General features: G+C 37.8%; 2 protein-coding genes across 2 annotated transcripts in view; both read left to right on the top strand.

Annotated features, from left to right (window-relative positions):
- The first annotated feature begins 48,598 nt into the window (after positions 1-48,598).
- Positions 48,599-57,715, top strand: LOC147505661 (olee1-like protein). Its single transcript, XM_086605602.1, has 3 exons — positions 48,599-48,736; positions 50,819-51,073; positions 57,461-57,715. Exons 1-3 carry the CDS (start codon positions 48,599-48,601, stop codon positions 57,713-57,715), a joined length of 648 nt encoding a protein of 215 aa, XP_086461728.1.
- Positions 57,716-71,362: 13,647 nt separating this feature from the next.
- Positions 71,363-72,089, top strand: part of LOC147505660 (uncharacterized) — a 3,782-nt gene continuing 3,055 nt past the window's right edge. Inside the window, exons 1-2 of the mRNA XM_086605601.1 lie at positions 71,363-71,391; positions 71,493-71,727. Of these exons, the coding sequence (XP_086461727.1) occupies positions 71,363-71,391; positions 71,493-71,727 (264 nt within the window). The remainder of the gene's footprint in view (positions 71,392-71,492; positions 71,728-72,089) is intronic.

Genomic DNA, 72,089 nt, shown 5'->3' with positions numbered 1-72,089 from the left:
TGTGGTTTATGAACAGGCTAAAGAAAGGCTCAGAGGGGCAACTAGCAGAAAATAATTTCATATAGGTTTCAATTTCTGGCTATATCAATCCAAAAAGGGGCCTAAATTCTCGCTTAGGATATGGTATAGTAATCAAGCAAGTGGACGTGTGATTTCTCTATTCGGAATTTACTTCTCCCTTGTGTCATTACTCAAATATTTTACTCATATAAGACTTTTAGGTTATATTCTTACAGGAGATGTATAATAAGTATACTAGCCTAGATTTTAGAAACTTACTGCCAATACAAACATAGATGCTCATGCCATATATTTATGGAAAGATGCAATGACTATTACCTACATATTAACCTAAGTTTCTAAAAACTATTCTAATTTAAGAGCTAACGTGAAACTTCTAGACTAATATCATTATGGAGAATGAAACAATACCAATATTCCTAAGTGCATAGTATAAATACTTATTATTTATATATATTTTTATTTTTTTACTAGAAAATAAGTGCATATTATACATATTATACATATATATATCCTAATAGGTGTCTTAAATTACACGGGTTTCTATACCACCCCCAAACAAAAACATGCTTTCTCCTCAAAGTATAGAAATAAGAAGAATAAGAAATACAATAGAACTGCGTGAAAATTTTAGAACACCTGCAAAACAAATTAGAACATACTAATATAGATAAAGAAAAACAGACGCATCTCTATATGAGTTCCACCCGTTATGGGGATAACAAGAATTAAATTGCTTGGGACATAAGCAAACACTAACAGAAAGTAAAACTTACCTCATACCCAGCATTTAAACGGTGTCATCCTCTTCTATAAAGAACTGAGGTTCCTTTGCATCCTGCCACTCCATGACAATTTGTCAGGCCTCACACCATTTGTCATCTACCTTTGCTAACCTTTTAAGCGCCACTTGGTCGGATGGGGTGTAAAGGGCAACCCAATTAGGTTGTAGCCTCCACCCCGGTCAAATCATCACACGAAAAGAGCATTATACGGCAACCCAATTAGTATAATGCAATTGGTGGGTCTCACAATGTCAACCCCAACCCAATTCGTGAAACGGGTACAAAACTTAGGAAAGAAAAATAGCATTATACGGTAAACCAAAACAGGCATAAGAAGGTACTTATGCTTTATACTATGGGCTCGTGCTAAATTGGACACTAAGGTCTGGGGAATGTCATATAGCATATGTCCCTCAGCTAAAGCAAGGAAGACATCACAAGTGGCGTTATTCACAGAAGAAAAATGACATTCCCCTAAGATATTCAGCATGATAAAGAACATAATAGTGCCTATGTTAAGGGACAAGCTACCAAGGGCTACGTTATATTGCCGTTGGTCCTCTATACGAAAAATCCCCGCCCCATAAGTCTCATGCAAATACTCATAGTTATACACATACATATTATCAGCCACATATCCCCATGAGTTTTGGATTTCAGCAGGCATAGACAGTCCAAGAGCAAAGGCTAACAAGAACTTGGTTAAGTTCTTTGTTACATCATCATTGGTGACAGAGAACACTTGTTCCCCATCCGGTCGATAATAGAACTTACAATGATCATAGAAATAAGCAGTAAGTGCAGGAGAATAAGTTTCATCAGCAATCACCATTAGTGGTTGCCATCCTGCTTGCACAATCAAGTCGCAGAACCAGTATCTATAGGTGTCGCTCTAGAGCAATTCTTCAAAGGACTGCTCCGGTATTATTTGAAGAGATTTCATAGCAACCAAATACACTACTAAACTCCTGGAAGTGAGTATGGAAAACCCCAAAAAACATAACTGGAGGTGTGTTGAGGTCCAGGGCGGCAGCGCTTCAACTCACTCGCTTCTGTGTCCAGTCCTGGTGCGCCTGTTATAAGGCAAAGAGAGGGCGGCGGCGGCCCGAAAGGCTTGTATGTGGTATGAAGTGAGAGGTGAAAATGAGAGGTGTGGTGTGAAGTGTATGGTGTGCCATGTATTTATAAAGCACTAGTTTCTTAAACAAAGGTCCCCAAGGTGCCCAAATTGATAAGGAAAGGGATGGAATAAGAAAAGGCTTCTAAAAACCAAAATAGAAACAGGCTCCAAAATCAAACCTATAGCTTTTAGGCTAGAATTAAAAATAGCAATTATCCAAATTCCTAATCCTTGAGGTTGCACAAACCAAGAGTAGCTAATTTTAGCTACACCATATTAGCAACATGCTCACACAAACCATATTCTGAAAACCTTGCAATATTAAATTCCAAATACAGGTGGATAGGGTAAAATACAATGCTAAACAAATAATACCACCCCCAAATAAGTCGGGAATGTGGGATTCATGAAAAATAGATAGCATGCTCGGACAAAATTTAAACTAACTTGAAATTCAAATAACAACCAAATACATAATCCAAAATTAATTACTTAACTAAACAACTTGGAATCAAATTCTACTAAAAATAGGGAAATTTCCTAAAACAACAATAATACAACAAAGAACTAGCCACGAGATGAGGATGGGATAAGAATAGGAAGTTGAGTGATCAAGAATGGAAAGACCAAACGCCCCACTGATAACCGTAAAAATAATAGAATCCTAAATATTAATGTTAACAACACTAATACGTAATCCTACCGTTCTTACGTTTAAATCAATTCTTCTTACTCTCAAAACATAATCATGCAATATAATGAGTAAAGATTCGTCCACTCTTAACTCTCTAGACTTAAATCGAATTCAACTAATCAAACCCAAAAGAAACAATGGTGAGAGTAATGATTTGATGTGAAATTTCTATACTACCATTCCCAACACAAGAACAATAATAACAATAAGACATAATTAAATTAAACTGAAATTAAAACTAATTTAGAACTAAGATTGTGAATAACTAATTATGAATTTAAGACAACTAAATCTAAATAAGAATTTAAGCAATAATCTAAATTGAAATGAAGAACTAATACTTTATTCTAAAAACTAAAATATGATTCTAAACTAACTAATTGAATGAATGTAAAAAAACTAGATCTAGATCTAAAAACTAATCTAGATCTAAAAACTAATCTAGATCTATCTTTTTCTAACCCTAAACTCCATTAACATTAGCTTCCTAACCTAACTGCCTCCCCTAACAAAGAGTCAAGCTCTTGTTTTTATACTTTCAGATCCAAAAATCGTGCATGGGCTTGGAGCCATGTTTTGGGCCAGAGAATCAGGCCCAAAACCCAATTCTTTCAGTCCAAAAAGGCTTCTTCAGCTGTAGTTGGCTTCAACAGACTTTTCGTCCACTTCTGCTCCTCTGATTGGGTCAAGGCTTAGACCATTGGAAAGCTCTTTCCGAGCCGGTAGTTTTGACATAAGGTAGGCCCAATTCGAGGTCCGAGTCCAAAGATACGACGACCGGAAGTTCTCACGACTTTGTGTGCTTTGTTACGGCCGCGTCGACTTTTCAGCTTTGGACGGGCTTTAGAAAGGCTTTGCCTTCTTGAATCTTGGCCTTTAATCACAGAACTCCTTAGCAACCGACCTTTGCTCCTTTATCTCGCTTAAAAGTGGCACATTTACGCACATAATGGACTTTGAAGCCCGAAATGCATAAAACACGAATCGGTATTAACTCTTAATTATTACTCACATAATTGGTCTAAAAGTATGACTGTTATAGGGTTAAAACTACAGTTTTGGGCTCTTATCAAACCACCCCCAAACAGCATTTTGCTTGTCCTCAAGCAAAGATGAGAAATTAGAATAAGTGACCAAAAATGGAGTTCTATCTACTCTCGTTTCGTTGAGTGCGATTGCATTGACCATATGCAACAAGGCCTTAAACCACTAGGAATTCCCAAGTGGGCGAGTTATAGCCTCGTGAGAGTTTTCCAGTGAAGGTACTCATAAACTTCATCTATACTACAACGACTAAGAGATAAAACTATTGTTTCCTTATTCATGCTCTAAATTAACTATACCTCTCACTAGCAATGCATATAGAGTAATCAAGTCGAAACCTAAGCTAATATATGCATAATAATCAATCATCTACAATAAACATATATATAATGAGTAATACTATGAAATGCAGTAACATGTCCGTTTCTGAAACTTTGGAATAACGTCTTTAAGTAGGTTCTCACATAAAAGTCAAGACAAAAATCACTCTGATTTTTCCACTCAAGTTTTGCTACTCCAGTGTGCAGTGGGCATACTTTACCTTACAATCTCAATGACACACAACAAGGAAGCCGAAGTTGATCAAACACATCTGCCACTTACTATCCCACTAACCTATTCCTAATTGAGCTAGAGGTCTTTATTTGGTGTTGCGGGGATTAGGAGATGGTTTAAGAATGAAGGAAACGGATATTCAAAAAGACAAGTCTGAGATAATAGGGTCTTCATATTACATAACTAGAGAAAACCTTGTTCTTTTGCTTCTACACTTTGTTTCCATCCTTAGCCTTTTTCTTTTGGCTTTTCGACTCCTTTTATTCTATTTTTGGAGTTTTTATTTTATTTCTATTTTTCTTTTTCTTTTCTTTTCTTTGGATGGAAACTTCTTTTCTTTTTCTTTTCTGAAGCAATTAACTAATTTCTGTTTACACAGGTTTTTCTCTTCTCTTTTCTTCACTCATCCTATTCTTAGACTTATTCTAAAATGGATAGGTTGATTTTTATTTTTATTTATTTATTTTTTTTATATATTTTTTTTATTATTTTTTTGTTTTTGTAACAGGGTAAAGGAATTGTGGTTTATGGAAGGGCTAATGAAAGGCTCGATTAGGCTTAATTAGCTTGAAAATATACTTAGGTCAGAATTTCTAGCTATATCGATCCAAAAAGGGCCTAAATTCTCTCTTAGGACATGGTATAGTGGTCAAGCAAGTGGACGTGTGATTTCTCTATTCGGAATATACTTCTCCCTTGTGTCATTTCTCAAATGTTTCACTCATATAAGGTTTAGGCTATATTCTCACAGGATTTGTAGAATAAGTACTCTAACCTAGATTTCAAAAACTTACTGCCAAACAATTATAGATAGTCATGTAATATATTTATAGATAGATGCAAAGATTATTACCTACATATTAACCTAAGTTTCTAAAAACTATTCTAATGCAAAAGCTACGTGAGACTTCTAGATTATTAAGAGCATAGAGAAAGAAACAATACCAATATTCCTAAGTGTATAACATAAACTTTTTATTTTTATTTTTATTATTTTTAAGACAAATAATACGTAATATACAACCTAATATGTGCTTAACATTTACATCGTGTTTCTATACCACCCCCAAACAATTTGGGAGAAGGGGGTTCATGAAACAATTCAATAACACAATTAAATTATGTAACTAACTAATTTTTATAATTTTTAACATTTTATAAATAAAAGTGCGTAATTTACATCCTAAAAGTGTCTAATTTTTGCAAATGTTTCTATCCCACCCCCAAACAATCGAACGCTTTGTCCTCAAAGTGTAAAGAGATAAGGAAAGAATTTACCATAGAAATGTGGCAAAAATTGGCAGTACCTGTAACAGAGATATTGTAAAGATGATATGATAGTATACAACACAATTAAACTGGTACGTACTAACTAACACAAACTCTACTGGAGTAAACATGACAGGCTTAGGGTGGCAACATTATTTGAAATGAATACCAAAATACGCCACCCCCAAACAAAATTGGAAAACTCTTTTTAAGTTTGAAAATTTTGTTTGGCCTATACTTTAAAGTTGGTATTGTACTAAAAAAAACTTGGGTCTTTTAAAGTCGATTTCCTAGACTTACTAATATATGTTAATGTTTTTATTTTATTTAGTTTTTATATGTTTGATTTTTAGAAAAACAAAACAAAATTACGATAAAGAAATAAAAATGAAACTCTCTCCATCCAGAGAAGCACTACTCAATTCAACGAGAAAAGTGCAAGAGATAAATGCGTGAGTCACATGAAACGTAGACTAAGAATCCGACACTTACAACCACTCACTCCAAAAAGGAGGGTCCGGTTGCCTTAATGGTGCACTCCCATAACATAAGATTGGAATGGAGTACACCGAAGAATAAAATGAGTCTTTTATAGTCAGATACTCGAGACCTTATCTAATATATATGTATTAAAATGCAGTTTACCATATATCAACAATTGAAAAAGTTATGGGTCTTTCCACAAATAATTAACATGGAATGCACCATCAAACAGAATTAAGCATCAAGATTTCCTATGACGTAGCTTAGTGGAATGAGAGCAAGGCCTTATAGATCTAAAATCTAATCGAGCATACAGTTTCTTCTTTGTCATCCTACGAAGGGGATGCCAAGTAAATGAACGTGAGAAAATTGATGGTTGTGGAAGATACGTAGGATGTGGATAATTTTGAGAAGGAAAAAATGGAAAAAATGAAAAAGTGTCAGGTGGCTTGTCTTTGGGTGTTACTTCTTCACCAGTTGGTTTTAGATAGTTATGAAGCATAGGAGAAATGCCAAGGTCAAGTACAAACTCAATGGTTCTTTGAAAAGGTAGAGGCGAGGAACATTAAGTGATGGAAGGTGAATGAGTGACATGAGGATGTGAGGTGGGTGAATGGTGTTCAACTAGTGTTCTTAGGTCTATATCATCGAGGCCTTGAGATATGCAAAACATTCCTCAATAGGTGGGTAAGAAGAATCACTTTGGGATAGAGGGCTTAAAAATTCTTCTTCCATCATGGCGTCAAGAGATGAATGTATGTCAATAGGAGAGAACTCGCGTGGCGGCAAAGAAGGGTTGCAAAAGAGTTGAAGGAAATTCTCCTTGATGTTATCTACGTCTAGGGAGTAGAAATTGTGATACTTGTCTTCTTCCATAAGAGGGGTATCTACTAGTGTGGGGACTAAAGTGTCAGCCGCACTAATGTGAGGTACAAAACTCTCAATGGACTTCACTTCCCCTTCTACAGGCAAACCTAGTTGTCCCTGTTTTTGTCTAAACATGTTAACTTCTACAGAAAGATTTCCAAAAGAGAGAGTCATTGAGCCATACAGAAAATTGATTTGGGCATTGGCGGTTGCCAAGAAAGGACGCCCTAAGATGATGGGAATGGAATCATGAGCAACTTTTGTGTCAAGAATAACAAAGTCGGCTAGATAGTAAAGATCCTGAACTTTAACGAGAATATTTTCAATTACACCCTTGGGATACTTAATAAAATGATCGGCTAACTGCAAAGTCATTTTGGTTGGTTGAAGTTTTGTTAGACCTAGTTGTTTATATAAATAAAAAGGGAGTAAGTTAACACTCTCCCCCAGGTCTAATAAAGCAGTTGTTATGAAGGTATCGCCTAAGGTGCATCAGACAAGAGAACGATCGGGTCCTTGTACTTAACAATTCCGTTATGTTAGGATAAAGAGGGATATTGTTCGGATTAAGAATGCTTCGTGGGGTATGTTGGTTTTCCTCTTCTTGGTGCACAACTCTTTTAGAAACTTAGCGTGTCCGTAGACTTTTTATAGCTTCTAGAAAAGGTAGGTTTATAGTCAAATTTTTAAACGCTTTCCTAATCTCATCAAAATTCTCGTCCTTTTTAAACACAACTAGTCTTTGGGGATTTGGTGCTTTATCGCTATTTTTAGCAGAAGGGATAAAAGTATTATTAGTCTTTGCTTTATCTCTAGCCGTTTTCCATCTAGGTGTCCATATTGGAACCTCTACAGGTGTAGGGTCTTCACTTTCTATTATTGGGTCTTGTAATGTTTTCCCTTTTGGTTGTGGTTTAAGTGGTACTTCTACAGTTGTAGGGTCTTCAGTTTCTATATTTGGTATGGTATCATTTTTAGTTTGCGGGTAATCTTTAGGCATAGTCACTTGGTTATCAACTACTCACCCTGAACGAAGGGTAGTGATCACCTATGGGTCCCTTGGTTTATATTACCATTACTGAAGAAATAACCGTTTATTTCAAAGGCGGTGTTTGTTGACTTAGGATTAGGTAATCGCTGACTTGGAAACACGCCGGCTTGGTTATTATTTTGGTTAGAAGACATGTCAATAACCTTTTGGCACAAAGATCGCATCATTTGCATCGTTTGTTTCATCATATTAGAGTTTTGATCATGCCGATCTTTCATCAAGTTGGAGTTTTGTTGCATAATTTGATTTTGTTTCTCCAACAAGGTCACTACTACTTTGTCGTAGATGGTTGTATTGGAATTAAAGCTTGTTGAGCGTTCATGTCTTGATGTTGATAGTTCCGGGTTATAGGTACTAAACCTCTATTCTGATCACCTAAGTTCCCTTTGTCCTTGATGTTGAGTTAACTGGTTGAAGTGTGATGGTTGTGGTGGTGTTTGTGCATAGACAAAGAGGACAATAGAAGTCGGAATGCTCAAGACTACAAAACAGACATTACAATGAGTAGAGTTAATGTTCATGACTGGAGTGGGTTGTTGTTGAAGAGATGGCATCTACCTTTTAGTAAGGGCATCGATAAGAGTTTTAAGCTCGGGATCATATTTAACCTCAAGAGAAGAAGGAGAGGAGTGGGAGGAATCGTTACCTCCCCAATTGTTGTTATTCTTAGATTGATCTTCTAAGAATTTATAAGCCTCCGAGGCTCCTTTACTAAGAAAACTACCCCCAGTCATGATATCTAGAACCTCCTTATGATAATGTGAAAGCCTCTTGAAGAAAACACGAACAAGCGTGTCTTTTGCAAGATTATGATACGGGCATTCAATGAGAAGATCAGTGAAACGATTCCAGGCCTCTGAAAAGGATTCATGAGGATTCCGGCTGAAGAAATGAATCTTTTGAAGCATTTCATCTGTCTTTAGTGGTGGGTAAAATTGTTCCATGAACAATTGAACAAGTTGAGCCCATGAGTCCACAGAGTTTGGCGTTTGGGCAGTTAACCAAGACGCCGCCTTATCGGCTAAGGTGAAAGGGAATACCCTCAGTTTAATTTGTTCCGCACCAACCGTGGGATAGTGGAATGTTGTTATGACTTGTTCAATCCTACCCATGTGCTGATAAGGTTTTTCATGGTCTAAACCATGAAAAACGGGTAACAAATTAAAAATATTTGGGGGGATTCGAAATCCCCAATCGGTCCGCTAGAACGATGCAAGATTTGGGGCTATCGCTCAAGGCTTTGTAAAAGTCAGAGAGAGGAGTCTCTCTTTCTTCAGCCATTATATCAGGTGGTGTGTGTGGAATAGTAGCTAGAGGTGTAATGGGTGGTATACTATATAGACGTGTTTGTCGACGTTGCCGTGTAATTACGTTAGTTGTTTTTCTTCGACCAGACCTTAATCTCATGCAAGACAAAGTCGAACTTAACTAAACATGCAACACTCCAAACAATTCTGATATACTAGTAAAAACCTCTAACTGGAGATGCGAGGTGTGGAAGAAAGGAATACCTGATTGGGTCCTTGCTTTGCTTATAAATAGCATCTTGTTCACGCGTGTTCAGTGTATATAACAAGTTAGAACACTGAAAAACTTGAAAAATCGAAGTTCGAAACAAAAATGTGAAAATCTGGCAAAAATCAGCTTAGGGCGCGGGTGCGCTTCACTTGGGCGCAGGTGCGCTCAGTGCAAATTTGAATGTCCAGTGTTTGAGCGCGGGTCGCGCTCGGTTTGGGTGCGGGTCGCGCTTGGTTTGGGCGCGGGTCGCGCTTCAGGGTTTTTGAATATCCAGTGTTTGAGCGCGGGTCACGCTCGGTTTGGGCGCGGGTCGCGCCTCAGGGTTTTCGAGTTTTAGGCCTTTTATCCTACTCCAAAAAATTTGAAATTTTTACAGTAATTTTCTAAGACGTCTATCAAGTAGCCTGTAAAAGTTCAGATCAATCAGAGCTATGAAAGTCCCTCTACTGCCCTGCAAAGTTTACAAAACAGTTTTCGGACACAATACAAACAACCGAATGGTTAACCCATCAAAACAAAGCCAAAAATTTCCAACTTTTTACTGGAGACTCCTGACAGATCCTACTTGTTCCTGTAAAAACTTTAGAGCAATTGGTGTTCTACAACCTCTCCTTATCAGCTGGTGTTCCAGATATTAAGTGTTTGCAACACTGCAGAAACACACTGGAAACACTCTACTATTTAGGAGGTCAAAACAACTCAAAAACTCGTCAAATATTTAATACAAACTTCTGACTTAGGATAGAGACTACTGTAAAAATTATAGAATTTTTAGAACTCTTTAAGTAACCTTACTCGTCTGTATTTCAAGAACATACGGTGTGAAAACTGAAATGCAGCACTGTAAAGATCATATTTTTTTCACAAGGTAAACCAACTTTGAAAATTCTGAAAATATTCCAGTAAATCAACAACACATTAAATATTATGTCTGAAAATTTTAAGAATTTTCGAAAATTTAAAAATACCTTCACTGCTGTGTTTTTCTCTGTGAATCCCTGGCCCTATGCCTAAAAGCGGTGAGCGGTTCGAAAATTCAAGAAATAAGAATGAAAAATTAAAAGGGTGGGTGGGTAGAGAATGGGGGATTGCCCCTTGGATTCAAGCAATTGAATTCCTGTCTTGAACGAGATTAAGATGGCAGCGGCGCCATTTGATAAAAGTGATTTTACGTATTCTAACTATCTATGCGTAAACACAAATAATCAATTTACGTAAATACGTGTTTATATCAATATTCCTACTCTCAATACATAATCATGCAATATAATGAGTAAAGATTCGTCCACTCTTAACTCTCTAGACTTAAATCGAATTCAACTAATCAAACCCAAAAGGAACAATGGTGAGAGTAATGATTTGATGTGAAATTTCTATACTACCATTCCCAACACAAGAACAATAATAACAATAAGACATAATTAAATTAAATTGAAATTAAAACTAATTTAGAACTAAGATTGTGAATAACTAATTATGAATTTAAGACAACTAAATCTAAATAAGAATTTAAGCAATAATCTAAATTGAAATGAAGAACTAATACTTTATTCTAAAAACTAAAATATGATTCTAAACTAACTAATTGAATGAATGTAAAAAAACTAGATCTAGATCTAAAAACTAATCTAGATCTATCTTTTTCTAACTCTAAACTCCATTAACATTAGCTTCCTAACCTAACTGCCTCCCCTAACAAAGAGTCAAGCTCTTGTTTTTGTACTTTCAGATCCAAAAATCGTGCATGGGCTTGGAGCCATGTTTTGGGCCAGAGAATCAGGCCCAAAACCCAATTCTTTCAAATCCAAAAGGCCTCTTGGTGTAGTTGGCTTCAACAGAATTTTCGTCCACTTCTGCTCCTCTGATTGTGTCAAGGCTTAGACCATTGGAAAGCTCTTTCCCGAGCGGTAGTTTTGACATAAGGTAGGCCCAATTAAAGGTCCGAGTCCAAAGATCTGGCCTTCGAAGTTCTCACGACTTTGTGTCTTTTTACGCCCAGCGTCGACTTTTCAGCTTTTGACGGGCTTTAGAAAGGCTTTGCCTTCTTGAATCTTGGCCTTTAATCACAGAACTCCTTAGCAACCGACCTTTGCTCCTTTATCTCGCTAAAGTGGCACATTTATGCACATAATGGACTTTGAAGCCTGAAATGCATAAAAACACGTAATCAGTATTAACTCTTAATTATTACTCACATAATTGGTCTAAAAGTATGACTGTTACAGGGCTAAAACTATAGTTTTGGGTTCTTATCACCCACCCCCAAACAAATTTTTGAAAACAGGGTTTAGAAAATTTGTTTAAAAACGTGGGTCTTTTAAAGTCAGATTCCCGAGACTTGCTAGATTACTGATTATAGGGTTTTAATATTTTTTTAATTTTTTATGAATAAGGTTTAATATAAAATAAAACAATAAAGTAATAAAGACGTAAATCACTTCATAGAGAAAAACACGACTCAAAAACGAGAAAACATGCAAGAGTTGAAAACGTGAATTACGTCAAACGTGGACTTAGGATCCGGTACTTATAGCCACACACTCCAAAGGGAGGGCCTAGTTACCTTAATGGTGCACTTACTAATAAATATATGGAAATGAAAGGAAGTACACCAAACAAAATGAGTATTTTATCATCAGATACTCGAGACTTTATCTTAATATATATATATATATATATATATATATATATATATATATATATATATATATGAACATGCAGTTTACCATATATCAAAAACCGAAATAGTTGTGGATCTTTCCATAAATAATGATCATAGAAAACACACCAAAACAAAATCAAGCACCATGATTTCCCATGACGTGGCATAGTGGAATGGGATTGAACACTGATGGATCTAGGACCTAACCTAGCATGCAATTTCTTCTTTTTCCTCCAACGAAAGGGTGGCCAAGTGAATGATCGTGAATGAATGGATGGTTGTGGAAGATATGTGTGATATGGATAAGTTTTAAAAGTAAGGAATGGAAAAAAATGAGAATGTGGGTTTAGCACAAAACTCATTGGTGGCATGGGTTGGTATTATCACACATCTGAAAATGAAGATGTCATGTGGCTCTTTCTTGGGTATTATGCCCTTACCAGATGGGTTTAGGAAGTCATGAAGCACAGGAGAAGCAAAAAGATTAAGTGTAAACTCAAGGTTCCTTTGAAAAGGTGGAGGGAGGGGAATCGAGGCGGGTGGTGCTCTAGGTAGTTCTTGAGAGGGTGGATCATCACAGGCTCTAAGGAACCCGTCAAATTCCTCATCTAGCTTCGTCGCATCCACATAATTATGGTATTCATCTGCATCTTTGAGAAAGTCATAAATCTCGTCCAAGGAGTTGAAATTGTGATCTTTGTTTTCATCCATAAGAGGGATATCTACTAGGGTGGGGACAAAAATGTCGAAGTCAGAACTTCCAATGGAAAGGAATTTATGCATCTGATTCTTTGGAAATGTGTTGTTGAAATAATCTTGAGCTAAGCTCTCGATCATGCTAACTTTTCCATCAATAGTCGTATTGGGTAATTATTGCATCATTTTGAAAATATTTACCTCAACAGAAAGATAGCTAAAGGACATGGACATCGAACCATCGCGGCAGTTTATGAGCGCATTGGCAGTTGCCAAGAAAGGTCACCCTAAGATGATAGGAACATAGTCGTTAGCGACTTTTGTGTCGGGGATAACAAAATCAGCTGGGTAGTAAAAATCTTGAACTTTAACAAGCACGTTTTCAACAACACCCTTAGGATACTTAATAGAATGATCAGGTAATTACAACGTCATTTTAGTTGGTTGCATCTCGTGTAGACCTATTTGTCTATTTAGACGATAAGGGAGTAAGTTAACACTCACCCCCAGGTCTAATAGCGCAATTGTCATATGGGTATCCCCTAAGGTGCATTGTACAGTAGGACGACCAAGGTTCTTGTACTTAACGATTCCATTATGTTCAGATAGAGTTGGAAATTGTTCAATTAAAAAGGTGTCTTTTGGAATATTTGTTTTCCACCTAGTAGTTCACTTTTGCTCCTATGATTGGGTCAAGGCCTAGACTATTAGAAATCTCTTTCTGGGCCGGTCGTTTTGACATATAGTAGGCCCGATTCCGAGATCTGAGTCCAAAGATATGGCTTGCGGAAGTTCTGTTGACTTTTATGCTCTATTTCTGCCCGCGTTAACTTTAACTTTTTAGCTTTTACTGGGCTTTAAAAAGGATTTTTCTCCTTGAAACTTGGGCTTTAATCATAGAACTTCTTAGTAACCAACCTTTGCTCCTTTTTCTTGCAAAAGTGACATATTTTTTCACATATTTGACTTCAATACCTGAAATACAAAAAAACACGTAAACAATACTAACTTTTATTTATTATACACATAATTGGTCTAAATGTAATATTATTAAGGGCTTAAAACCACAGTTTTGGGCTCTTATCAGTAGCCCTCGTAGAATGAACTGAGCACGTTGCCACTACATCAGACCACGACCTCTAACCCAAGCATCCCAGGGATCCTGACAATGATCCTTATACTAGTTAGCCTCTGCGACCACCACCCATCACTCACACTCAACCCTGCGTTTATACACCTCTTAACCAACCTTTATCCTACATCTACAACTACTTCAAGAACACCACTTGGTTCAAACCCAACGTTCGACCCATCAAAAAAATTCCCGATCGTCCCTACTGTCAATTCCATGACATTCGCTCCCATCCTACTGACCAATGTCGCGGTTTGAAAAATTACATCCTGTACTTAATAGACCACTGTAAGTTAGGAGACTTTGTTGATTATCCTCAAGACCCACTTCAGCGAATGTTGCTGGCCAATCGTAATTGTCAACGTTCTCCGGTCCATTAGAGAAACCCTGTTCCCGATCGTCGCCATACACGGTCACCCAGGAGACGACCCTCACTGTCCCCCCGTCCTAGCTAACCAACATAATCGACTCCTCGCTCATGTGACTCATCAAGACAATGACGATGTTATCCACACCATCATGCAAGTAGAAGAACCCGCTCCAGCCTATTCCCACTGTGACAAACATCGTTAGATCGATGACAAGAACCATTGTTACAACCTCACCCATACGTGAGCTTCCATTGTCCCCCCCATCAAGGGACTCAGTCTAGCTATCCTTTACTTCACAGATGACGATCTCAACAAAATTTACACCACCCACAATGATGCACTAGTCGTTTAGTTGTGCATCAAGGGTGTCAGCATCTACCGCATCCTCATTGACCCTCAAAGCTCCTGTGACATCTTTTACTACAACATTTTCAAGCAACTTAGTTTACCTGATTCTGTTCTCATCCCAACAGTCAACCCAATTTATGGATTTAACGGTTTGCTCACCGACCCTAAAGGTGATGTCTTATTACCCGTCTCCATCATCGATCGAACAGGGTACGAGGTCACCATGCGCACCCGCTTTAGCGTCCTTGACATTCCCTCCACCTATAATGCCATTTTGGGACGCCGTTAGATTCACAACATGTGCGTTGTACCATCCACTTTGCACCAAGTCATCCGATTCCCCAGCCCAAATGGCATCATGGAACTTCGTGGTGATCAACTCCAGGCCCAACAGTGCAACCGCATTAACACCAGCAACCCCCCCCCCCAAAAGAAACTCTCTACTAAACAATGTTTACTCCTCCATCGCCGCTCATCAATATTGACAGATCATCTCTGACCCAAGGATAACCTCAACCACTCGAACAAGGTCAAGCTTCCACACTTTCCGATCCTAAGTTAAACACCAATGTCCATTGAGTCCAGATCAATATCGGCAGAGACGCCAATCCTCAGCATATTTTCATCGGTAGCGACTTAGGACTTGCTCTTCAAGAGCAAGTTGTAAAATTGATAACTGTTAATAAAGATGTTTTCGATTTCTCGTACACTGACATATTTGGCATAGACCCTTCCATTGCATGTCACAAACTCAACGATAACCCCAAATATCGTCCTGTCAAAAAGGGACCCCGCACTTTGTCACTTAGATACAAACACCAAGTCCACGATGAAATTGAATGCCTGAAAAAGGTAGGGTTCGTCAAACCCGCCATCAAGCCCCATTGGGTAGCAAACATTGTTGTTGTCCTAAAAAAAGAACGACAAAGTCCGCGTTTGTGTAAACTTCACAGACATCAACAAAGCATGCCCAAAAGATAGCTTCCCCCTACCCCGCATAAACCGCCTGGTTGACCAAACATGCGGTCACGCCTTACTTTCCTTCATGGATGCTGATAAGAGCCCAAAACTGTAGTTTTAACCCTGTAACAGTCATACTTTTAGACCAATTATGTGAGTAATAATTAAGAGTTAATACTTATTACGTGTTTTTATGCGTTTCAGGCTTCAAAGTCAATTATGTGCAGAAATATGCCACTTTGATGAGATAAATGAGCAACGGTTGGTTGCTAAGGAGTTCTGTGATTAAAGGCCAAGATTCAAGAAGACAAAGCCTTTCTAAAGCCCGGTCAAAGCTGAAAAGTCAAAGTCAACGCGGGCAGAAAGAGCACTCAAAATCAGCAGAACTTCACGAAGGCCGTATCTTTGGACTCAGACCTCAGAATTGGGCCTACCTTATGTCAAAACGACCGGCTTGGAAAGAGCTTTCCAATGGTCTAAGCTTGGACCCAATCAGAGGAGCAGAAGTGGACAAAAAGTCTGTTGAAGCCAACTGCAGCTGAATAGGCCTTTTTGGACTGAAAGAATTGGGTTTTGGGCCTGATTCTCTGGCCCAAAACATGGATCCAAGCCCATGCACAATTTTTGGATCTGAACATATAAAAACCAAAGCTTAGCTCTTTGTTAATGGTAGCTAGTTAGACCTAAACAATAGATAATTCTAGATCTAGTTTTCATTAATTAAATTAAGTTTAGTTTAAATTCAATTCTTGTTTTAGATTAAACTCTTAGAATCATTGTTCTTAATTAGTTTGATAAATAAAATAGTTATTTGTTAAATTTCGATTTTGTCATTTCAAATTATAGATCTAGTTTTAATTCTTGTTGATTATCATTTCTGAGTTGTTAAATTAGATTGAAGTATTGTTAGTTAAATTAGTCAAGTTAGAATTTTGATATGATGTTTAATTATAATAATATGGGAAATGATGGGTTGATGAATCAAGGCTAAACCTCCATTAGAGGGGTTGATGAAGCCTTGATGAAAACTTAGTTGTATAAGTGTAGAATTGTTGTAGAGTTTATTCCATTCTAGAATGTCGTGTTTCACCATGAGAATGGGTAAACGACCTCACATGCTAGTTATAATTGGTAGAAATGCCATGTTAATTAGGGATTAGAACGAGCAATTCTTACAAGAAGAACGTAAGGATTGGATTACAACAGTCTATGCTAGGTGATTAAGTTGGATTCGAGGTGGAATCAATTCCCCTCTAATTCTTTATCTAGATTCACATTCAGTATTCAGTATCATTTCGTTATTCGTAACTTGTTAATTTCATTCACCTTGTAGTATAGAATTCCCCTCCTAAATCTCTCATTAGACTTAAGACCGAGTAGTTAACTATGAAATCATTCCATGCTAGAGAACTAGGAGTAGAACGAATTTGTTACTCCACTCTATTTTGATAGAATTGAGAGTAGAAAACTTGATAAATATAGATAAATAAAATATAAGTTTTAGTTTACTTACGTTTTGAGTTCATCGTTCATTTCGTAGGTAAACTATATTTTTATCAGTTATCAAATGGCGCTGCTGCCATCTTAGTTTCACTTTAGCATTGTTTTCATAGTATAATTAGTCATTTTTAAGTCCCATTAAACCCACCCACCCTTGTTTGATTCATACTGTGGTTGTGCGTTTCAGTGTTGATAAGTTCCGCGACAAATTACACGGGAACATCACAAGATGACGGAGCGCTTTTCGTGCCCAAGCGCTGGACCTTGAGCGAATTCGCCCTAAAACACTGTAACTTGAAGTTACGCGAGCACGCATCAGCGCGAGCACACGCACCCTAAGCTAAATTTTTCGGATTTCTACGGGTTTGTTTGAACCCGATTTTTAAGTTTTTCAGTGTTCTAACTTGTTATTTACACTGAACACGCGTAAACAAGACACTATTCATAAGCGAAGCAAGGACGCTATCAGGTATTCCTTCCTTCCATACCTCACATCTCCAGTTAGAGGTTTATACTAATATATCAAGATTGTTTGGAGTGTTGTAGTGTTTAGACTTAGACTTGCATGAGATTAAGGTCTGGTCGGAGAAAAACACCTAACGTAATTGACCGTCAACGTCAACAAATAAATCTATCGAGTATACCAATCACTACACCTCTAGCTACTATCCCACCAACCACACCTGACATAATGGCTGAAGAAAGAGAGACTCCTCTCTCCAACTTTTACAAAGCCTTGAGCGATAGCCCTAAATCTTGTATCGTTCTAGCAGACCCTGTGGGGGATTTCCGAATCCCCCCAAATATTTTTAATTTGTTACCCGTTTTTCATGGTTTAGACCATGAAAAACCTTATAAGCACATGCGTAGGATTGAACAAGTCCTTACAACATTCCATCATCCTACGGTTGGTGCGGAACAAATTAAACTAAGGGTATTCCCTTTCACCTTAGCCGATAAAAGGCGTCTTGGTTAACTACCCAAGCGCCTAATTCTGTGGACTCGTGGGCTAAACTTGTTCAGCTGTTTATGGAACATTTTTACCCACCCCTAAAGACGGATGAGATGCTTTCCAAGATTCATTTTTTCCGACAAAATCCTCATGAATCATTTTCTGAGGCTTGGAATCATTTCACCGATCTGCTTATAGAGTGTCCACACCATAACCTAGCAAAAGACACGTTAGTTCGTGCCTTTTTCAAAGGACTTCAACATCACCATAAAGAAGTCCTCGACATAATGAATGGGGGTAGTTTTCTAAGTAAAGGAGCCCCGGAGGCTTACAAATTTTAGAAGAGCAAACTAAACGCTTAATAACAATTGGGGGTAGTGATGATATCCCCGCTCGCTAGTTATTCTTCAACAGCTTAAGATTAAGGCCAGGTATGTTTGAGATGAAACCCGATCGAACTTAAAAATTTAATCGAATCTCTAACTAAAAAGGTTGAGGCTATTTTCGTTCAACAAAAGCCTATCCCCGTCATGAAATAAACTCCAACCCATGTAATTTTCTGTTTGAGTCCCGAGCACCCTCGACTCCTATTGTCCTCAAGCTATGAACAACAACAATTAGAGCAAGATAATGTTTGCTCCATTAATAGCTATCCTATTCCTAATGCCCCATGGAGACAACATCCCAACTTTAGTTGGCGAAACAATCAACAAGTTACACCTCCAGGGTTTAATAACCAAAATGTTAGGCAAGCAAACAACTATAACCAAGCTCCACCTAGGCAAGGACAAGGACAAGGTCGGGGAAATTATAATAATTATAACAACCAAGCTTAAAACCACGACAAGGTCTAGCACAAGGTCAAGGTAATTATAATAGTTATAATACCAATAGAGGTATCGTTCAGGTTAACAATAGTAACTATCACAACCCACCCATAAATAATCAACGTGAGATAGTCCCAGTCGCACCACCTATGACTACTACACCTACACAACCGGATCATATCGACGCCTTTATACAGGTTACCCAACAACTCTTCCAAATAATGACTCAATCAAACCAACAGATCTTACAATCCATAAATCAGGGCATACAACAATTAGCCCAAGAGAAAACCCAACCAAAAGCGTGTTTCCCGGACAAGCAATAACAAACCCTAAAACAGGAAACACAGCCTTTGAGGTAAACGGTAATACTAGTACGAAAACTACAATCGTAGGTGACCTTAATGCCATCACCAATCTGGAAGAGTGGTTGATAACAAAGTAACTATGCCTATAGTTACCCCATCAGTACTCCCTACATCGGATATCGAACTAGATACCGAAATAGGAACTGAAGAACTTACCACTGTAAAGGTACCAGTTAAACAACAAACTAAGAAACAGAAAGCCAAGGTCACATATCAAGTCGAGCCATACGCTAAATATAGAATTTAAACCACGTTCCTCTTTAGAAATTAGCCATGCTAACCAGGGATACAAACTTTGAGGAGATTAGGAATGTTTTCAAAAATCTAACGATAAACCTTCCTTTTCTCGAAGCTATTAAAAGCTACCTAATCACGCTTAAGTTTCTTAAGGAGTTGTGCACTACTAGAGTAAGACAAACATACCTAAAGACGCCTTTCTAACTGAACAGTTCCTAACTTTATCCGAAAATAATGGAATTGTTAAGTACAAGGACCCTGGTCGTCCTACAATGAAATGCACCTTAGGAGATTCCCACACGACGACCGCTTTATTAGACCTGGGGGCGAGTGTTAATCTACTCCCGTATTATTTGTATAAACAAATAGGCCTACAGGAAATGCTACCTACAAAAATAACGTTGCAATTAGCGGACATGTCAATTAAGTATCCTAAGGGTGTAGTAGAAAACGTGCTTGTTAAGGTTCAGGATTTCTACTATCCTGCTGATTTTGTTATCCTCGATACAGAAGTCGCTAACGACTCTGTACCGATCATCTTAGGGCGCCCCTTCTTGGCAACTGCCAATGCGCTTATAAATTGCCGCGATGGTAAGATGTCCTTATCTTTTGGCCATCTTACTGTTGAGGTAAATGTTTTTAAAATGATGAAATAGTTACCAGATTCGTCTATAGATGGGGAGGTTAGCATGATCGAGAGCTTAGCTCAAGATTATTTTAACAACATGTTTCCCGAAAACAATATGTACAAATTCCTTTCTTTGGGAACTTCAGATTTTGTAAATGACTCCTACTTAGAGGAAGCCAACACCATTCTTGAGTCCACACCAATTGTAGACCCTTTGGTTGCTCCATATACTGAGTATGAAGACTTGCTACCTAAGCAAGTATTCATTATGCAAAATGAGGACCCTGACGAAACATCTATTGATTTTCCTTCCACCCCAGTGCTTAAACCTCTTCCCCCGGAGTTAAAATATATTCAATTTGATCCGGATGGTAGTCATCCGGTAATTATATCTTCTCTGTTATCTAAGAATGAAGAGACACGTTTAATCCGGGTGATTAGGGAACATCGGTCTGCGATTGGTTGGTCCCTAGCCGACATTAAGGGAATTGACCCTAATGTTTGCACTCATCGTATCCATTTGGAGGATAATGCGAAGACTTCTCGCAAACCTCAGCGTCGCTTGAACCCTGCCATGAAAGAGGTGGTTAGGGAAGAAGTCTTACGATTACTCGATGCGAGTATCATATACCCAATCTCTGATAGCGAATGGGTAAGCCCCATTCATGTAGTTCCTAAGAAATCGGGAGTTACCATGGTACGTAACGGAAAGGGTGACTATGTTGTCACACAAGGTCCTATGAAATGGAGAATCTGTATTGATTACAGACGTTTAAATGCTATGACAAGGAAGGATCACTTTCCGTTACCTTTTATAGATCAAATGCTCGAACGCCTCGCTGGTCATGCTTTTTACTGTTTTCTGGATGGCTACTCAGGTTATTTTCAGATTATTATTGATATTGATGATCAAGAAAAGACTACCTTCACATGTCCCTTTGGAACGTATGCCTATAAACGAATGCCTTTTGAACTTTGTAATGCTCCTGGTACCTTCCAGCGGTGTATGCTTCATATATTTAGTGACATGGTAGAGCGCTTTATGGAAGTTTTCATGGATGATTTTTCTATCTATGGAGATTCCTTCACAGACTGTTTGTCTAACTTGTCTAAGGCTTTGACACGGTGTGAAGAAAAGAGCCTCGTTTTAAACTTGGAAAAGTGTCATTTCATGGTGAAAAAGGGCATAGTACTAGGTCACATTGTATCTAGTGATGGCATCGAAGTAGACAAGGCCAAACTAGATAAGATAGCGACTCTACCTAAACCACGGACTGTCCGTGATATTAGAGCATTTCTAGGCCATGCAGGTTTTTATAGGCGATTTATTAAAGATTTCTCGAAAATAGCTAGGCCTTTAACTAATCTGCTTTTAAAAGATGCAATATTTGATTTTAATTTTAACTGTAAGCAGGCTTTTGAAACTTTAAAAGCCGCCCTAACCTCTGCACCAATTATACAGCCTCCCGATTGGTCTAAACCTTTCGAACTCATGTGTGATGCTAGTGACTATGCAGTTGGTGCAGTCTTGGGACAAAAACTAGATAATAAGTCCACTGTTATTTATTATGCTAGTAAAACCTTAAACGATGCTCAACGGAATTATTCAACTACCGAAAAAGAATTCTTAGCCGTCATTTATGCTTTAGATAAGTTTCGTCCTTATTTGGTTGGTTCTAAAACTTTAGTTTACACGGACCATGCAACCCCTTAAGTACCTTCTTGCAAAGAAGGATGCTAAGCGAGATTAATCCGATGGATCTTCTCCCGCAAGAGTTCACATTAGAAATAAAGGACAAAAGAGGGTCGAAAACGTAGTTGTCGACCACTTATTTAGACTTACAAACGACGATAATAGTGATTCTGAGTCCATACCGGACTCTTTTCCTGATGAGCATCTGTATGCTATTTTTTCAGCACCATGGTATGTTGACATTGTAAATTATTTAGCTGCTGATGTTATGCCTTATAATTGGTCAAGAAATGAACGTAAGAAGTTCTTGGCCAGAGTTAAGTTATACTACTGGGATGAGCCCTACCTTTTTAAGTATTGTGTAGATCAGATTATTCGTCGTTGTATTCCCCAGTGGGAATGTAATGAAGTTCTATCGTTCTTCCATGACAAAGAGTGTGGTGGCCATTTTAGTGGGATGAAAACAGCCGCTAAAGTTCTTTAATGTGGATTTTATTGGCCTACCCTTTTTAAGGATGCCCAAGTGCATTGCAAGACGTGTATTCGTTGCCAACAACTTGGGCTTAATCACGGCGTAATATGATGCCATTAAATCCAATCTTGATAGTAGAAATTTTTGACGTTTGGGGCATTGATTTCATGGGTCCCTTCCCTGTTTCCCACGGTTTCATTTATATTCTAGTTGCCGTGGACTACGTGTCTAAATGGATAGAGGCCCTAGCTTTCCGTAGCAATGACCATAAGACCGTTGTATTTTTTTATTAAAGAGTATATTTTCTGTCGGTTTGGCATTCCTAAAGCCATCATTAGTGATGGTGGAACACATTTTTGCAACAGAGTTGTTGCATCCCTAGTGAAAAAATATGGAGTTACACACAAAGTAGCAACTCCTTATCATCCACAAACTAGCGGACAAGTAGAAGTTTCTAATAGGGAAATCAAAAAGATTTTAGAAACAACTGTAAACCCTGATAGGAAAGATCGGTCAAGCGTCTATCGGATGCCTTATGGGCGATAGAACTGCTTTCAAAACTCCTATAGGTATGTCTCCCTTTAGACTTGTATTTGGGAAACCATGTCATTTGCCCGTTGAATTAGAGCACCGTGCTCTGTGGGCTATAAAAAGCCTTAACTTCAATATTGATGAGGCAGGTGTCAAACGCAAGTTGCAATTGAATGAGCTTGAAGAAATCCATAGCGATTCTTACGATCTCACGAAGGATTATAAAGCTAACATGAAACGTGTTCATGATAAGCAAATCTGCAAAAGAGTTTGTGGTCGGTCAAAAGGTCTTGCTTTACAACTCCCGCCTACATATTTTCCTGTGGAAACTAAAACCCGTTGGTTGCGATCCTTTTTAAGTTATGAAGTCACCCTTACGGGGCAATCACCTTGGTAAATCCCACGGACAATGCGGTACCTTTCAAGTTAATGGTCAACGGTTAAAACATTTTCACGAACTTCGCCCCCCTCGATGTAGAGGAAGTCCTTTTACAGGGACCCCGTCTATGAGGATTGACCTTTGTCATTTGGTGTATCCTTTCACTTCCATATAGTGGTAAGTGCACCATTCAGGTAACCGGGCCCTCCCTATGGAGTGTGTGGCTGTAAGTACCGGATCTTAAGTCCATGGTTAACATAATTCACGTTTTCCACTTTTGCATGTTTTCTCGATTTTTGAGTCATGTTCCTCTATGGGGTGAATTATGTATTTATTGTTTTTCATTTTTCTTATAATAAACTAATAAAAAAAAATTCTAAATCGTAGAAATAGCAATCCAACAAGTCTTGGGAATCTGACTTTAAACGACCCACGTTAGAACAAATTTTGTGTTTAGAAATTTGTTTGGGGGTGGGCAGTCGGTCTTTCCATCCGGATTGCTCGAACTTTCCATTTGTGTTGCTTAGGCCCATTACTTGTAGTTCATTTGGGTTGACGTTATCTAAAACTTAGATTTCCTTTGTTCGCATAACTTACATCACACATGCACTTCGAGGAGTTTTTCCACCTTCTTATACGTCACCCATAGTTGGAATTGAGTGTTTTATGGATAATTGGATTGGAAATTCTCTACTGATCATTTCCATAACTCATTCGCCAAAATCGGGCCAGTAACGAAGCGGCAAATTGAATTTGAAATTGCGCGAAAAATCGGAAAATTTCGGGATTCAAATTTCGGCAAATTGAATTTGAAGCGGCCCAAACAAACCAAGAGCGGTGGCAGCAAGACTGCCTTACGTTTCCCTTAACAAGATCATCGCTAACAACCCACCACCGCCATTAACAAAATTTCAACCTTAAACACCAAAAATAAAATAATAATAATAATAATAATAATAATAAAAAAAAAAAAAAAAAAAAAAAAAGAAAGGAAAACCTAACTACACCCATGCCAACCATTTTAATCAAACACAAATCTTCTCCAAACCATTACCACCACCAACCCCAACAATTTTAAAACTCCAAAAACAGCCACCAATTCAAGCTTCAACCACCACCGTACCCACCATCGCCACCACCATGTCTTTGGTTGTTTTACATCAAACTCGCCTCCCCCACCGTCTACAACCCATTGGTTGTTTCAAAAACTTCAATGGCGCTACGACGAAGAATTTTGCGAGCACGGCGTTTTTCTTCGCCGACGCCTTCGCCATTTTACAACGGAGATGATTAGGAGGGATTGGAACGGACTGTGGTACTCGACTGAGGAGTTCTATCACTATGATTTGGTAGAACAATTTTATAAGAAGCGAGAATTGGAGGGGGATAAGATTTTCATTAAGGTAGCAAGAACGAGGAGGGAAGTAACGAGAGGCGGTTGTTGGTTGAGCTGTTAGGAATTACCGAAAGCAACCTAGAAGCGACCATTCGGGAATCCGATTATCTTTGGAGTTCCCGCTTTGATGAAAGATAATTGTCGTGGAGGGTGAATACAATCCGAAATCTCATTCGTCCGCTAATCAACCACGAGAACCAATCAACCGGCAGAGCTCGGTGGATTGGTAGGAACGCCCGGGAAAGACAAAGTCAGCGATATCGGTCTGCAATGTCTGCACGTTCTCTGGATTTTGCAAACGAATAAGTATAATTTCTGCATCCTCGATTTAATTTTTAATGTGATTAGAGGAGTGGGAAAGAGCTTGGCGCCTCTTCCCGTATTGATCACTAAGATCATGCTCTCCTTTAGAGCTGTCGCAAAATCTGCTCCTATTAAGATCAAATTGCATTCTAATGCAAGTATCTATACGGATTGCATCCAAGAGACTTGGCCGTTGTCCGAAGAAAAGGTGGTTGAGTCGGAGGATGAAAGGGAGGATATGACATGTCTGGATGACGATGCATTAGATAGTTGTAGTTCTAATTTAGAACGCATGCAAGTGTTGCAAACTGGCTTGCGTTGCGTTTATGGTATTTGTGAAGATATCCGAGATAGACAGATTGTAGTTCGAAATAAGCAAACGAACCTTCAGACGAGACTTGAAATGCTCGAAAGGGTTCAGGACGATATCTTGTCTAACATGGAGACTATCCACCAGCATCACCAAGCCGAGTATGCAGTACTCAGGACTGAGATGGAAGCACAGCGCTTGTTCCGAATAGAGATGCTACGACGCATGCCACCCGTGGAGGATTCTATTTCAGCCGAGTCTGAGAGGCATGAGCGTCGTCGCCGAAGGACAGATGGCTCAAGCCATTCTCCATCCCAGGACCAATCTCCATCTCAGGGTCCATCTTCATCACATAACTAGGTGTTCACCATCAGTTTGTGTTCGCTGTTATTTCATGGTTTTTTATTAGTTGAATTTTAATTCAGTTGTTAAATTTAGATATTAATGTGTTTGTTTTATGTTGTTTGGATTTAAATTTTAGTTTTAATATAATTGGTTATTTTCGAGTTCTGCTTGTTTTTATCATTAATCCCACCTTCCCGACTTGTTTGGGGGTGGTAATATTTATACCGAGCATAATTCGTTATATGATCATCTGCTGTAAAGTTGTCTTGGAGGAAAGGTTGAGAATTTGGCTGATATCGGCATATCTATGATTATGTGTGGTGGTAGCATGAAATCTAGGAGAGTTTAGAAATTACTATTCTAAATCCAGTATAAAAGATACCATGATTTTTAGAAAATCAAGAAGATGGTTTGTTTCCGTTTTCGGATTTGGAATTTTTCTATTTCCGGAAATTGCCTTAAAACAATTTGGCAACTTGCCGATTCATTTTGGAAGCTCAGAACCTATTTAAACTCCCTTCATTCTACACTAACAAACCACACTACACCCCACCATCATCCCTCACCTTTCACTCCAAGCTTTTTCCTTCTTTTCCTCTAAAAACTTCAAAGATTTACGAAGCACTTACTACTGCTAATTACGCATACACGAAAGAAAGTTTACTCAGAGCGCGACCCATGCCCTCCTTGAGCGTGACTCGCGCCCAAACACTATAATTCCAAAAACCCACGAGATCAGGCTTCAAAGCGAAGCGCAGCGCTACCGCCATCTCGTGAACACGGAAATTCCAATTTTTCGAGGATCATTCCAGGATTTTTGGAACTGTTCAAAGAGTCATTGAGATGACATCTCCTATAATCATACCTGAACAGTCTTTCGAAGACGTGTTGGGAAGCAAGACCTATGGACATTGGTTCCGACACAGGATCCTGCAGTTAGGATGGCGTCATCTACTGGTAAGTGATGACGATTCATATTCACCACGACTTCATCGCTTATTTCTACGACCACGTTAAATTCTATTTTAATCGGGATGGAGAACAAGAATTCTCCGTCGAGTCGATGACATGACACTAGAATTCAATAAAAATGTGATTGCTTTAGTTTCGTGGATTACTAATATGGATCCTCGCTCACACATGGGCATATATGACCGATAATGCATACCTTTATGATTATACATATTTCCATGAGTATTATGGGGGGGGGTATTTCGAGTAATGGACCAAGGGCTTATATAGCATTGCCCTTGGTAGCCTTTCCCTAAACGTAGGCACCACCATGTTATTCATCCCGATGAATATTTTGGGGAATGGCGTTCATTTCTGCAAACAAGATCGCTGGTGACATTTTCCTCGCTTTTAGATTGGGGGACGTCGCCGATATGACATTCCCCGAAGTTTTAGTCGCTAGTCTTAAGAGAGCCCAAAGCATGAGGCGAAGTATCTTCTTATGCCTGTTTTGGTAAGCCGATCATCATGTAGTTGTTTACGTATGATACGTGCACAATTCCACGATTGAAAAAGGGTTGAAGTCATGAGACCCACCAATTGGGTGGTTCGCTCATTGCGAATAATGACTTGGCCGGGATGCAAAAAACCTCATTTGGTCAGCCTGCACATCCCATCGGACATAATAACACTTAACAGGTTAGCATTAGTAGATGATAAATGGCGGCAAGCTTGGCAAGTTATAATGGACTGGCAGGATGCGAAGGAACCTCATCTCTTTAATGAAGAGGAGGATTCTTAAGTGGGAGATAAGGTAAGTTTTTAGTTTTGTTATTGTTTGCTTATGTCCCAAGCAATTTAATTCTGTTAACCCCATAATGGGTGGAACTCTTATAGAGTTGCGTCAGTATTTTTATTTTCCCTATATTAGTATGTTCTAACCTTGTTTTGTAGATGTTTCACGCGTTTCCATGGTATTTTTTCTACCCTCTTTATTTAAATGCTTTGAGGACAAAGCATGCTTCTTGTTTGGGGGCATTGAAACACGTGTAATTAAGGCATCTGTTAGGATATAGATATGTATAACATGCATTTGTTTTCAAGTTAAAAATTTTTAAAAAAAATATAAATAAATAAGTTTATGCTATACACTTAGAAATATTGGTATTGTTTTCTTTCTCTATGCTCTTAACAATCTAGAAGTCTCACGTAGCTTTTGCATCAGAATAATTGTTAGAAACTTAGGTTAATATGTAGATAATAATCTTTGCATCTATCTATAAATATATTACATGAGTATCTATGATTGTTAGAGTAAGTTTATGAAATCTAGGGTAGAGTACCTACTTCTACAAATCTCGTGAGAATATAGCCTAAAAAGCCTTATATGAAAGCGAAACATTTGAGAAATGACACAAGGGAGAAGTAAAATCCGGATAGAGAAATCACACGCCTACTTGCTTGATCACTATGCCATATCCTAAGCAAGAATTTAGGCCCTCTTTGGATCGATATAGCCAGAAATTCAAACCTATGAATTATTTTTCCGCTAGTAAGCCCCTCCGAGCCTTTATTTAGCCTTTCATAACCCACAAATCCTTTACTCTGTTACAAAAACAAAACAAAATAAAAAAAAAAAAAAAATCAACCTACCCAATCTAGAATAAGTCCGAGAATAGAATGAGGAAGAAAGAAGAAGAGAAAACCGTGTAAACAAAAGTTAGTTAATTGCTTGAAAAATAAAGAAAATAAGTTTCCATCCAAAGAAAAGAAAAAGAAAAATAGAAATAAAATAAAAACTCCGAAAAAATAGAATAAAAGGAGTTAAAAGCCAAAGAAAAAGAAAAAAAAAAATGGCTAAGGATGGAAACAAAGTGTAGAAGCAAAAGTAAATAACAAGGTTTTCTCTAAGTTACATAATATGAAGACTCTACTATCTCAGACTTGTCCTTTTGAATATCCATTTCCTTCTTTCTTAAACCATCTCCTAATCCCCGTAACACCTAATAAAGACCTTTAGCTCAATTAGGAATAGGTTAGTGTGATAGTAAGTGGCAGATGTGTTTGATCGACTCCGGCTTCCTTGTTGTCATTGAGATTGTGCGTAAAGTGTGCCCACCGCAGTAAGCGGAAAAATGAAACTTGAGCGGAAAAATTAGAGTGGTTTTGTCTTGACATTTATGTGAGGACCTACTTAAGGACGCTATTCCGAGTTTTCAGAAACGAACCTGCTAGGCATTTCATAGTATTACTCATAGTATATATATTTGTATCATAGATGATTGATTATTATGCATATATTAGTTTAGGTTTTGACTTGGTTATTCTTATTCAATTGCTAGTGAGATGTATAGATAGTCGAGACATGAATGAGGAAACAATAGTTTTATTTCTTAGTCGTTGTAGTATAGATGAAGTTTGTGAGTACCTTCATCGAAAACTCTCACGAGGCTATAACTCGTCCACTAGGGAATTCCTAGTGGTTTAAGGCCTTGTTGCATATGGTCAATGCAATCGCTCGTGAGAGCTTGAGAGTAGTTAGAACTCCATTTTTGGTCACTTATTCTAATTTCTCATATTTGCTTGAGGACAAGCAAAATGATGTTTGGGGTGGTTTGATAAGAGCCCAAAACTGTAGTTTTAACCCTAATAACATCATACTTTTAGACCAATTATGTGAGTAATAATTAAGAGTTAATACTTATTACGTGTTTTTATGCGTTTCAGGCTTCAAAGTCAATTATGTTCAGAAATATGCCACTTTGATGAGATAAAGGAGCAACGGTTGGTTGCTAAGGAGTTCTGTGATTAAAGACCAAGATTCAAGAAGACAAAGCCTTTCTAAAGCCCGGTCAAAGCTGAAAAGTCAAAGTCAACGTGGGCAGAAAGAGCACTCAAAATCAGCAGAACTTCCGAAGGCCGTATCTTTGGACTCAGACCTCAGAATTGGGCCTACCTTATGTCAAAACGACCGGCTCGGAAAGAGCTTTCCAATGGTATAAGCCTTGACCCAATCGGAGGAGCAGAAGTGGACAAAAAGTCTGTTTAAGCCAACTGAAGTTGAAGAGGCCTTTTTGGACTGAAAGAATTGGGTTTTGGGCCTGATTCTCTGGCCCAAAACATAGATCCAAGCCCATGCACGATTTTTGGATCTGAACATATAAAAACCAAAGCTTAGCTCTTTGTTAATGGTAGCTAGTTAGACCTAAACAATAGATAATTCTAGATCTAGTTTTCATTAATTAAATTAAGTTTAATTTAAATTCAATTCTTGTTTTAGATTAAACTCTTAGAATCATTGTTCTTAATTAGTTTGATAAATAAAATAGTTATTTGTTAAATTTCGATTTTTTCATTTCAAATTATAGATCTAGTTTTAATTCTTGTTGATTATCATTTCTGAGTTGTTAAATTAGATTGAAGTATTGTTAGTTAAATTAGTCAAGTTAGAATTTTGATATGATGTTTAGTTATAATAATATGGGAAATGATGGGTTGATGAATCAAGGCTAAACCTCCATTAGAGGGGTTGATGAAGCCTTGATGAAAACTTAGTTGTATAAGTGTAGAATCATTGTAGAGTCTATTCCATTCTAGAATGTCGTGTTTAAGCCATGAGAATGGGTAAAACAACCTCACATGCTAGTTATAATTGGTAGAAATGCCATGTTAATTAGGGATTAGAACCAGCAATTCTTATAGTAAGAACGTAAGGATTGGATTACAACAGTCTATGCTAGGTGATTAAGTTGGATTCGAGGTGGAATCAATTCCCCTCTAATTCTTTATCTAGATTCACATTCAGTATTCAGTATCATTTCGTTATTCGTAACTTGTTAATTTCATTCACCTCGTAGTATAGAATTCCCCTCGTAAACCTCTCATTAGACTTAAGACCGAGTAGTTAACTATGAAATCATTCCATGCTAGAGAACTAGGAGTGGAACGAATTTCTTACTCCACTCTATTTTGATAGAATTGAGAGTAGAAAACTTGATAAATATAGATAAATAAAATATAAGTTTTAGTTTACTTACGTTTTGAGTTCATCGTTCATTTTGTAGGTAAACTATCTTTTTATCAGTTATCAGATGTCTATAGTGGTTACAATCAGATCCCCCTACACCCATATGACCAAGAGAAAACAATTTTTTTCACTAAAGATGGACTCTACTGTTACACTATTCTTCCATTCGAACTAATTAAAAATGCTGGAGCTACTTTCTAACGATTGGTCATTACCATCTTCAACGACATGATGGGCAAAACTATGGAAGTTTATGTCGATGACATGCTCATTAAAAGCATGGAAGCCGATGTTGATCACATCATGCATTTACAAGCTGCCTTTGACTGACTCCGCCAGTACAACATGAAATTAAATCCTGCCAAATGCCTTTTCGGTGTCACCTCTGGCAAAATTCTTGGGTATCTCGTATCCAAATGCGGAATCAAATCTAATCCTGACTAGATCAGAGCAATCATCAATATGCCCACTCCCACCACCAAGAAACAGATTCAAAGACTTAACGAACGGATCATGGTGCTCAACCGATTCATTTCCAAAGCATCCGACAAATGTCGGGCCATCCTGGAACTTCTCCACAAAGGCTCTCCATATACCTGGAACGATTAATGTCACAAAGCTTTGTCCAACCTCAAGACATATCTTTCCACCCCACCAGCTAGTCATCTCCACACTTGTCGGCGATGAAGATCTCTATCTGTATCTCTCCACCTCCAATTTCTCCATCAGCTCTGTACTACTCCGAAATGACAACGGAATTGAGAAACCATTGTACTTTACTAGCAAGACACTACTACCAACTGAGCAACGCTACACATCACTCGAAAAGGTTGTTTTTGCTCTCCATTATTCTGTAAAAAAGTTTTGCCCATATTTCCAAGGACGCACCATCTGAGTCATCATAGAATATGCTTTGAAGCACATACTGAATGACAAATCCAAATCCGCTAGAATCGCGAAATGGGCAGTCAAGCTTGCTAAACACGACCTCGACTTCTTACCCCACACTAGGGCAAGGAATTGGGTCGGGTTCGGGTCAATTTTTATATCCGTTTATTTATTCAGGTCGGATTCGGGTTCGGGTTCGGATATATTTTTTGGGCTTTTTTTGAATTTTTAGTGTTATCCGATCGGGTTAGTCGGATTCGGTCGGGTTTGGGTCTGGTTTGGATATTAAATTTCTGATATAATCGGGTTCGGGTTTAGGTTCAGATATTATGAAACTATTCTGATTCAGATTCGGATATAGCCATATCCGACCCGATCCCTGCCCTACCCCACACTGCTATCAAAGCTCAAGCCGTTGCCGACTTTCTCACCGACTTCCCAGTCGAAGACCTGCATTGGCAACCCGAATATGAACCTCGACTGCCCTAACCCACATAGCATGATGTTTGGTCTATCTATGTGGACGGCTCCAACAACAACAAAGGCAGTGGTATTGGCGTGACACTTCACTCATCAGAGGGTTCCGTCATTGAAAAATATGTACACTTGGACTTTGTGACTTATAATAATGAACCTGAATACGAAGTTCTCATCGACGGTCTGCGTACTGATAAGTGCTCAAAAAGTGTATTTTAACCCTCAGTTATACGTCTTATTTAGCCATCTTATTGGACTAATAGTACTTGTAAGTTGTGTTTAATGACTTTACAAGTGAAAAAGAGAGTTTCGCCAAATATTAGAGTTAAAGGGGCAAAAAGGAGCAATTTGGAGCATTAAGGATCACATGGGAGCTCATGGATAATTATGAAGAATACCCAAGGTTTTGAAGCAATGAAAAGATAAGAATTGGAGCTGTTTTAGAGCTTACTTGGAAGCCTAAGGCAAAATGACCCGTTACTTGGACCAAAGCCCGCAAAAGAGGAAAGAAAGATGGAGCAAAAGAGGAAAATAGACTTATGCATCTGGGACGCATGGATTTATACTATCCTGTGTGTATATACGCATGAAACCGACTCAGCAGCTCCACCTCTTAACGCTTTTGGAAACGAAGATGGAATCGGAAGGAGGTCGATATGTAATAGGAAATTAGGTCCAAAAGCCCATGCTTTGATGAGATGTTTCTAGAGCACATTGTAACCCCTATATAAGGAGCATTTCAGTGCCAGTTGGAATTGCCAATTCATATTATTCTTGTCTCCATAACTTGAGGCAAAGAGTGGTTAATAATAAGAGATTCGGCTTTCACTAGCCAAATCTTAATAAATTAATCTCCATAGTTTTATGTTCTTCTTCTTCTTCATGTTTTTTCCTTCTTGATGGAAGGCTAATCTTCTCCTTCAAAGGAGGAGATGAAGCCGGTGCTTAGGGTTCAGTGATTCTTCTGGTTCATATATGGTGTTCTCCAATCAGGTTAGTTCTTTATGTTTTTAGTTATTAGTCACATTGCCCACACCAGGGTATGGAAGTATAGAATAGGGTTTATATTTTGCAATATTAATATCATGATAGTGTTCTTTACTATTATTTTTTTTCTAGTAATGTAGTTATTTAGAGTTAGGGAAGTATTTTTTGTGTTGCCCTAGTAGGGATAGCTCAGGGAGTGGCTGCCTAGGGGAAGTATTCTTTGTGTTTGTCTTAAGCGGTGATTCATTGAATGTGGCTGCCTAATTAGGAAGTACTCCTTGATGTTGCTCTCGATAATACATTGAATGGTTGTCCGAGCTTACATAAAATGAAAGAAGATACTAATAGCATAAACATATGAACAACCTTAAGTAGAAATAAGTGTTAACGATGTTTCAATTCGTCCAAGAAGGCATTAACACTCACTTGATTGCCTAATTGTAGTCTACTTGTGAGAACAACCATGAAGCAGAAGGTCACGAATTAAAGGTATCGGTGGATTCAAATCTCTTGAATTCCCTCTCATAGAATCAATCACTAGTTTAGTTTAGTTTAACATATCATTAGTAATTCACAATCTCTACAACCATAGTTTTTAATCCCTCAAACCCCCTTTCCAATCATGTCCTTATTCACAATACAACTTAAAAGTGGAACGATATCCTACTCATCATTTACTCATTGAAAGATAATTAAGTTTTGATCTCGCGTAGTTTTGGTCAACGACATCCATCATCATCCATAGTCTTACATACCATTCTCAACCAACAAAACTAAGTGTGTCACGTACTGCTCAAACTTTGAGCGTCACCAAAATCAAAGCATACAGTGATTCCTAACTGGTCATTTGACAAATGAATGGTGACTATCTCACAAACACGTACTAACACCAACACTGACAACCTCAATCGCTATCTCCACCTGGCAAAAGACCTAATCAAGTCATTTGACAAGTTCTACCTTGAACATATCCCCCATGAAGATAATCGACATGCCGACTCTCTTGCAAAACTGGTTACCCGCACCAACTCCAATTCCCCTCCACTTCTTTCCATCGACATTAAGACAATGCCAGCCTATCTAGCATGTGGCAAAATAGCCCACACGGTATCTGATCTCCTCCCTACAATGGAAGCAGCCATCCAAACCAGCTAGATGAAACCCATCCTTGACTTTCTCCAACACACCATCTTGCCTAATGATTCACATCAAGCTCGCACCCTTCAAAGCAAGGAAAGAATGTACACTCTCATTAATAACCAGTCATACCTAAAATCAGCCGGTGGACCATATCTCCAATGCCTCACGCCATTCCAATCTCAACTAATCTTGGCTGAAATTCATGAAGGCAAATGCGGTAACCACGCGAGCGGTCGGTTTATGGCCCACAAAGCCATTCAACAAGGCTACTTCTAGCCTTACATGAAGAACAACACCGGCGGATATGCTCAGCGATACATCCACCAACCCGCACAACCACTACATACTATATTTAGTCTCTGGCCATTCCACATGTGGGGACTCGATATCATCGGATTACTACACAAGCAACCAAAGACTGGTTATCGCTTCATCCTCGTCACAACCGATTATTTCGCCAAATGGATCGAAGTAGTCCCTCTTGTCAATGTCCGCAAATATGACGTTCAAAAATTCATATGGGACAACATCATCACTCGTTTCGGTCTACCGCATACTATCATATCATACAATGGCACTCAGTTCATTGGCTACACCATCTCTGTGTTCTTCCAGAAATGGAAAATCAACCGCGCCTTTTCTACCCCCCGTTACTCACAAAGCAACAGTTAAGCAGATGCTTCCAATAAGTCCATTCTCGAAGTCCTTCAGAAGAAATTGGACAAAAAAAAAGGAATAATGGCCAAGACAACTCGAGAATGTCTTATGGGCTTTATGAACTACCGCTCATACCAGCACAGGCGCCTCCCCCTTCCTTTTGTGTTTTGGAACTGAAGTTGTTATTCCTTCCGAAATCACCATCATGACCACTGGATCCGAGCTAGTCGAATCTTGTCTGAATGATGTAGTCCTCACACGCAACGTCGATCTTCTTGAAGAACGACGCGATCAAGCGGCACTTCACTTGGCCCATTACCAACAAACCTTGCGCAACTTATACAATTAGAAAGTCCACCCACGACTCTTCCAAATTGGAGACCTCTTCCTCAAGCATACACTCGACGACACCAAATTGCCCCCAAATGGGAAGGCCCATACATCATTCACAAAGTCATCGAGAATGGCTCATACTGGCTCCAGTACTCCACAAGTGAAATCCTTCCATGACCTTGGAATACTACCATACTAAAAAAAAATTATACTTAACTTACTTATATATACCACTTTTACATATTAGCAATACAAATCTGCATTATCTGTATTATCTTGTAGAACTCTAGTTTGCTAACTACTTGAATCGCAGCTAACACAGTTTGACAATTCATTCTCAAAATGTCACATGGGTCGGCAATCCCTTCAAAAAATGCCCATATGGGTTGACAATCCTTTCTAAAAATGTCACATGTTCTATGGGTCGGCAATCCCTTCGAAAAATGCCCACGTGGGTCGACAAACCCTTTTAAAAATGTCACATATTTTATGGGTTGACAATCCCTTCTAAAAATGTCACATGTTCTATTGGTCAGCAATCCCTTCGAAAAATGCCTACATGGGTCGATAGTCCCTTCTAAATATCTCACATGTTCTATGGGTCGGCAATCCCTTTGAAAAATGCTCACATGGGTTGACAATCCCTTCTAAAAATGTTACATATTCTATGGGTCGACAATCCTTTCTAAAAATGTCACATTTTCTATGGGTCGACAATCCCTTCTAAAACTGTCACATGTTTTATGAGATGGCAATCCCTTCAAAAAATGCCCAAACGGTTGAACAATCCGTTCACAAAATGTCACATTTCCAATCCATACTCTTTGACAATCCTTAGCAAAATGTCACATTCCCACACGGTTCGACAATCCATTCAAAAAATGTCACACAATCTATGGATTGATAATCCCTTCCCAACATGTCATAATTCTCATGCAGGTTCCAAAACCAATCAAGTCTTACAACGACTTCTCCAGGGATTCATTAATTCTTTCCCAACAAGTTAGACTCACAGTCTCACTTCCTACAATAAGTCTTACAATGAATTCTCCAGGGGTTCATTCATTCCCAACAAGATTAGACTCACAGTCCCACTCCCTACAATAAGTCTTACAACAACTTCTCAGGGCTTCATTCAGTCTCAACAAATTCGACTCACAGGCTCGCTCCCTACAACAAGTCTTACAATGACTTCTCTAAGGATTCATTCATTCTTAACAAATTAGATTCATAGTCTAACTTCCTACAATAAATCTAACAACGACTTCTCTAGTGTCTATCTTACACCATACCGCTAAGTTGTTTGTCGCAATTCCATCAACCATTTACACTCTTTACAATAACCACACCACATTTACATATGCCGGTCGGACATTTCAACCAAATGCAATTCGCGAACAAGCCTTAACACATTGAGGGCTGCCGCTCTATCTGTTTACATTAGTCCAGTCGAACTAGTCAACCAGCCATCACAAACTCATGATTATCTTAATAGTTGTTTAGCTCTAATAGGCAACAAGTCATATCCAGTATGCAAGCTACATCATGTACACACACACAAACATTCATTCATAGCAGAACAAAAGCAAATGAACTCTTTTATTATATTTACGAAATACTACATTCTCATATTACATGATCACACGTCACTTTCTCATGATTACAACAAACAACCACGCTGTCTGCATACACTGAGGCCTCCTATTGCCCCGTTCATTTATTGAAGACTTTGGTGGTTCGTCGGTACTCATCATCAAGTCTATTGTTGCATCGACATAGATGAAGACTTCCATCCGCCCACAACACCAAGCGATGAATGTACGTCAGAAAAGAGAAAGCTCAAAGCATACGAATGCCTCTTCTCTATCTCCCCTAATGCTCACATGCCGCTACCAACCTCTCGAGGCAATCGAGTGATTCAAAGCTAGCATAAGACAAGCATCACCACCACCTAATAATGACCACCACTGCTAAACAAAATGACTCGATTCGCCCCAGAAGAAACAAACCAAGGAGAGCAGGGATAACCACATAGCCCATGCATGCACAACAAGTCGGCGCTACATGATATCATCCCCACAGTAACCACCATAACACCCAAAAAGCGAGGTTTCACCACATCTAGAAGATCCACTCGCTGTTGTGCACGATCAATCCCATCATGCGGATCACCAATACCACAAGGCAAGCTAGACATCTAAGGCACTCGATCAAGGATGATGTCCTTAAAGCACCAGCTCAATGGTCGAGCAACGTTTGGACATCTCTTCCTCGTGGGATCCATGCCTCCTCAAGAACCATGGCAACCTCACTCGCTCTGGTGAAGACAAAGGAAGACATCTGCTTGGCTCCACCCGAACAAAGCATCCTTGGGCAACGTAACCATAACACTCCCATCTGTGGTGCATCTTTTCCACCACACCATCCATTCCATAACAAAATTTCTAAAAGCCGAACGTACCAACAACTTCCAACAACACATGTTCCGTACCAGCTCAGCAAATCGCCTCCTTATCCTCCAGTTGCATTATCACAACCACCTTACTCCACCACCTCCCTTAACAACAAACAACCATTTTCCTAAACCCTAAACAACCCGCCACCAACTGGTACAACTTCCCACCACCATAGCCACGTAGCCATTTTTTTTCTCTCTTCATCACTCCTGTTTATACACACAAACCTACTACTGCTACAACTTTTAAACACCTACAAACTACACTACTCAAACTACAAATACCCATAATCAATCCAATACACAAAACACTACCAGAAACACTTCAACAAAAGTGCAAACTAGAGAAAAGACAATCTATGGCAACACCATTTTTTGACAAAGTTTACCAAAGTACACAAATGACTTAGACTCCAGAAGCCAGTTTATATAGGCCGGCAAGCTCATCAGCCCTCAACCATCCGATCTACAGCTGGATTAATGGCCACAATTACCACGTAAACCGTGCAAAATCCAAGCCACACATGTCTTGTCCCACTATTTTAACTCATATATCTCTACGTGCCATCTATGGTTATCCACCTTACATGGACAACTCATCTCCACCTGAATGATACCTCTCACATGTGCTTGATAAGTTAAGTCACACGTGGTTTGTGCATTAAAAGCCTGCAAGTTTCAAGAGACAACTACCCTTCCCAAAAACACCATTTCCAAGAAGTCCAGATATATTCAACACAAATATAGCAAGATTCCAAGTCCAAATCTATACTAATATTCCTTATGCACAGAGAACAAATGATATGCATATCACATGAAGACAAGACACAAATCAAATAGGCATTTTCAAACGAATCATCAATCCATAACACAAAGGCATCCTACAACGAGCCCCATTGGGCCTTCCCAAGTGGGAAACGACTAGCTATTTCAACAACAAAATAAAAGGACGAGTTGTGCACGACACACTCTATTGTATCAGGCCACTAAGAGCCACAACATGCAAATAAAATCCTCACCAACACTAGCAACCAGCTTACATAAGCTATACCTGCCCCACTTAAGCACCATCCATATTCTCTCCCGCCTCCTCACCAACTGCCTCCACAGGATCAACCGCACCCTTCGCTTGTTCAGTCACCGCATTTGTCACCACAACACTTGTCCTATCAAGAGGACACATCAGAATTAATGACAATTTTTCCTTCCAAGTCACTGACACAACATCCGCAGCTGTCCCTGAAGACACTTCTGCATCGCCCCCGCGATCATCCTCCTCAAAGTCACCCACACTGGCATCATCACCACTCTGTGAAATCACCTCAACCTCTGCATCCAAAGCCAACACCAACTTCCCTTCTGCAAGATAGCCAGCCAGACGATTCCATTTAGATGTACACCTCTCGCCAACTTCTGATACTTGCTCACATCATCCCTTGCAAGCTCCAAATCCTCCTTCGACCGCCTCAACTCTCGCTCCAGTGATTCATACATCTTTCTCAACTCAACATGCATCATCTTGTCAGTGTTGTGCTGAAAATGAATGTCAACAATTTCTTTCATTGCCTGCATCCTCATTGCCTCAGTTGCATGAAGATCCGCACGAATAGTGTTATTAGCAGCTTCTAGTTCCTCAAGACGAACCATCATATCAGCAATCTCAGTTTGCTTCGACTACATCTCCATATCCGATGCAGCCAACACTGAAGCCAGCACTTCCAACTACTACACATAGAGCATATTCTACAAAGCACAACATATTAAGTTACAATCACCAACATGAGCACATTAACAATAGTATCGACAACGACACGATTCATACTTACCCGATAGGCGGTTACCGCACTTTCCTCCCACAACTCTTTAGCAATCATCCTCTCCACCAGCTTACGGTCCGACTCCAGCATAATTGAGTCCACCAAGCCCTTAGCTATCGGTGTTCGATTATACGCTTCATCAGTATGATGTACCCGACATGCCATCCAACAATCCACGTATGTTGCTTTCCCCACATAATTCTCCTCCCTATCTTTCCCTAGTCTTGACGCCGTCTTACTAGGCACTACCGCCCTATTGCTGGTTGAAGAACGACTGCCTAGTACCTTCTTCAATGGCACAACCGTTGTTACATTCGCACCATCCCCACCACCACTCGATGATCTACCGCGGTTGGCTCAGGCACCTCATTTCCACTTACAATAACTCCCCTAGCCATATCCTCCTGATAGTGATTTAGTCAATTTAAATAAATAGACTAATTAAATCTTATATTTGTAATACTCGCAAGCGCACAAGATCTATTGTAGTAGACAAGCGAGAATGAGATCAAACCCATAAGGATTTCTATCTAGGAACAATTGAAATCTAAATTATATTTAACCTAATCCGAATAATTATGTTTTTGTTTGAAAATTGATTAACTACAAATTAAAACTAAGTAATTTAACTAACTAGGAAAACAATCAAATTCTAAGTTTACTTATCAATGGAGAAACACTAGGACTTCTGAGTCCACCCTAGACCCTTATAGATTTTCATGATTCAATTAATTTATAGTTCTCTCTATAATATGAGTAGCATGAGGGAAAGGTAACCCTTGCTTACTCGATGATGTGATCGTGGATTTCCTAATAGTTCCAACAAATAGTCTTAATTTAAATTCAATATACTAACATACGAATCCCTAACAAGAATTGTCTGTTTAAAGAATAACTCCTCACAAATTCAATTAAACATAAAAATTGTTCTTTGAAGTTAACAGAGACATATTCCAACAATTGAATGGTCAAGCCATGCATTAACCACACGAGATATAATCAATGAAGGTGAATGTATTAACATTAGTAAATTAAAACAATTTTTATCTTTAAACTCAGAGTCAGAGAAAAATAAATCATTCAAACATTAAACCCATGCAAGTTTAGGGCTTTCTCTAAGCCCTAGCTTGTTGTTTAGCTGCTCATATTACTCGAAACAATAACAATGGAAAGGGAAGAAGCCATTAGAAAACTGTGGTCCCGCTGAAGTGTCTTATTCTCCAACTCACCTGTTCTAGTTTGTCTCCTCCAAGCCGCAATAACTTTTAGCTCCAAGAATAAAAGATGGGATCTTGAACTCTTGGTTTTCCCTTCGTTATATAGGGTTTGATTAGGGTGTGTGGGGGTTTAGGATCAAGTTTGGAAACTTCCTTTTATAAATCATGTGGAATTAGGAGTTTCCCATATTCAAAATCCAAACTACGAAGGGTTCTGAAAAAGAACTATTTTTGCACTAAAAATATAGTAGGGGTGTGCGCCCTCTCGAACAGGCCAAATAGAGGGCGTGCACCCTTTAACCTAGACTACAGTGCATCAACTTTTTACATAAGTTTGTGTTTCTTTTTTACATGTTATTTTCAACCTCATATGCACTATCCTCTCTGTAATCAAGTCATGATCAATTTGCAATCCCATTAGGTCTCCGTTCTCAGTCCATTTCATCGTGTTCACGTGGATTTTTGCAAAACCAATTAAACAAACTAATCACAGGATCATATACCACTTATATGGACAACTTAATGTAAATGTAGGCATAAAAGTGTAACATTTATGTGCTTATCAAATACCCCAAACTTACATTTTGCTAGTCCTCAAAGTTTAACACAAAAAAGATCTAGTTCAACAATAAGTTTCCAACAAATATTTGCAAGAAGAGCCTTATTATGAGAATAGGAGTGCTTGAAACCAACACCTCTTCTACTTTTCTTTTTGCAACAAGAGGACCAATTCAACAGGTGCATTTTGTTATGACCCATATCATTAATCCCCCCACCAGAAGTTAGCATTTAACATATCCAGATGATGGTAGAAAGTTTTAGAAAACAGGTTAGTCTGCATAGAGTAGATAGGGATATAGCAAAAACAAAACTTTTTACTAAACTACTTCTACCAGCCATAGATAATAACTTATTAGTCCAAGCGTTAAGCTTATCAAGCACTTTTTTTCTGTATTCTAGCAACTAGTACTAATATAATTAAGGTTTAGAGGGGGTTAAATTCTATACCTAAATTAAATAAGTATTATTAGTGTTAGACAAAGGGATTTTAAGGATTCAAGAAATCAATTTTTTTTTTATGTCTATGATGAAGGTTATGGCTAAAAATGAGAGAAACAAACTTCCCAAAGCTCACAAATTGTCCAGACAAATCACAATATTTATTAATGCAATTAAGCACATGATGAGATTCAACAATATTAGCTCTCATAAAGATAAAACAATCATCATCAAACATGAGATGAGTAATAAGGGTAGATGATTTAGAGATATTAATGTCATGAATATGTTTTGAATAGAAATATGTCTAGAAAAGAATTATGTACATATGAATTGGGGGTTGAGAGAGAGAGAGAGAGAGATAAAGGGTCTGATTGCCTTATCATCCTAGAAGCAACAAATCTACCATGAGGGGAACCATTCAAATTTATAGAGAAAGAAGTAGTACTTAAGCATATATTGATCCAATTTAGCAAGTTAGGACAGAATCCAAACTGTTTTAAGATTTGGAGAAGAAAAGGTCATATCCAAACTATTTTAAGATTTGATCAAAAGCGCCAAAGCACGCTTAACTGTGGAATTCTGATCGGGTCGGTGCATTAGTGCTGGTATGATCCTACCCAAAAATATTGGGGTTTTATTTGTAGTTGACCCAACTCGTGTTCGAACTTACACCCATTTTAAAATCGAAACAAACCTCGCTTAAAACTAAATTAAGAAAAAAAAATGCAAAAGAGGGGTGCAACCAGTGGCGGAGCCAGGAATTTCCTAATATGTTTAGGAGTATATCACAATAACCTTTTGAATATGAAAACAACATGGTTTCACTTTAGCGCATGTTGCACTTGATTAGGAGGAGTATTTCTACCAGTGTAGTAAAGGTGTTAAAGCACACCTAAGGCGCAACACCCTCTTGTGCCTTAGGCGCAAGGCGTGGCACGCGCCTGATTGAAGTGAAGCGCGTAGTAATAAAAAAAATAGATATATCAAATAAAAAATAAAATAAATATTAAATATGACATGAATTATCACTGATTTGCTTAGCCAAACTTTAAAATTAATTTTATGTGATTGTAAACATAAAACCATTGTAGTCATTTAAAAGAAAAATCTTAAGCAATAAGTAAAGAGCAAAATAAAACTCGTATCTCTCAATATAATCTAGCTCAACTTCAATAAACTAAAATAATAAACCGATCGAATTGAGTCAAATGAGTTCTTCATAAAATAAAACACGTGATTTAAATTTTAGAATCCCGTAAAACTTCATTTAAAATTTAATCCATCTTTGTGTCTTCTCTCAATCCATACAACTTAACAAAAACTAGTCAAAATTAAGTTTAAAGTATACTCCACAATGAAACTTACTAAATGTGTACAATTTCTTATATCATACAACAATTGGATCGAGTGTAAATGTGTCACGTATAGCAAAAATTGTAAAAAAAACGAAAAAACTGTAAAAGTTGATAAGGCACGCACCTTGTGCGCCTCGCGCCTCGACAAAAGGCACAAAAAGGCACAAAAAACGCACGCCTTATGTTACCTCTCGCCTCAAGGCGAGGCACTAAAGTGTGCCTTGCGCCTATTTGCGCCTTGACTACACTGATTTCTACTACCACGACCATGGGTGATTAATTAGGAATAGGCTTACTAGGAATTTATCCATATCTAATTATCTACACAAAAATCAATTGCATACACTATAAATAAATAAAAATTAATTATTCCTTAAAGGCTAACCAAACAAGTGAAAAACCCGACAAATTAAACATACAAACACAAAGTCTGAGAACATAGCATAAACACACGGTCCTTTAATCCCTCCCCTGACCCCTCTGTCATGTTTGACAACTTTTCTTAAATATTAAAATGTCCACACCATAAATCCTTGGGTTTTTCTTATAGAACTATTGTTTGTCGTCAATACTAAAAATTGAGCCTTAGACAACATAGCCACATAACTACCTACTATAATCCAATATTTTAATCAACTTCATCCAAACCAATTTCACAACCATTTTTTAGTTGACAATGATATAATTACCCTTTCAAACAATTTGTCAAACAATTACAATGCAATGTTGTACAACCCAATTAACATCATTCTAATAGTATGAGCATGGTTTCTTGCACCCTCATAACCAAAACAACACAATCCACAAATAAACTAACAACCAAAAAAAAAAAAAAAAAAGAATTGAAGTGTGAAAAATCCTAAGTGCAAATGACCTATGCGTTGTTAAAGGACCAAAGAGATTGTTTCTGCTCCTAATTATTTCCTAAGGTAATTTCGTATGTTATTTTATACTTTACAATATGTTAAAGTAACAATCTCTTGGAGGATGATAGTATTGTCTGCATTTCCATAGAAGAAATCAGCTTGTTTAAAAGAGGTTTTAGTCTATAGTTAAAATTTTTAGCTATAATCCTATAAATAATAGTGGAAAAGGGCCAAAGGCTGATAGGTTAATTCATAATCACTCAAGCACATCGGGAAAGTTCTTAAACAAGTAAACAACCAACAAATCGAGCAAGTAATGGGCCAGAAATAAAAAATCATGGGCCTTGGCCCACATGCTTTTCTTATTTGAATCAGAAGTTTATCTTCATATTCCGGACACAGTGACAGTGTTGCAGCAGGTGTGACCTCTGTATACGGCAAAAGCAAATAAACCATGCAACTGCCAAAAAGTGTTACTTGTCATCCGCCAAAATGATGAACCCAACCAACTTTTAAAAATAATATGGCAACAACCCCATTTGCTCAAACACTTTGCAAGTCCATTTCACCCTAAAACAATTGAAACCCTACTTTCCTACTCAAACTACATAACTCCAAATCTTTCCCCATTAATAAAAACCAAACGAAGTTTAACAAATGCATGTATTAAAGTACTCCAAGTTTAAAAAATACCAAAAAATCCAAAGGAACTAACACTTTACATTATATTTGTATTTAGATACAATCAACTTGCAATATAGTAGCCGAATTTTGTCTGACCTTGTAGTGTTGCCGAATTTGCTGAATATCCTTCTTGTGCAGTGTTGAATATCCTTGTAGTCTTTGCTTTCAATCTTAGTCAAGGCGCACGCTTGGACTGGGAGAGAAACAATTATAGCTGCCATTCGAAGAGACATCACAACAATCAAACACTTGAACCACATCCTAATAATATATAGTAGCCGAACCACCGGAAAATAATTCTATGTGACTATAGCATTTTTTTTGTCAGCCCACCGAAACAAAAAAATTATAAAATTCTGTTTACGATCCAAAGAATTGTTATAAAGTAAAAACTATAAATCTTGTCTGATAAAATACAAACCATAAAGCGATATATATTGTGTTTGCGGGTGAACCAAGTGAAATTAGAAAATGGTCTTCATAACAATGTAAAGTCTGTTATCTTTTGTTCTTTGCCTACATGTATTCTAAATGGTCGATTATATTCTTAAAGCTGCAAACCTTGGCCACCATTTGTATCTTTGAGAAATAATCCACGAAAAGATGTTGGAAAATATTCGAGTTTTTTAAGACAAAGACCTTGCAAATAAAACAAGTTTTGAGGGGGCAAAGCGGAATCTTTGCTATAAAGAAGATATCATAAGCGGAATGTCATAATCTAGCAAGTCCCATATAGACATTCATCATATAGTTAGTAAAATGTTTTGTAATTGTAAAAACAAAGTAAAAAGGACATAAATCAAATGTCATAATCCAGTTTCCCGAGAGACATTGGATACTTATGGAAAATAAAATAATAAAGGTTTTCCTAAAACAGATTTTGGTATTAAACAAGTTTTTGTAAGCAAAAAAAAAAGTAGCAAAATGAAAACAACATAAAAAATAATTGCCATAATCCAGCGTTCCCAAAGACATTTATCACTTTAAAAACTCGAAAAAAAATGAAAGGTTTTATTGTTATCTAGAACGTTCGCCCTCAACATAGAACGTTCTTATGTTATCTACTATATAAACTACAAATACACGTTGCCTAAAGCCCTCAACATAGAACGTTCTTATGTTATTTACTATAGAAACTACAAATACACATTGCCTAGGGAATAAGGCATTATATAAAAGAGGAAAATGGTCCATCGGTAGAGAGAAAGGAGAAAAGGGGTCATTGCCGATTATGAAAAGGGAAGTTATAGGAGCATGACTGATAATCCTAACCGCGAAAAACCAGAGAACCATCTATACTTTTATATGGAGCATCTTCAGAGTCAATTGCAAGAGGAGGAATAAAGTAAACATCAGTGTCGGGTAGGTCTTTTCCACTTATATGGAGCATACAGGGCTTATCGCGAATATATGGAGCATCTTCAGAGTCAATTGCAAGAGGAGGAATAGAGTAAACATCAGTGTCGGATAGGTCTTTTCCACCATTTGCAATCAAGAAGTGATGGACTGACCCTGGACTGTGATAAAAACCCAAAAAATTTATAGGAGACAATGGGATTCCGTCAAGATTATCAGGGAGATTTGCACACACAGCTTTCTTAAGTAAAGCCTAAACAAAGCTTTTGTGGCTATAAATATAAAAGAGCTAGCAGCAGTAGGATTTTTATTTACTAATAAAAGAGTATATCCAAACTTTTACCCTCTAAGTTGAGATAATGGACTCATAAGGACGGTCTAGCTTGAGTAAGAGGCATTTTTGCTTCCAAGGAAAATTTCAGAGGGTATTAACTACAAATAAATGTGAGCACATAAAAAAATAAAAGCCCAAATTTTTTGGTGCCAAAATAGAATGCATATCTAAAATGGTACCCTTGCGCTTGCAAAGGTTAGCTATCGTAGTAATGACGCTCAAAGTTAGCACACATACACACCACAGACACACATATAAAATATACACTAAGGGAATTTTGACTTCTATATGCTAGATGGAGAACGCAAGATTTGATAAGCTATAATCCATTTGAGAAGACAATCTATAGATAGATTTAACTGATAAGACACCATTGTCACCGTATCCTTAAACTCATAGATCAACCTCTACGATGAAACCCAGGAACAATGTTCTAACAATTTTGAAATACTTCAAACCTATACGGAAGGCAAACTGCCATGCAACAATCACACAATGGAGCTTGGGGAGAGAAAAACCCTAGCTATAAGCCTATAATCCTTTTGGAACATAACTCTATATGCTTTCTAGCGCCTATAATCCTTTTGGAACATAAGCACGAGCTTGGTTTGTACCAAACCAAAACTAATCAGAAATATGATAACAATCCTAAAGACATAATGCTGCATAAAAAAAGATTCAGTATTAACAATTTCTGAAAGTCTACCTTGATAACAATCCTAAAGACATAACTTCTATTGCATAAAAAGATTCAGATTAACAATTTACAGAAAGTCTACCTTGAGTCCTTAAACGTAATACATAGATCAGTAAGAACATATTAAGCTCGTGAGTCTTTCACCAATGTATGGAACATACTTTGAAAAAAAAATTGGGAACAGCGTTTATACTACAATATACAATATCAATCAAATTCATATATATCAGACAATGCAACAAAATCATCCTTAACAGAAATATAGGATTTGTTGGGCATTAAACTATTATGCTTCTAACAATAACATTTGCATAGGCAAGTGTTATAAACGTGAAACTCATTACCATCAAATCAAGTAAATACTAATCCACATAAAATAAAAAAACATACCTGAAACTGATTCCCTCGCAGACACCGTCTTTCCAAACTCCTTAGTATTATAAGCGTAAGTACTATTCGAACCCATATCATAAAACACGACAATATAGATCAGTAAGAACATATTGAACGCCCAAATTAAGCAAAGTATATTGAAATAAGGGTTATGTTTATGTGGATATACCAAACGTAGTTGTAGTGTAGTCGAAAGGCCGAATTTTTTTCTTACCTTTAGTGCTGAATGTTGTTGTTGCTTTCAATCTCAGTAATTTGATCTCAGTGAAGGCGCACTTTGCTTTCAATCTCAGTAATTTGGAGTGTTCCACAAACACAAAAAACAGAATTGGAGTGATGAGGGGTTTGTTTGGAGAAAAGAAAAGGGGGAGGCGTGGGTTTGTTTGGAGAAAATCGCGATACTATGGGCCGGTCTGCGGCAAGTAAAGAGACATACCACTTAATAGCCTTAGATCCCGCCATGTCATAAGCAGGGTGAAACTGTGAGAAGGTGTTTGCGACCGTAGGATGGATGGAGACCCTTCCCTAATTTGTTATATAGATAGATCAGTAGAAAAACAAGTAAACCGTGGTCAACCAAACCTATTTCATCTGCTAGTGGTTTTACCTTTGACAGAACATCCGCAGCTGGTTTCTAGAGCACTTCCACGTGTTACAATATGTGCATCATCCCCTCCAAGAGTATCTCCAAGTGCATCGCCTCCTTTAATCTCTTCACCAAAAATAAGTGAGCTTCACAACCTTCCTAGGCCTCCAGTAAGTTCAGCATCAACCAGACCTTTAGGTTTAATTGGTCACTCTGCCCCATTAGGACCCCAGAAGTCAGGAGTTTACTGTTAAATTGCCTTCCACAACATCAAATAAAGCATCTCCGTTACCCATACCTCCTTTGACTGTTCCACGTAGTTTTTCCATACCTTCAAGTAGTCAGAGAGCAAAAAGGGTCACATGTTGCTTTTCCCATCCCTCTGCATCAGCATCAGTGCGTGGGCAAGTATAAATCCAAATGTATCTAAAAATTAGATCCCGCTGTAAGAAAACTTGGAAAGATTATATGAGCGATAGTCAATATTTGGGGACCTAGTCATAAGTTCAAAATCCTGGAAGAATCACAAACAGATTATTTGCGAGTTATTATTCCAATCTTATCCAAGTGAAAAACTCGGTCAAGTAAATTTTATCGACTTACTATTTGGATTGATCATGTAACAATGTCAGCATAACAGGTTACCATTTAGAAGCACATGATCAGACCAAAACTCGAAAGAATGACCCTGTCAAACCTAAAACTATGCATGTACACCACAGAAAGCAAAGAGAACAATAACAACCCCTCAACTTAGCCGTTACGCACTCCTTTTAAGAACTTGTCAACTTGTTCTAATTTTACCCTTTGTTTGAATTCTCGAACAATAGTCCTATTACACACAAAAGGAAACAAAGAAATGGCGAAGTCTTTTCAGGTTGTTCTTCCCCTCATTGCTGCAATCTTCGTCTCCTTCCTTGGGCTTGCCTATGGTGAAGAAACTTTGTATGTACAAGGGAAGGTGTATTGTGATACATGTGCCTCCTTCGTGATCAATGTATCAGAGCCAGTTTCCGGTACTAATAATTCAATCAATTAGGTTGTATTTTTCAGTTCAAAATAGAGAAATGTGTTATGGGAGCAAGCTTTAAAAAGTTGCATTGTGATGTTCTCCTAGATGACAAGGCCTTTGCTTTAAGAATTCAAAAGGCAACGTGTGTTTTAGGAGAGGCGTTACAATGCAATATTTAAAGGATATGCCTAATTCTGTTCTTTAATTAAGCTACTCTAAACTCAACAGGACCACATTGAAATCATACTTTTCCTAGAGGTGTACTAGCTTCAACGCCAATCGATTTGCTTTTGATATAGTATTGAAATCGTTGTAAGTGGCAAGTCGAGTCGAGAAAAATCTAATTGAATCGTATGAAAAAGTAGTTGCATTTATATATGTAGACGATTAATAATTGGGGTTTTTTTACTTAACACCCCCTAAAAGTAGACCCCTTTTTGAGATAACTCCCCATTCCCCATTTTGAGAATCTGATTGCCCCCACTCCATCTGTTTTGTGTGTAACTTACATTGATATTTTTCATATTGACAATTTTGCCTCTACTTCAAATTTGTAAAAACCCTCCATTTTTAACATACGTCTTTGACTATTAACAAACCTTCTAAAAAAATCAGAAAATTAGGAAAAAATCAGAAGTTAATGAAGCTTGAAACACAAATTTATGTGAAAGTTTGTGAATTCACTATTAACTTAATATATCAAAAGAAGTAAAATCAAAAGCAATCAAGACCCAAACTATTAAAAAAAAAAAAAATTGAGTTAACCCCCCACGGATGTACCTCTCTTTTGCGATAACCCCCCATTTTGAAAATTATTACTGATTGCCCCCTACTTCATATGTTTTGTGAGTACCGTCAGTTGCTATTTATCATATTGGCCATTTTACCCCTACTTCAAATTTGTAAAAAACCCCCATTTTTAACATGCGTCTTTGACCATTAACCAACCTTCTCAAAAAATCAGAAAATTAGGAAAAAATAATCAAAAGTTGATGAATCCAACTATTGCCAAAATGGATCTAGTAAGTGTGTATTACACACCTTCATCATTTTAGCCCATTCCTCATATCTCTCTCCCCAAATCAAATCCCAAAACCTTAATTCTCCAAATTAACCCCCAATTTCTTCAATTCTCTCAACAATTCATCTCAATTCCACACCAATTCACTCGAATTCATATCGAGCTTTGAGGAATTAGCTCAAATTCATTCAAATTTCATGAAAGTTACAAACTTTATCAATTAAACAATGTCAAAAATCGGAATTTTTGAAAAAAACGGGTTAATTTCACCGACGAGTTCAAGATCAGTAACAGAAATAGTAAATGGATCATATAAGTTTGTGATTCAAGGATATTTGTTAGTTAAAGGGATGGGAATTGGGAAACATATAGCAAGTGAGAATTTTACAGTGGGTGGATATCAATGGGCAATTTATTTTCTACCCAGATGGTAAAAATCCATAAGATAATTCGACAAATGTGATGAGGGGTTTGAACTTTGGAATAGATACATTTTGGCAATAGGTGGATTCATCAACTTTTTTTTTTTTTCTAATTTTATGATTTTTTGAGAAGGTTGGTTAATGGTCAAAGACGTATGTTAAAAATGGGAGGTTTTTACAAATTTGAAGTAGGGGTAAAATGGCTAATATAAAAAAATAGCAACTGTCAGTACTCACAAAACAGACAGAGTGGGGAGCAATCAATAATGATTTTCAAAATGAGAGATTATCGCAAAAGGGGCTACATCCGTGGGGGGTTAAGTAAAAAAACCCCAAAAAAAAATATATCCAACATTTAGGTCTAGGAAGAGGAGCACCTCCATAATAATCCAATGGTCCATTATCTCTTCTTCTCTTTTTCTTCTTATAACAAACAAACAACAAACTCAATACAACAAGCACTACTACTCCACCAATAGCAATCCCAACCACCGTTCCAATCGATATCCCATTCGAAGACGGAGATGGTGGTGATAGCGCCGATAATGGCGATGGCGGCGAGGGTGGTGGTCTTCCAGAAACCGGTGTGGGAGGTGATGATATATGGACTGCTTGTATTTCTAGGAGGTGGTGGTATGTAGAGATTGCGAAGGCGTGGTCGGTGTCGGTGTCGGTGTCGTCGAAGGCGGCAGAGAGCTTGCAGGCATTGTAGGAGGCAGTGGGGAGGTGGCAGGAGGTGTGGGCGGTGGTGCTGCCATAGGTGGCGGTGGAGAGGCGGAGGGTGGTGTTGTTGTTGGTGGTGAGGGGGTTGCATTGGGAGATGGGGCTGGTGGTGATGGTGGTGTTGTTGGAGCTGGCGAAGCTCCGGGTGATGGTGTTGTTGACATTTTACAATTTGAGGCTACCTCTCAAAATTAAAGTTTGTATTGTGGGTTTTTTCTCTCTCTCTCAAAATTAACCCAAAATATTCCCGCTTTATAATAGGGGTAAAATGGTCAATATGAAAAATATCAACTGACAATACTCACAAAACAGACAGAGTGGGGGGCAATCAGTAATGATTCTCAAAATTGGGGATTATCTCAAAAGAGGGGGGGGGGGGGGTGTCTACTTTTGGGGTGTTAAGTCAAAAAACCCCTTAATAATTCTAGGGTTAATTGGCCAAAACCCCTATTTTATGACATACATTTGTGTTTACCCCTTAAAGTTTGAATCATCACAAAAGAACCCCACTCCGTCCTGGCCCATCCAGAAATCATCCATATTTGCTCTATTGCCTAAAGTACCCATCTAGAAATCATTTATATTTGCTCTATTGCCTAAAATACCCCTCGAGGGGTAAACACAAATGTATGTCACCAAACTCTCAAAGTTAAACAATAAATTTTTTTTTTGCATCTCTGGGATAATCAAAGCTAAGCCTGGTCTAATTAGTGGAGAACATATCCTAGGCTCAAATTCCTTTGTTGGACAGACCATGTTGGCTGCTATAAAAATTCAAATAATACTTGCTGCTCCTCTAACCCATCTTCTTTCTTAAATTTTTTGAGGTCCAAGTATAGCTGCTTTCCTACTTTGATCCTATCTTGAATGGGTCCCGTCCCAGAAAACTCTAAAATAATCACTAAGTCTTATCCAACTTTTGTTGAGAAGGAAATTTCAAGGCAGTTCACCTATTGGTCTTATTTGGTTTTTTCTGATTTGATTAAGAAGAGAGTGAGAGTTTGCTAAATTTGGACATGGTAATGCCATGGTAATTTAGAATCTAGAAAACTCAGAAGAAAGAAACAAAGAAGAGGAACACACAGATATATGTGGTTAGGCAATTGCCTTAATCCACAAACGCACCACAATTTACTATTATCAAAAAGTAGTTACAAACACTAATATATCTCTCTCAATCAATCTCACACAAAGCACTCACAAAATAGCTCACCTAATTTGTAATCTATGCTCTCAAGTTTCTCTCTAATATGTGTTTAGATCTAACAAGTAGTGGGGTATTTATAGAGAAACCAGTTGCCCAAATCATGAGATGATTTGGTTTCCAAAACCAAATCAATTTCTGAAATCGTAACGTTTCCTAAAAACCATTACTTGCTGGAGAAGTAATTAGGCGGTGGGTATATGTTTCCAAATTTCATATTGGAAACACCCACGTGATTAGTTTCCAAAACCATAACAATCACCCACTTGGAGACTGATAAACAAAGTAACTATTCTCCTTGTATAACTAGTGCATCATGGTGCACTTCAACAACGATCCTCAAGCTAGAAGACCAACCGAAGTTGAGCAGATCGAGCTTCAGTTTCTCAATAGTCACTAGCTTAGTCAACATATCAGCTTGGTTCCGACTTCCTTGAATCTTCTCAAGTACTAGTACTTCATCTTCCAGAAGCGACCTGATGAAATGGTAGCATATATCAATATGCTTAGTCCTCGAATGGAATGTTGAATTCTTCTCTAGATGTATTACACTTTGACTGTCACAATGCAACACATTTTCTTCTTGTATCAAACCTAACTCTTCTAGCAAGCCTTGGAGCTATATCATCTCTTTGCTAGCCTCAGTGACTGCAACATACTCTGCTTCTGTAGTAGACAAAGCAACTATCTTCTGTAATTGTGAAACCCAACTATTGCACCCATAGTAATAGTAAACACATAACCAGTGGTGCTCCTCCTGCGATCAATATCTCCTGCAAAGTCTGCATCAACATAACCTCGCAAGCTTATATCACCTCTGTGATAACACAAATAGACATTAGTAGTGCCTTTCAAGTAGCGCAATATCCACTTAACTGCCTCCCAGTGTTGTTTTCTAGGATCACTAAGAAATCTGCTCACAACTCCCACTACTTGAGCAATGTCTGATCTCGTGCAAACCATTGCATACATTAAACTTCCAATGGCTGAGGCATATGGTACCTTAGCCATGAAATCTATATCTTTCTGGGTCTTGGGAGATTGTTCCTTAGATAACCAAAAGTGACTACCCAAGGGTATACTAACAGGTTTAGCATCACTCATGTTGAACTTTCGGATGACACGTTCAACATAATCAACCTGAAACAATGTCAAATTTCCTTCTCCTTATCTCTACTGATTCTCATCCTAAGAATCTGCTTAGCTGCACCCAAATCCTTCATAGCAAATTCACTTGCCAACTATTTTTTCAGATTTTTAATCTCATTCATATCTGACCCAGCTATCAACATATCATCAACATATAGCAACAAAATAAGATAACTAGAATCAAACTTCTTGTAGTAACAATAATGATCAGCATTGCACTTGAAGAAACCGTTCTTTTGTATGAAACCATCAAAGTTCTTGTACCACTGTCTTGGTACCTGTTTCAAACCATATAAACTCTTTTTAGCTTACACACCATTTCCTTTTTACCATTCATGATGAAACCCTCCGGTTGGTGCATATAAATTTCTTCATCTAGGTCACCATGAAGAAATGCGGTTTTAACATCTAATTGCTCTAGATATAAACCTTCAGCTGTCCGCAATACCCAGAGTCATTCTGATAGTAGTAAGCTTCACCAATAGAGAAAATACATCAGTGTAGTCAATATCATGCTTCTACTGAAACCATTTGACTACCAATTTGGTATTGTACCTTTCAGAGCCATCATGCTCCTCCTTTACTCGATATACCCATTTGTTATGCTCTTCTTCCCAATGGGTAATTTAGACAACTCCCATATCTCATTTGTGATGATGGAGTCCATCTTATCTTTCATAGCAAGCTCTCACTTGTTCGCATCCTCTACCTTCATTGCTTCATCATAGCGCTGGGGTTCACTACTATCAGTAAGGAGCAAGTAAGTCACATAAGTGGATGTGGGATACTTTTGACTCGGCACATGTTGCCTAGAAGTCTTCCTAAGATCACTGGTTAGAGCTAGAGTCTGTGATGTAGCAACCTTATCACCACTTTCTGTGTTTGACTGTACCATGACTAACTTCAGTGTCTTCTAAGTCAACAAAGTTAGTCCCGCTAACATGTGTGTCATTTCTGTCCTTGTACATTATATTCTCATTGAATACCACATCTCTACTCCGTATGATTTTTCATTTATGGTAATCCCAAAATCGATAACCAAGCTCATCACCACCATATCCAAGGAATACACACTTCAGTGATTTAGGGTCAAGTTTATCCCTAGACTGATCACTGATATGCACATATGACACACATCCAAACACTCACAAATAAGAGAGACTTACTTGCTTGTCACCCCAGACCTCCTTCAGGTAACCTGTGATATAATGGAACTGATAGCCCACAGTTAATCAAGTAAGCTGTTGTACTAACTGCTTCGGCCCAAAATAGTTTTGGTAACCTTGCCTATATACGCATGTACCATGCATGCTCTGTTAATGACCTATTCATTCTCTCAGCCACCCCATTCTGTTGAGGTGTCCCTGGCAGTGTCTTCTCCATCCGAATACCATTTTCAGCATAGTACTCCTTGAAACCAGTTTCATTGTTCTCTCCACCATTATCAAATCTCAAACACTTCAATTTCAGCCCTGTCTCATTTTCAACTATGGCTCTCCACTTCTTGAATACATCAAAAACCTCATATTTCTACTTTAAGAAATAAACTCATACCTTTCTAGTAGAGTCATCAATGAAAGTCACAAAGTATGACTTACCACCAAGAGAGGACACAGATGAAGGACCCCAGACATATGTGTGAACCAACTCAAGCTTCTGCTGCTTTGGAGTTCTTCCCACTTTCTAAAATCTAACACGTTTCTGCTTCTCATATATGCAATTCTCACATAAGTCTATCCTAGTAGACTTCAAACCTGGTAGCTTTCCTTGTGAATGAAGGACTTGCATTCCTTTTTCACTCATATAACCAAGTCTGCGCAATGCCATGTGTTTGGATCTTCTTTGTCATCAGCAACATCAATATAACCACAACCATTGGTAGTTAAATAGAGAGTACCATCTTTCTTTCCACGTGCAATAAGCGATGCACCTTTTGCTACTTTCCAACTTTCACCTATAAAATGGGTAGTGTAACCTTCACTTGCTAGCTTCCTTACTGAGATTAGGTTTCTCCTTAAATCCGGAACATGCCTTACATCTTTTAGCTTCCATAGACCCATCAATCTTAATCTGTACATTGCCTTTACCAGCAATGTTGCAAGCCTTGTTATGACCTAGATAGACTGTACCAAGATTACCTGAAACATAGCTTTCTATCATATCCTTATTTGAGGTTGCATGGAATGAAGCACCCGAGTCCAGCACCTAGGAGTCATCTCTGCTCTCCATAGAACAAATCAATGCATCATCTAACACCTCGGCCACATTGGCTTCTTGGCATTTCTTCTTTCCATGTTTCTTACCTTTCTTCTTCTTGGGCAAGAGACAATCATATGAGTAATGTCATTTCTTGCCACAGTTATAGCAATCTATCTCGGATATATTAACTTGAGATTTTCCTTTGGATTTAGATATGTTCTTATCAGAATCCCTGCATGAACTCCTACCCCTACTTTCAAAACTCAATGCAGACTCAGAAGTTGAAGCAACATCAGATTTACTTCGAATCTCCTCGGTCAGTATCATACTAACTACATCATCAAACTTCAACTTAGTTTTACCTGCAGAGCCACTGATGGCAGCAACTATAGCTTTCCAGCTTGCTGACATCTGACCAAGAATGGCCAAAGCTCTAACTTCATCACTAAAAAATATTTCAGCAAACTCTAACTGATCCTTGGTCTCGTTGAACTTATTGAGATGTTCCTTGAATGAATCTCCTTCAGACATCCTTAAAGTAAAGAGCTTTATAATAAGATGTACCTAATTAGCAGCAGAGGGTTGTTCATACATAGCAGAAAGAGCATTCATGAGATCCACAGTGGTCTTCTTAGTTTTGATATTGAATGCTACTGACTTCCCAAGAGATAACCGAATTATACCAAGTGCCTTTCTGTCAAGCAGGTTCCAAGCATCCACAACCATTGCTTTAGGTTTGGATCCCATCAATAGAAGATATAGATCTTTTTATATAGATGATCTTCAATTCGCATCTTCCAAAATCCAAAATTTGTTTTGTCAAACTTTTCGATCTTTAGCTTTCCTTTGTCATTCGCCATTGCTCACACAGGAACAATCAATACCCAAGATCCACCATAAAACCTTACGCTCCAATACCAATTGTTAGGGATCTACCCTAACCAACATGACGAATTTAGAATCTAGAAAACTCATAAGAAAGAAACAAAGAAGAGGAACACACAGATCTACATAGTTAGGCAATTGCCTTAATCCACAAGCGCACCACAATTCACTATTATCAAGAAGTAGTTATAAACACTAATATATATCTCTCAATCAATTTCACACAAAGCACTCACAAAATAGCTCACCTAATTTGTAATATATGCTCTCAAGTTTCTCTCTAATGTGTGTTTAGATGATCTAACAAGTAGTGGGGTATTTATAGAGAAACCAGTTGCCCAAATCGTGAGATGATTTGGTTTCCAAAACCAAATCAATTTCCAAAATCGCAACGTTTCCTAAAAATCATTACTTGTTAGAGAAGTAATTAGGCGGTGGGTATATGTTTCCAAATTTCATATTGGAAACACCCACGTGATCAGTTTCCAAAACCATAACATCTCTGTGGTTGGATTTCTTCGTGTTTGACTGTTACTGATGAAATATCTCTTCCAATTTGGAATGGTGATCGATGTTGGTCCTTTTCATGTGGGATGATCATTCCATCAATATTCAGGTTTGTTCCCCTCCCCTGTTAATTGAGGTATGTTATTTGGCATAACAAGTACGATTTTCGCATGCCTCCGATATGTTCTCCACTAATTACATCTGGCTTAGCTTTGATTTTCCCAGAGATGCAATATTTTTCTTATTGCTTAGCTTTGAGAGTTTGGTGACATACATTTATATGTTACTCCCGAGGGGTATTTTAGGCAATAGAGCAAATATAGATGATTTTTGGATGGGGCCGGGACGGAGTGGGGTTTCTTTTGTGATGATTCAAAATTTAGGGGGTAAATACAAATGTATGTCATAAAATAGGGGGTTTTGGCCAATTAACCTATGATTTTACTACTTATTCCATTATATATACCTTACACATTGTTCTTTTTTATGTAACAATGCAAGTGCTAAATTACGACTAGAATGTAGAGACCGCGCAGAAAGAGAGTTTACACTCTCCATTGACGGTGAAACTGACAATACATGCAACTACAAACTCACAGTTGAAAGTTGAAGGAGATCACGATGAACAAATATGTGAAGTTGTGCTTGTAAAGAGCCATGTGGATGATTATTGCTCTGAAATAGTTCTTGGACTTCATCGTGCACGAGTTCTTATTACTTCAAATAATGGTATTTCCAGTACAACGCTCCATGTTAATTCCTTGGGTTTCTTAAAGAAACAACCGCTTAACTTTTGTCCTCAAATCTTCAGGGGAATGGGCCTTTTGCCCAGAACAATCCCACCTAAATATTAAGTGTTGATTGTACCAAACTAACTGTAATTTGCTAATTAGAAAAGTGCAATTTTTTAAACATTGATATGTAAGTCTTAATCTCGAGTTCTAAGATGTAACATAAATTAGTGTTCGACTTGAATAAATTTGGGATCCAAGTTAGGGAAATAAGGATATAGTGTGTGCCTATATTTTTAGTTGTCTGTGTGACAGAACAACAAGTACAATTCAACTTAGTTGTCCACTTGTCCATGTCGCATCAAAAGCTAACATGATTATTGGTTAAGTTTGTTGTGCTTGATTTATGTAGAATAGTTTTGAAAGCTAGAACAAGTCATAAGAACACGAGTACTCTAAGAACATATCAACTAATTTGGGGCGTCTTAGGTTCTTCTTCTCCAACTCACCTGTTCCAGTTCGTCTCCTCCAAGCCGCACTAACTTTTAGCTCCAAGAATAAAAGATGGGATCTTGAACTCTCAGTTTCCTTTCGTTATATAGGGTTTGATTAGGGTGTGTGGGGTTTAGGATCAAGTCTGGAAACTTCCTTTTAGAAATAGTATGGAATTAGGAGTTTCGCATATTCAAAATCCAAACTGTGAAGGGTTTTGAAAAAGAACTATTTCTCACTAAAAATATAGTAGGGGTGTGTGCCCTCTCGAACAGGCCAAATAGAGGGCGTGCGCCCCTTAACCTAGACTGCAGTGCATCAACTTTTTACAGAAGCTTGTGTTTCTTCTTTACATGTTATTTTCAACCTCATATGCACTATCCTCTCTGTAATCAAGTCATGATCAATTTGCAATCCCATTAGATCTTCATTCTCAACTCATTTCATCTGTTCACATGGATTTCTACAAAATCAATGAAACAAACTAATCACAGGATCATATACCACTTATATGGACAACTTAATATAAATGTATGCATAAAAGTGTAGCATTTATGTGTTTATCACTTCCCTCCCAATAACCCCCTCCCCCTCAGTCAAATCCACCACCGGCTCCACAACTTTCTTCCCCCCAACTCGCAAAGTCAATCTTTACAGAACTTGTCTTTGATTTTTTCTGCCCACCCTTCGACGAGTCCATAGCAGGCACACCCTTCCTCTTATCACCAATACCCCCTCCATATCGTCTGAAAAATCTCTCAACATATTAGACGACCCCCTTCGACGAATCCTTGCTCGATCTTTCTTCTAGTCCCTCCTTTCACAAGCAAGGATCAATTCCCGCTCCTCAAAATACTCAACAATCGGTGTTAACAACATTTTCTTCTCTTCCCTCCCTAAACTGGCAAAACCCTTTATCTTACCACATCGTTCCGAATATGGCACCATGTATCTCGGAACGTCTGCAAAACACAAACAAGTAAACCCACATCAGAAACTTTCAACCCAACACAAAAACATGTACAATGTCAATCCCACCCACTCTTACCTTCATTATTACATACATCGACACCAATTCAAAGTACAACCTGGTTTACAATCTAAACTTGTGATCAAGCTGACTGGATGCTCCCACCACGACTCCCGGTTCAGTAGCTCCATTAGCTCTACAACATCCGCCCTCAAGCTCAAAGCACATGTCATCACATCCCTCTCCTTCGACCAAGTCACCTTTACATACATATATACTCCAACACACCCTTCAAAGTAATCCCATAACCCTGCTTCTCATTCAATATATCAAACACCCTCATATATCTCCAGCTATTACTCAAAAATTGGTACGACTTCTTCTTGAAGTAATTCAAAAACTTGACCGTCAACTTAGAAAATGGTATCCTCAACGGTCTTCATTGTCAACTTATACTTTCGGGGAGTTATGCGCGATTCGATTCCAGGAAATTAAATCATCAATCACCCTAAACTTCAACTTTTTGACCCCCATAATGTCCCTCATTAGTTGTTCCAGCGACTCCATACTACTCGAACCACGATATACCCTCCTAGCCAAAGAAGTACCTACAACTCCCTCCTTCCCACTCGATTGACTGCAAGACTCAATTCCTTCATCACTACTATCATTACCTTCTTCCCGATTCGACGTCGATTCCTCCATATCCAAAATTTCCTTAACACACCCACTACATCCAAACTTCACCAAAAGCAACACCTCTTATGACAATACACTTTCCTCACTCACTCACAAACTCCTCTTTTCCTACATAAGTGTCATTAGAACTATCACTATCACTATTTATATAACACCCAAAAATCCAACCATACTTATCTACCATCCTAACAATCCCTACATACAACTACAACCAAAAGAACCCTTCCGGCCTTTACCACAAGTTACAAAATCTAACCTTCCCACCCCAAACAGATGCAAAGAAATAAAACTCGAAGAAAAATATCAAAAGCATAAAGAAAATTGTACCTCGTCCTTCACAAATTGTGATGATAGCAGCCCTCTACCGATGACGTTCAGTGTAATCTTCTCTACAAATACGTACTTTGGGAGCTCTCTTCAAATTCCAACAAATAGAAATGAAGCTTTATTTTCTCAACTCTCCTCACTTATATACTACACCCAAAAAATATCCAACCGTCAGATGCCAAAACCGCAATAGCCTCATCAACGATCCACAACACGCGACTTTTCACTTAATCACTTTTGAGCGCCAACTTTTCATATCATAATCCAGATCAACAGCTCACAAACCATTCATCCAACGATCCTCCATTATTACTGCACATGCAACACTTAACCCATGTTTTACTCGCCACGTACACACCTTGAGCTCCACAACCGTCTCTAGCTTCAAACGAAAAGCAATCATAACGGCAGCAATTATTACTCCAGCCAGTCACCATTACTCCAAGTAACCGTCACATCCAGTTTTCTGGATTTCTCGTCAACACTCCCTTTCCAATGACGTACAAACAAGAGAGGACTCTGTAAGGACATCCCACCAGACATGTGATGTGCACAAGGCCCACATGCAATGACTCCTTCAGTATAGCGCGACTTCAGACATACAAATACTTGTTACACTCGAAGCCGACTCAAGGCACTCGCCATACTCAAAGACTTGCATGCATATCAATGCTAGCAACTCGTCACTCGGCTCCACCTCATGACATCATCACCTGCCACTGTCATCATTACTACCATTATCCTTAAGCCCCTTTCTTGCCATAATATATGAACCATTATAGTCATTCACCATTATTACTTAGCACTTACCATCATTACACCCTATGCTAGCTCAGACAAGCCTGAACACCTACGACTACTACCCACGTGCCCCTTGTGAAAACATGTCACTTATCTCGACCGCACATCTGTAATCATTAGTACACGTGTCACATCTAATGCACACTCCCAAATGCCTATAAAATCCGCCCTTAAGAACTATGTATGGCTTGATTCCCGTCTGGTTATTGATCCTAACATGAGTTACTAACTCACACTTCACTACCACTTCTAATACACAGACTGGGCACGTAGGCATCTTCATCCTCATGAAGAACAACCATTAGCAACAATCAAAACCATCCCCTTTTCTCATCCTAACTTAGGAGCTAAGTCTTAATTTGGTGTAATGTCCTACTAATCCTTTAGGGTAAATTTAAACATTTACAAAGCCATTGCAAATATGCAATAACTGAATATATTAACCATAGAGCATTGTTTCATTAGTTTGCAAAATTATGTTGAGATCCCAAATATCGACACAGAAATATAATTATGATGATTTGTTGAAATTTCACATTATATGTCGCGTCATATATGCCAATATTTTTGCTGCTAATATTTCATTGGTTCTGAAACCATCCTGGCCAACACAGATGGATCCACGGGGTGAGACCACCAAAGATTTGGAGAAAAATAACGTAATGAATTACTAATTTGCTCCTCACACAGCTAGCCCCCATCATTTCAGTTCTTCTTCACACTACACCAGATTCGTTAGAAAAAGACAAGGCTACCGACTCCCCATTTTTATCTTTTGTTCCAACACACCATGCGCATTGTGGAACAAACCTTGAGTCGGATCACAGCCTATCAAAAATGAAAAAAAAAGAAAAAGAATAAAACCGCTCTCTCAAATCACTTTTTCTTATTTCCACTGCTAAAAAAAAAAATCGCTCTCTCAAATCACTTTCAAGAGATTTGAAACTCAAATCACTCAATCTCAAAACCTAATCAACTCTCTTCATCAAATCAACTCTCTCTTCATTATTGAGAATTTCAGGTAAACGTCTTCATCATTTGAGATATCAAATAAATTATTTAAGCTATTTTGATTGATTATTTAACAAATTATTATTGTTTTATTGATGTACAGGTTGAAAGTAGCTATTTGATCTTTGTTTTGATCGATATCATTAGTAAGTAAACAAACCTTGCTTACTAAAATGTATAATTAAAAGTTATAAAATTAAAAATTACCAAATTCAACTTTAGTATAATACCGTAATATAATGATAATATTTAGTGGTGGAAAAATTTATTGTTTGGTGTTCTGACATAGGTAAGGCATGTTCTTAGGTGGTAGAGCTTTGGGGAATACGTATTTGAAACGATAAAATGTATTAGTGTCAACTTAGCGTATTTTAAATGATAAATACATATTTTAAAGTCTTAAACTTGATGTTGTTAAATTGCAAATTAGCATTTCTATGCTATTTCTCGACTTGGGTTTACCTTATTTTGATGTTTTGACATATTTTCATTAGTTTTCATGCACTTAATTGAGGATTTTTGAATGAGCATGTGAAATTTTCATGTTTTTGTGAGTTTAAATGGATAATGAAGACTTATTAATTTGCTTTTAGTTATTGATTGTTCATAATGTTGTGAAATAATATATAATATGTACTTATCTACATATTGTATTAAGTAGGGATGAGTTTGTCACGTCCAAACATAGAGTGGATGAAGGAATCAGTGGGGAGTGATGCATATCTAGATGGAATTGAATCATTTCTTGAATTCATGAGGGATAGTTTAGGAAAAGGAACTTGGTCTTCTTGTTCGTGTGCCAAGTGTTGCAATGTTCGTGGAATGGTTGATCCAAAAAACCATTTTTGTTCATTTGGTTCATTATGGATTTGACGAGTCTTACACTACATGGTATTTTCATGGGGAGCCATTTGTAAACAATGTTGGGAATTTTGAACCTTTTGGTTCATCCTCTCATAACTCTCCCGAAGATGCCCATCCTCAAGAAATTAACTTTGTGAATGAAGAGCTTAGGGCTGTCAACTTGATGATTTAGATGAATGCGTAGATAAGATTAGTTCGGATAAAGATTTCAATGCAGATGAGATAAGTTCGGATGAAGATGTGGATGTCGATTGCCATAATGAACAATGTAACCAAAATCCGGTTAATTTAAAAAAAGAGATGAAGTCAATAATTTGTGGGGGGATGTAAAGAGACCAATATTTTCCTCATGCAAACAAGAAAAGACTAAGTTATCAGTAACAGTTGAGTTGACGAACCTCAAGACAAAACATCAGTGGTCCAATAATAGCTTCACAGAATTATTGGATACGCTAAAAGATATTCTTCCTGAAGATAATACATTGCCTCTATCTGTATATGAGGCTTAAAGGGCTGATTAAATCTTTAGGTATGGACTATGAAACAATCGATGCATGTCCCAATAATTGCATTTTGTATTGGAAAAAATTTGAATCTATTCAAGATTGTCCTAAATGTGGTATAAGCAGATGGAAGAATGTTAAAGCTGTTGATCTTACAGACAAAAAAAAGGCTAAACCCGTACCAACAAAAGTCTTGAGATACTTCCCCATTAATACCTAGGTTACAAAGATTGTATAGGTAAGGCTTTGGCTTCAATACTTGTACGTTATTGCATTTACTTCTTACCTTAATTAATTAGTTTTTAATGATATATATATATATATTAGTGTTCCATGGATTGCGGAGAACATGACATGGCATTCAAGGGTCGTGGTTGACGAAAATAGAGTGAGACATCTGGTTGACTCTCTCAATTGGAGCACAGTTGATGGAAAGTGGTCAGAATTTATTGCTGAGCCATGCAATGTCCATTAGGACTTGCGACAGATGGATTTAATCCATTTTCTCATTCTAACAGTTCTTATTCGTGTTGGCCCATTATGATTGTTCCATATAATCTCCTGCCATCTCTTTGTATGGTTAAATAGTTTATTATGATGTCCATGTTGATACCTGGGAAAAGTAGTCCAGGGAAAGGCATTGATGTCTATTTGCAACCCCAAATCTCCGAGTTGAATGAGTTGTGGTCTACATGCACCAAAACATACGACTCTCATAGTACACCACATTTACTATGAAAGCAGTTTTGTTGTGGGCCTTACATGATTTTCCTGCATTCGGCATGTTATCAGGTTGTAAGACTGGTGGAAATTATGGTTGTCCTCCATGTGGCGAAAAGACATATTCAATTAGGTTAAAACATGGGAATAAGAATGCATATATGGGCACTAGGAGATTTCTTCTAGAGGAGCATCTTTTAGGCGACAAAAAAAACCATTTGATGGGAAGGAAGAACATGGGGAAGCTCCAAGAAAATTTAGTGGTTCCGAGGTAAAAACAAAGTGGAAAGTTTTGAAATGGTTTATGGAAAGGTAACACGAAAGAAAGGGAAAAAAATGTTGATGATGAGGGCGTGACTGCATTGTCGAAAAAATCAAAACTCTTTGACTTGCCATATTGGGAGGTAACTTAATTTTCCATTTCTTAATTTGGTTTGTCGTACATCATTATACATCATTATAATTTGTGTGCTTTCATGATTAATAGTTCTTGCATAGTCCTCACAATTTGGATGTAATGCATGTGGAGAAAAACGTAGCCGAGAACCTTATTGCAACAATTTTGGAAATGGACAAGAGCAAGGATGGTTTGCAAGCACGCTTAGACTTGAAGGAGATGAGTATAAAGCAACACTTGTGGCCAAAAAGTGGGAAATAAGTTGTTGCCACCAAAGGCTGATTTTACTTTATCCCGATCTGAAAAAAAAAAGTTGTTCTTTGAAACCTTGGCCACATTAAAGGTACCTATAGGATATAGTTCCAATTGGAAGCAATGGGTGAGCAAGGAAGATTTTCAATTAAAAGGCTTGAAGTCGCATGATTATCATGTAATGATGCAACAACTTTTGCCATTATTACTCATGCATTGCTTTAAAGAACATAAGCAATCGCGAGTAGCAATCCGACAATTGTCAACATTTTTCAACATCCTTTGCTCCAAAGAAATATACCTCGATGAGCTTGAAGCTGCTAGACAAAGAGTGATCGAAGTGTTGTGTGTTTTTAGAAGTATTTTCCTCCTTCATTATTTGTCATCATGATGCACCTTGTTGTGCATTTGGCGGAAGAGGTGGAACTTTGTGGACCTGTTTGGTGTCGGTGGATGTATATTTTCGAACTGTAAGTTCTATGAGTGAGCTATCTATATTTTTGTTATTTGATACGAGTAATATATGTTGTTAATTTGTACTAGGATGATAAGATACTACAAGAGGTATGTAAAGAATCCAACACATCCTGAAGGTTGTATTGCTGAGCGTTACGCCATCGAGGAATCAATAATGTATTGTATGGAGCACATGCCTGATGGTTCAAAGGGAAGCTACAAGCGAGATAAAGAGAGATTCATGGATGACACAGGAGAGCTGACAAATGAGAAACCTCTCAATAAGAAAGGCGTATATAGATTGAGTAATGTGCAGTACGTAGATGGGTGTTGTAGTGCTCAAAACTTTCTATTCCATTGCAAAAGTAAGTCTACTCTTGTCATGTTTATAATGTTGTATATGAGACCATGAAACTCTAAAGACCTATTTAACTTGTCTCTTGTGTCATTTCATTGTAGGAAATACGAAATATACTTGCAAGGATTTAAACCGAGTGGTCGTAAGAGAAAAGGCAACACTGAAATGCCAATGAGTTTTATTCCTTGGTTAAGGGAACAAGTATAGTTTCAGTACCTTAATAATCACTTAGAGTAACACGTAGGATCATGTAGTTCTTGCAGAATAATATTAGCTTTTGTGGATTTTTTGACAGCTACAAAATGAAGAGGTTTCTCCATCAAGAGACTTCTTTGATGGTCCCAACTTCCAAACGATTTTGTATAACACATACCAAGCCAATGGATATGTGTTTTCTACTGCTGAATGGGACACTAACAAGACAACTCAGAATTCTGGAATTAAAATGAATGTGATGACTAACTTTTGTGCAAGTGCAAAGGATAAGAAGCTCGTGTCTGATGATACTACTTATTATGGGCTTATTAGACAAATTCTCGAACTCGACTACTTTGATTTCACTATAACTGTTTTTTGTTTTGATTGAGTTTGTGTGGAAGATAAAGTGAATGGATGTTACACTGGTCCAGATATTAATTTAACATTCGTGGATTTGAGCAAGTTTAAAGGAAATTCAAAGATTGTAGATGAGCCATTTATTCTTGCCTCACAAGCATCATATGTTTTTTATTGCAAAGACCTATCGAGGAGTGGTTGGAATGTCGTGGTACATGCTCCAAAGAGAATGACTAGAGACATGGATGCGTATGAAAACCCTTTAGTCTTTTAGTCAAGATTGTAACGAGACCCTTTTGATTGCAGCTAGTGCTAGATTGGTTTCGGTCTTGGTCTTTTATTTTTCAAAAGTAGGAATGTGAGGATCATATATTGTGGATATAAGAGTTTTTGAAATTTTGGAGGAGCGAGAAATTTGACATTCAAAGAACTACCGTCTCTTGGAAACCTGATTTTAGCTCTTTCGTTAAGCGTGCATCGGAGTTCTAATATGTGCTGAATAGTTGTGAATCGGGTTAGAATTAGTGTTGTGGTCTCCTGATGATTGCCTCATTGGAGAGTAATAGAATGCCTTAGGATTGCTAGCCGTCGTCTTTCCTAGGTCATGCTCTCAAGGACCATGAATTTTGATTTGCAGTCAAGAGTAAATCAGTAAAGAGTACATAGCTATCTAAATCCTAGAATATATTGTTCTTTTGAAGTCTAAACTACAACAAGGGAGTGTACATAGCAATCTAACAAACTGGTAAATATAGTGTTTGTGATCTACTAGCTTGCCTGCCTTAAGGAAGTGTCCTGAACAATGCTCTAGATCCAGTGTTGGTGGTACCAACTTGTTTAGGTTATTACAATTAGTTAAGTAGTTGAGGATCTCAATCGGACATCCATTTTACTGGTACTTCCAGCAAACTCCCAGCCAGCAAAATTGTTGAGTACTTGAGTTTTAATCAATAATACTAGGACGTAACAGAGCATAATAAATATTTATGTCGATTTTGTTGATTGATAATACTTGTGTGTACCCTGTCTTGTATCTGTGTTTACATTTGTTTCTGAGATGATTGATTTTGATTTTGTTCCAGGGAGATGCTGATAGTGCAGTTGATATGCTTTGGCAGAAAAAGAAGCTCGAAGTTGGACAACAGTAAGATTCACCTATTAGAGGAATGTCAGTATTTTCTGTTTCGTTTCTATGGATGGAATATTCTCAACTTTTTAGGAACTTAGTACCATTTAATGACTAAATATTTTGGTTGAGTTTTCTTATCTTTTATGGACAGCAGAAAGATATCAAATCCTTTTGTTGGTTGGTACTTGGTAGTTCTATGTGCTAGTTGTATTTTTTTTTTTTTTTTAAAGTTTGTGAAACTTGCCTTTAGGGGCAATCTGACGCTAGCCGTTTTAGGTATGAACTTTTTGGAACTATTGTCACTTTTTGGGCTTGTTAAGTGTTGTGGGATGGACCATTATTCACTTTGTTATAGTTTTGGCTTCTACAAATATTTTGGGTTAGGATATAAATTGATCCAATTGAATGGGCATGTACTGGGCATTATATGTATGTAGGCATTGTTTTTATTTGGGCTTCTACATAGATTTTGGGCTAAGGAAGAATTGGGCTCAATTGACTTGGATTGGGCTTTGTCTGTATGTAGTAGGTTTTGTTAGGCCATGATTTAGTAGATTTTGGGCTAGGGGTATTTTTTGGCCCTAATTCGGCATTTTTTTTAAAAAAAATGAAAAATAAAAACGACACTTGTCAAGTGGGTAGAAAATAAAAGGCTACAAAAAAAATGGGTCACCATAGGTCACCTAAAAGTGTTTTTTTTTTACTGGAAAAATGACCATTTGTCTTGTCTTTTTTGAACAGATATGGTGTAGTGTCAAAGTGGAAAACCACAACTTACGTGACACAACTAAACTCACACTTTAACTTGCTAAAGATCAACAAAATCAAGCAAATGCCAAAAAGATTACAACAAAATCAACCTGCTGTTATACGTGCAAACAGCACCAACCCCATTTTTTAGTCTTACTGGAAGATTAAATGAACACATGTTAGCTGCACTACACTATATATCCATGCACTTGGATAACCATCTAATCAACAGAGAACCAAAATGGCTTCACATACACATTGCCTAGGCAAGTTGAAGTTTCATCCGGAAAGTAGTGATTCATTTGTTGTTCATAAGAAATTGAACATAACTTACAGTAATTCCTTTTCACAATATTTGCAGGGAAAAATTCATGGCCCGAGCTAGTAGGGATCAATGGGGACGCCGCAGCAACTAAAATAGAGAAGGAGTATCAAATGGTAGATGCCATAGTCGTGGTGGAAGGAACAATAGTGACCATGGACTACAGGTGCACCAGGGTGTGGGTTTGGGTCGATAAGAAAGGAAAGGTAATTAAAGTACCTCGTATTGGCTAGAGAGAGCGCGTGAAAGTATTAGGGATGTGGAAATATTTCCTAGCTGTTGTTGTTTTTAGTTCTTGTCGTTGTCATCCTCCTCCCAGGGAGAGTGAAAGTATTAAGACTTTAATGTGTATACTACTGAAAGTTTGTTTGTTTTGATGTACTGAATAATGCCATGGGCATATGTAAATCTAGTCTTCTGAATAAATGAAAACAAAAGCTTAGTACTTCATCCAAAAAAAAAGTGGTTGGCGTGTGTTCTGATATCAAAGCAAGATGGACTTGTATGACTGATGAGATAGGTAATAGTGAATAAGCAGAACTAATAAACAAAACATTTTGGTATTTGTTATTGACAGACTCCATATATTGTGTTGGGCACACTCCAACAAAAAAAACAATTATTATAAGTGTGTTATTGGTCTCAAAAAATCCAAAAAAAACAAATATTACAAGTGTGCCATTGGTCCCAAAAAGTTGAATTCGAAAACCCCAAGTTTAAACGATCCGGCTAGGTCGTCCATTGTGCAAACCCAACGATGTGGCCACACCGTGTGGACTGAGTCCCCAATGATGTGGCCACACCGTTTGGACTAAGTCTCAAACGGTGTGGCCAAGTCGTTTGGGACTTAGTCCAAACGGTGTACACCGTTTGGGATTTGAACTTTGAAAAAATATAAAATTCTATTTTTTGGCGTTTGAGACTTTAGTGGCCAAATGGCCAAAAAGGCTTTATATTTTTTCAAAGTTCAAATCCCCAAAGAGGCCAAAAACGAGAACTTTATATTTTTTCTCAAAGTTCAAACGATGTGACCAAGTCGTTTGGGACTTAGTCAAACATCGTTGGGACTCGATCCAAAACGGTGTGGCCACATCGTTGGGTTCGATCAACAATGAATCGCGGTTTGCACAATGAACGACCTAGCCGGGTAGTTTAAGCTTGGGGTTTTCGAATTCATTTTTTCGGGACCAATGGCACACTTGTAATATTTGTTTTTTTTTTAGACTTTTTGGGACCAATGACACATTTGTAATAATTGTTTTTTTTTTTGGGTTTGCCCAACACAATATGGAGTCCGTCAGTAATAGGACTCAACATTTTTAAGCATACGCAAACATAAACAAAACAAGAAAATGTTAATCAACCAACTACTGAAGATCTTACAAAGGGGGCATTTGCTGTTGTTAATCAACCATGTTCGTTCTTGTTCCGTGTTATGTATAGGGTGGCTTGGTGGGAAACAGGCTACAAAAAGATCTGGAGAACTTGCTGAGCAAAAGTGTTTCTTTTTATTTTTTCAGTTTTTTAGACTTATGTCGCAACCAACTTATCAAATTAGACTTCCGTCTCCAGTTCTTTGCATATTAGACTTACGTCCCCAAATTCACAGCTGACTCAACTATTTCCGTTTTGTGCATGTATAAAGACACATTTACCCCTGAGGAGGCAAAATGACGAAAATGCCCATTGACTCTATCAAGACCAAAAGCTTGCAAATTGACATGTGGCATCATCCCTCTCATTTAATCCAATGAACCCAAATATTTTCCCTAAATGACACCCAATACCCTTGCTAACTTGAATTGACCAAACTACCCTCAATCATTTTCCCTCATGTGCCATGTGTCAACATCTTGTGAAGTGAAATCAACGGTTCATAAATTTTCATGCATAACACGTCTCATCAGCTCTGTAAGAACACATTTTCTTAGCCAAAAGATCACTCAAATTTGCTATCTTGTTCACTGACAACTCAAACATGATGAAAATGGTTCCATCTTTACAAATCCAACTTATTTTGGTTTAGTAGACAAAAGAAAAACGCAAGTAGATAGCTTTAAGCTCAAGTAAATAGCTTGGTGGTAGTTACTTACACGTGATCCAAATTTGAGCTCAAGGTAAGTTACTTAAATTTCAAACCTTTAATGTTTGAACATGTTTTTAAGTGGTTTTAAGTATGTTAAGTAAGAAATGTAACTTTAATAACGTGTAACATATCTAAATATTGCATCTTGTTTGTTTTGTTCTAACTTAACTGTAATTAATTTGTATCAAACACAAATGGAAAAGGATTATTTGGCTAAGAGAAACTTAATGCTCCATTGTCATGGGGCATTTCAAGAGGCACCTGATGGTTCACTATATGCCTATGATAATTATAGAGGTGGTGTTATGGAGAAGATGAGGAATGTGGACGGGGATAGGATAAATTATATGGACTTAGTAGATGATCTTAAGGAAAACTATTTGTTTGATATTAGTGCAGTGTTTGAAGTATTGTACCTTTGTAATGGTGAGAAGGTATATGTTAAGAATGATAATATATGATTTGATGCAAATGTGGGCTAACATTAAGGAAAATATAAGTGGGTGGAGTCATGTATTTATGGAATTTGAAGGGGAACTTATTGAGTTGGTGAAAACAATGATTGTACCAACTCCACAAGTTTCAACTCCAAAGCTAAGGAAGAATGTGAAAAAGAAGAGTAAAATGAGAAGAAGTATAAAGAAGAAGAATTCAATCATCAAAGATACTAATGATTTTTATACAAATAAGTGTCTTGGTACATTAGATGATTATGAGGAAAAGGAAGAATGGAATGATGATTTACCACCAATAGCACCTAATAGTTCAGCTCCAGCTGATATTTCAAATCCACCACCAATAGCACTTATCATTTCAGCAACATGTCCTGATCCTGAGACTTTACCTCTAGCACCACCTATAGCCAATGCATCTCCTCCACACATTTCAAAGTCCACATCACCAAACAAGTCAGCTCCACCAACACAGTTTTCACCTCCACCACAACCACCAGCACCAAGACCCATAAATGATAATGAGGATGATGAGGGGTATAGGAGTACACATTCTTCCGAGGATGAGGAGGACCATGTAATTGCAGAAAGAGTGGACTTTTTACTTCATTGCAGTCACTGATAATATGGAAGATGGAGATGAGGGAAGTGAACAGTCTGTAAACAAACCAACAGTTTGGGAGGTAGGAATGAAGTGGCCAAACATTGATGTATTAAGACAAGATATAATTGATTTTAATTTTGTGTAGCAAATAGGTTTTCTGGTGACTTAGTGAAGAATGGCTTATTAAGAATTAGATTAAAATGTTTGGGGGAAGACAAAAAGAATGTACAATGTCCATGGGTAGCTTATTTCAGGAGACAAGATGATGGATTCACAATGAGGCTGAATACACTGAAGGCAGTACATACTTGTAAGGCTGATTGTGATATGTTCAACAGAATGTCCAATGCAAATTGGGTTGTTAGAAAAATTGAAGATCAACTAACGGTCAGTTAATTATAAGTGTTTGGAGTTCACTATAAGAGTTTAAATAGTACTAATATAGTAACTTTTATATTGTTTTGTCCAAGGTTCATTTTAAAACCATGACTCCTGTTTTCATAAAGGGAGAAGTCATGAGGGTTTTTCATGTCAATATAAGTTATTGGACAACTTGGAATGCAAGATTCAAGTGTCTGCAACAAATTTATGGGGATTATAGGGAAAGCTACAACATGATCCCAATACTATGTAATGTAGGAAACTTATTCCAAAAATATACTTATTGTTAAGTAAACAAGAAATCAAATTGATATGAACAAACCTTTAATATCAACACACAAACAAACCTTTTAGTTTAACGAATGAAC

Source organism: Coptis chinensis, chromosome 4 (assembly GCF_015680905.1).
Source record: "Coptis chinensis isolate HL-2020 chromosome 4, ASM1568090v1, whole genome shotgun sequence".
NCBI lineage: Eukaryota > Viridiplantae > Streptophyta > Magnoliopsida > Ranunculales > Ranunculaceae > Coptis > Coptis chinensis.
Note: the sequence above shows the minus strand (reverse complement) of the source record. Positions and strands in the feature narration are given on the sequence as shown.

Bases quoted from the DNA above. Each gene is read 5' to 3' on its own strand.
- LOC147505661 (XM_086605602.1), top strand. From the start codon at position 48,599: ATGGCGAAGTCTTTTCAGGTTGTTCTTCCCCTCATTGCTGCAATCTTC. The intron at 48,737-50,818 runs GTATCAGAGCCA...TTGTATTTCTAG, and splicing joins GTGCCTCCTTCGTGATCAAT to GAGGTGGTGGTATGTAGAGA. The intron at 51,074-57,460 runs GTTGACATTTTA...ACAAACTCACAG, and splicing joins AAGCTCCGGGTGATGGTGTT to TTGAAAGTTGAAGGAGATCA.